This window comes from Haemaphysalis longicornis, unplaced genomic scaffold (genome assembly GCF_048455015.1).
Source record: "Haemaphysalis longicornis isolate Haplotype H1 unplaced genomic scaffold, Haemaphysalis longicornis Haplotype H1 scaffold_14, whole genome shotgun sequence".
NCBI lineage: Eukaryota > Metazoa > Arthropoda > Arachnida > Ixodida > Ixodidae > Haemaphysalis > Haemaphysalis longicornis.
In genome coordinates this window covers 58,327,057-58,399,145 of record NW_027526245.1, presented here as the reverse complement: position 1 = coordinate 58,399,145, position 72,089 = coordinate 58,327,057, and the positions used below count along the sequence as shown (strand labels likewise).

General features: G+C 45.0%; 1 long non-coding RNA gene across 1 annotated transcript; it reads left to right on the top strand.

Annotated features, from left to right (window-relative positions):
- Positions 1-51,371: 51,371 nt before the first annotated feature.
- On the top strand, positions 51,372-59,778 carry LOC144165121 (uncharacterized). Its single transcript, XR_013321374.1, has 3 exons — positions 51,372-51,509; positions 54,522-54,612; positions 59,636-59,778. It is a non-coding gene; the product is annotated as an uncharacterized LOC144165121 (long non-coding RNA).
- Positions 59,779-72,089: the final 12,311 nt, after the last annotated feature.

Sequence of the window (72,089 nt, the reverse complement as noted above, 5' to 3'; positions counted from 1 at the left end):
CCTGCTTCGCGGGATATGTCGACGACTACACTGTGTAACTACAGTGAGGCAAGAATCTGGAAGCAGAGCGCACCATGGTACTTGAATACTCTCGCACACCGCACAAGGGCTCACAGTTCACGTAAGAGACACCTGATAGCGGAAGACTGTGGCATTTAAACATTAAAATATAGGTTGGAGCATCCCACCCATGCTGATCTTTCCAAAAGAGGAGATGAAACCCTGGCTTCTTTTTGACTCTGCACATCCAAAGCTAGAAAAGAGGGGAATTGCAGCAGGTTGTTTAACCCAAGCCGTAAGAACACCTGTCCCCTCTGCACAGAACACAGCCTCTGAAAACAGTAGGCACACTTAAAGGGACCCTGAAAGGCGTTTTGAGCACACTAAATGAAGTAGCGCGATCGTTAGATTGGGTCGTCAACGTCATCCGTGCCAAGTATTACTCTTTTACGCGCAGCGGAAAGCTCACACTTTTGTTGCAAAGTTTGTCGCTTTTTTCTCACCCTTCCCGTCGTGTTTTTGGATGCCGCCATCTTCACATGTCTACATCATCGATTCCCATATGTTCGTCATGAGCTAGACATCCTGCTATTGGGCGGCTTTTTCACGCACTTCCGGCAAAGAGATGAGTCGTCTGCTCAGCGCCGGCTCGCCGTCTGATCTGCCAGCGGAGTGCCGGAGTGCTTGAACATTTACGACAAACGAAACAAGTGTAAAACAAACGCTTAACCGTTTGTATTGAATGCAACACGGCCCTAACACGACATGGATATTCTGTTACCTGAGTACGTTCCATAAAGAGAACGTTGAAGCCCCGTGGCACTTCTTTTGTGCAATCGCAGAGAACGCCCTGAGCCGAATGCCCGGGTTTGACGGATACATTTTATTCAACTTCAAAACAAACCAGAGACGCGTTTCGAACGAACACAACGTCACAACATGCGTTGCAAGTCTGAACCGCGATTGACAGACGATGGGTTGCCTGCTCCTGCCCGTCGTAAATTCGGCACTCACCTCGCGCGCGGTTTGCGGGGACGAACAGCAAGTCACTTAACTATGGCGCGCAAGCCGAGATGGCTTTTAGCCACGCACACTGCACATACCCCATGCGAGGTTGAGTCGTACGTCGCTCGAGAAAGATAATCCAAAACATGGGAAGCACTATCCACCCGCAGAAGCACAACGTCGCATTTCATCGCGGAACAAAGGCGTCCACAACACACACACCAACGCCTCCTGTAATGCGAAACGCATCTCACACTTCCCAATGTGAGTGAGTGGTACGCCTGCAGGGCCCACATGTCGCGAGATGGGGCCCCGAGCTGAACCGGGATCACGCAACCGTGACTGACTTCTGGGGTGGTTTGTGCCTTGTTACCAAGGCAACCGATGTTTGAGATTGTCAAAGAAATGGCGCTCGCTCTAGCGCTAGAAAGCTCAGAGCTGAGCCGGAGCATGTTCTGCATATGTTTTGCCAACGTTGCCGCTCTCCACCACGCATCGCCCTAAGCTGAACTGGTCACATGATTGAAGCGTTTTGTGCACGGGTTCTGTATCGGTTTAAAATGTATCTTTCACATGCCGCCGGCAGGAATTACCACCACCGCAAAATAAGACAGCAACGTACACCGCGAAAGGGCAAGGACAGGCCGGGCCAGGTTTTTCGTTCGCTTTTCCAGCCTTGAGCGGAGTGCATGATACAAGGTGTCAACAAAGCTTGCCCGTAGAAGACGGCAGTGTGAGCAGCGCAATAGCGGAAGTACGTCACCGCCGCGGAGCGCAGCATCACGGGAGGGAAGGCTTTCGCGCCGTCAACAGCGGAGAGTAAGTTGAAAGGAGGAGGAAACGCGGTGCGACGATAATGCGCGGTTTTTGATTTACGATTTCTCAGCTAACACTCATCGCTTTAACAAAATTCTTGTGGGAGGAGATAGCTAATACATTGCTTTATTTGGTTGCATGTACATCCATACATCGGCGGAAGGTATTTCAGGACCCCTTTAAGATTTAACTAGTTTCCCACGCAAGTTCTTGTGTCCACTGCCCAGAAGTGCCTAAGGTGGTAAAGCCAAGCAAGGGCCCAGAGAACAGCAGGGAAAGAAAGAAAAAAACGGCCGGCAGTAATCCTGTACATACACAATATAATGAAGGTAGGAGCGAATTGAGAATTTGGAGTCGTTTTCTCAGCATCTTCAAAACAAAGGGCTTTGTAATATGGGTAATAAGGATGGAAACACGGCGCAAAATTATCAGTTTGACACAAAGCACAAAACAAAATGTGTTATATGCTCTGTCGTGTTGTTTACCGCGTCCCCTTGAATTGCAAGAGAGGCTTTATCGGACAGCCAGGCGGGTGCTTCAACACCAGGCTCAGGGAGCATCACTACGCAGGCGAACAGACCAGTGGACCTAGAAACTTGGCCGAACACTGGAAAGTGTGTGGACAGAAGGCTGTATTCGTGCAGACCGAGGTTATGTTCTGATCACCCAAGCAACAGAAGAGGAAAATTGTGGAGTTCTATTGCATGGGATGAATCGCATTCGGAGAATTCAAGAGCACGCTGTCATTGTCTTTAGGGTGTTGTAAAATTGCATTTTTAAACGATGCACCTAGGCCCCTGTAAATGCGCCTGTACAGGCGATTATGATGATTCGGCCACTTGAATAGTTCAGAGTAAAAATTTGTTTATTTCGTCGTTTTCTTTTTTTGTCTTCACTGTCCCCCCCCCCTTCCCAGATTTTTGTTCGAGTGTTTCTTTTTTCTCTTTTCTGCAAAGGCATAGGAGGCGTTCTAAAAAATAAACAGTTGCTAGTTTGCGCTTTCCCGTTTGTGTTGTGTGTTTCTTCGTCCCCATTCCTGAGCAGCATCGAAGCAGTGTATTAATCTAACCGAAGTTTCAATCTAATCTTAACGCTATTACCTCATAGCGCTGAAAATGGCTGGCATTTAACACCTCTAAAACGTGCATAAGAGCTGAAGGTCTCGAATTGTAAATTCTCGCTTCATGACAATTATTACCTCTCGAGACACAGGTGTTTAGGTGGATTGTAGAGAAGGGGCGATTCCATTTTATTTTTCTAAAGTTAGATAGGCTGTGTAGAGAACACGTGTGCCTTATGTTTTCATTGATTGGTACTCAAAAACTCGCTTTGTGTCATATGTTTACCCCGGTGCGGTGGCTCAGTGGCTATGGTGTCGGGGTGTCGAGGCCAACGTTGTGGGTTTATACCAGCTGGTGTGGCCACTTTCGATGGGGAGGCAACAGATGAACACGCCCATGTGTCAAGATTTTGGTGCAACGAAAAGACACCTAGGTGGTCAAAATTAATTTGCACAGCGCTCCCCATTGCCTAGGTGTAGCTTTGTCATGTTAAACCAGTTCCAGGTGACTTTTTGCTAGTTCAACATTGATTTACTTGCTCCAAGTCACAGCCGTGGGGGGAAGCAAAACACTCATCCTGCACTCACTGTTTTTTTCCTCTTTGCCGCCTCCCGGCGCGACTTGACGCGCGCATGCGCTACAACGGGATAACGGTCGCCGCAGCTGCCGGAGCAACAGCGGCGGTGGCAGTGCGCTAGAGAAGCCGCAGTGCTCGCGTGCGTGTCGTAGCATAGTAGAAATATTGTGTCGGCGTGCTGAAGACCACAGAAGAGCGGTTATATGCCCTATGCACCGGGGCGAAGTGCAGCAAGAATTGATCTTGCTTCGTGTTAGCAAAAGGTGGGATACTCGCTCGTAAAGCGTGAAGTTAATCTGAACGATAGCGCTGTCGTCGTGCAAAAAGCTCTGCAACTACGTGTACCGTGGTCGATGTCAACTTAAGCTATGCCGTGTCGTACATCAGTGCTTATCACGGCACGTCGCGTTTGTGCTCGGTCGCATTTTTGTAACATGAATAAAGTGTTGAAGTGCGATTTCGGCTGCCGTCATACTGTCTGAGCAACGTACGTACGTCTGCATGGCTGGGCGCCTGTCTCGGCGAGGCCTAGCGGGCGGCACAAAGGGTTCGGGGTCTGCACCAGAGCGGTGGGAAGAAGCGAGGGAAGGACAGCATCAACCCCTCCCGATTGTCGCCTCTTCGTGGCGTTGCCATGACAATTAACACACCTCCAAGCTCAAGATGGCGGCGACGTTGCTATGGCAAATACAACTAACTTTTGCCGAGCCAGGCTCGCCAGGGGAAGATTTGGCTCTACGACCAAAATTAGCCTGGACGCTCGGTTGAAGGCAAAGATGCTGCTGACTGGTTAAACAAATCATTTTTTTTCATGTATTTAGAATGTTACCTGCGCTGCAGCAGGTGTTTTTTTTACTAAATATCAAGGTGAAGATATACTAACGGCCATACAATTTATTTTTAAGGGCTAAATACAAAGGCCTAACTCAAGCGCGATTATGCGTCTATCTCATAGCAGTAGTGAAAGGCTCTATCCTCGGGTACAAGTTAAGAATGGCAATAGCTCATGTAGTGTATCTCCCTACTGAAACGACGGACCCGGATGTCAACGTGCGCGCTTTTTTCAAAGGACATGGTGCTTATGCGTGACATGGTCTCCTTTTCGTCATGTAGGGCTCAGGTGGGCAGGTGTTTATAAATCCCATTTCATAGAAACGAGCTCATCCTACCACAGTTTAGAGCCTGGGCGAGGGCATGCTCATTCAGTATGTTTGCCAATTAGTTTTGAAGGTTTTGGTCATGTCATTTGTTGGGGATTCAGCTTGACAAGCACCTTTGCAACGTTGCATAATAACAGTAGACTAGGGTGCGCGGGTTCCCATGATTGTCTACATTGCATACCAGCCCCATAGACTGTGCCGTTTTTCTGAAATTTCTTTTGTGGAACTCAACAGCGGCATAAATATCAACTTGCCATTTCAATTTCTTGCTCCAGTATTTGTGGAACGCTACATCTAATTGTTGCCTTGTTTCTTTTTTTTTCTTTTAAGGTGCCACTTGGAACTTTGGGACCAAGATGGACAAGGGACGTGCCTGGAGGAGAGCTGCTTATGCACAATGGGTTCATGAGCCGTCAGCAACCTAGTGTGCTACTTCAAACTATAAATTGAAAGTGTGTACAAAGAGGTGTGCTATATACAGGTTTTTACGGATGCAGGTACCTCACCCGTGAGGACAGCACCTTTACACTTGACATTTTAATAGGAATATGTGTTTGGCTAGCAAAATAATTTGTGCCATAGCTTCTTACATAGTGTGATATCAAGATTGCTGGTATAGGGTCGCTGGGAGATAAGAACTGCAGTGGTATCACAGACATTATGACATCCTACAAGTCAATGATATCACAGAATTTCTACGATGTGTCGTCGGCTGTATGAGTATCGTTAAAGCCTATGCTATCATTGGATTTTGACGATACATCGTTGGCTCCTGATTATCGTACAACGTTACGTCGTTGCCTGCATGATACCGTTGGCTGTACGATCCCATAACCTCGTACTCACACAGCTTTGAGGTTATCGTATATTTTTTTCAGTCGGGAAGGTTCAAATCAGGAAATGTTATTTTATAATTAGGGCATATAATTAAGGGCTGTGGAGTTTATATTGCGTGAATGTTTTCAGCGACCTCGACCTTTCACAAAGTTTGGAGATCTCAGGCTGTGTCATGGAGCACAAAGCCTAGAAATCGCAGAAAAAAATGTGTACCAAATATTTAGTAACTTGACAAGAGTTGCCATGAAGTAAACCTTCAGGACACAGTTACTTGGTTCCCATCCAGGGCCCGTAAATTGCTGTGATCAAAACGTGATCACACAAAAAGGCTGTACACGTTATTTCTAAATTTTATATTGCTTTTTCTAAACTACTGTCAATTCCTTGCGCCGGCCTTCAGTGTCTAGCATGCGCAATCATGCCAACGGCAATTAAACTTCGCAGTCCCGCATCTCGAAATATGGATGCGCTAGAAGAATTCTGTCAAATGAAACCGCGTCGAAACACGATTGCGCTCAACTGTTTAATAGAAACCTGCCTGCTACTGCAGCCATTAAAAAGCTAATTATTCAATTTTAGTTAGGCCACCTACATCAATAATTACCTCCTCATTCTGTGTGGCTTTCGGTGCGAAACCTCAGTGTGGAGGTGGTGTTCACGTAAAGATAAGCACCTAATTTAAAAGAACTGTCTACTTAATTTTTTTCACCCTCTGTAAGGACTGGCCATATGAATAATGAAGGGTGGTGGGCTTTAACTTCAACAAGCTATTTGATGTTTAGGGTACGCCTTATTATATCGACCACAATATTATAGTATAGGCCTTAATTCCGAGGCCGCTAAAACACTATTCCAATGGCCCACCAGCAGATAAATAATCGCGTTTTATTGCCCTTTATTCTCAGTTTGCTTCCTGAAACCAGGTTTTATCCCGCCATTACCATTGTGCAACCGACACTTGTTCTAGGTATTCTTGTTTTTTTTAATATAAGAAGGCTGTTATCGATGGCTTATATGTTTTTGTGGTTAAGTACAAACTTTTGTTACGAGGTTCGAGGTGTTGCCTCGGAAGAACTTCGTTACACAAAAAACATCCAGTTCAAGTGGTTTAGGTACACAGACTGGAATAAACTCAGTTTGAAGTCTTCTAAATGGGAAAATATTTGAAACGGGTAAAACCTCGCAAACCTTTTCAATATCAAGAAAGTTCTTATTGCTCTCAACGTCAAGAAAACTTGACACTTTTGTCAATATGCGTCAGTTCTTTATGCGTGGAGTACAACTTAGAATACCACAGGTTGAATCCTGTATTATTGCAAGCGTTACACAGCTACACCTTGATGTAACGGACCTCTATGTAAAGAATTCCGAATTTAACGAAGTTTTCAAATTTCCCATGGCCATCGCCATAAAAGCCCATATTAAGGCGACCCCTTTGCAAAGAAGGCGTTGCTGCGGTTAAAGTTGATGTAGGAGAGTAGCTGAGGTTTTCAGTCATTGTTTCTTGCTCTTTTAATTCAAAACGGTGTGGAGAAATGCACTAATTTACCGAATACAAGGAAGCAGCATCTATGAAAACGTCCACAATCGCCAAAAACAAAGTTCCTTATGATGACGATAGAAAAAAGAGCGGCTAACGTAGCACCAACTTTAGGTTTTGCCAGTTAAGAGCGACACCAGGTGGCAACTACACTTCAACAATTTTTTTTCGCTCGTACCGCAAACTAATCTGAGTTTTCATGTCTGAGTATGGTGTCGGTTCGAGAACCGCGTTTTGAAGTTTTGGGCCTGCTTGTCGGCGTCGCGACTTCACTGCTATATGTGGTGTCCGTTCGCCGGCAATGAGTTCCGCTGCCAGAGAACGAAAAGTGTGTTTTCTTTTCAAGACAATCTTGCATTTTTAAATGCCGTCGCCGCCCGGTACAGTATGTCAGCTAGCAGCTCCTCAACACTTCTGAGCTCAAAAAGAGCACCAAGCTTGTGAAAAGGCAACCTTTCAGCATAAGTTTAAATCCTGAGACGCGTTCGGAACCAACACGTTTTGAAAGGCAAACTTGATACTTCAGTTATGTTTGGGAATACGGGGGTACGACGTTACCTCGCTTCTGTCACAGGCGATATAGTGCCTAAGCTCGTGCGAAGGCAGCTGGCACAATCAAGCACTTGTTGACTGTGAAAGAAATTCTTAAAGGGTAAGTTCTTCTTCACTAATGTGTACCAATCTGCTTTCATTCCTGCTTTATTCACCCTAGCCTTAACTCTAAACCGGCATGTAACGAAAACATGGATGACACGAAGAATTGCAAACTTTTGTCAACTTCGTTATATCCAGGTTTCACTCTATTTTCATTTTGGATGTAAGATAGAATTTATCCACGCCAACATTAATTATGACAATTTAAATTTCTCCGCACTTATAATAATTGCCTAAGAAACACTTCTTAGATTTACACCAACCAAGACACGATAAAAAAGGCAGCATTTTTTCAGCAGTGTTTCTATCATCATAAAAAAATGCCAACATAATACAACTGCAAGTTTTATGGGTCCTCAGTAAAAAAATTGAATTGTTTGACGTGGAAGGTTTGAAAGCCAATTACTTCTAGTTGAACGTCACATCTTCAGATCAAGTTCCAAAAACAGCGTAGGCGTGGTGCTAAACATATTTTAGCGGAAAGTATTCAACCTAGCGTTGCGATTGGAAAGGATCCGAAATACGCTACATGTGAACTTTAAAGGTCAACGATGTTTTTACTTTTCTCGCTTTAACTCATCAGCGGAGCCGCCTAAGGTACGGCTAGCTTTGTTATTTTGGGTCACCGCTTTTTGCGCTTATTTCTGGGAAGTATTTTCTTTGTCGTTTTTTTTAAGCATTTCGAAGAACTATTTATGGCATCTCCACGTGCGGCCGTACCTTCTGTACACACGCATTTGCGGCCTTCAAAACATTTTTTTCCAAAGGCTTAGGAGCTTTTTCCAAAATGTTTCATAAGTAGAACCCTTTCCAGTTTTTTCTGGAATAAAGATTTTTTGATTGATTGATTGGTTGATTGATTGATTGATTGATTGATTGATTGATTGATTGATTGATTGATTGATTGATTGATTGATTGATTGATTGATTGATTGATTGATTGATTGATTGATTGATTGATTGATTGATTGATTGATTGATTGATTGATTGATTGATTGATTATCGTTCTTCTGGCGAACACAATTCCAGAAAGTATTTTGTGTTTTCTCGTGTTCCTTGATTCTGGATTTTAAGTGTCGCCAAGTGTGTTATGTTGGTACGATTGATTGATTTTTCTATAAGAAGGCTTATAACACAAGGGGCATAAATCCTATCACACAAAAATAGTTCAATGGCACAATCGCGTTCCTTCCGCCATGGATCCCGTGTGGTTTGAGTTCTCGGTAGCGCCTGAGTAACCTTTTTCACGTACCGCTTATAAAATATTGCGGTACATTTTTTCAAGAAAGGTCATAGGTCACACAGTATCAACACGGCCATTGAGCGGGCTCCGCTAGAGCTTACATATGACAAAAAATTTCACCTTACCCGTGTTGAAGTATATACTGGACAAAAGAAATGTACAAAAGCAGCACCATTTGTGCCATGCAAAATGTGTACTGGCCCCTTGGTAATATGATAAACTGGCGATTACTCTATTTGTTGGAGTTTCATGGTGTACTGGATAATCACCAATCAAGTTTTTGAGTACATCCTTCAACAAACGACAATCTTGTGCCCTTTGAATCTTTCGTACGTGATGCTTTTGTTCACAAACAATCTTGCATATCAGTATTTTTTGACTTAGACAAAGGGTACGATACCACGTCGCGCGACGGACTTTTACTGGACTTAGACTCACTTGGAATCTGCGGAAACATGTTAAATTTTATTACAAGCTACTTGACCACCATATTTTCAGAGTTCGTGTAGGTTCCTCGCTGTCGCAATTTTTTACTCAAGGAGGTGGCGTTCCCAAGGAGTGTGTCTTTAGTTGCATCCTTCTTATTGTCAAAATTACTTCCGCGAAAAATGTCTTGCCAGGCTGTTCATTCTATTCCATTAATGTGGATGCCATGCAGGTAAGTTCCAAATCGTAACGTAGCAGTTTGTGAAAGATAGGTACACATAGGAGAGAACAGGCTGTCGAAATGGGCGACTGAAAGTGGTTTTCGGTTCGACGCAGAAAAAAACTCCTGTGTTTTGTTTTCTAGTGAGCCAGGCATAATAGTGGGTCCGTGCATTACGCTCAATGGAAACCATATCCCAGTGAAGGATAGGCGGAAGTTTTGGGGGTATTTTGCTCGACAAAAAGCTCGCTTCATTCCACATATTCAGGAACCTAAAATGAAGTGCATGCAGTCCTTAAACAAACTTAAAGATTAATACACCAGTCCTACGGCACCGACACTACATGCTTACTGAAAATATTCCAAAACTAATTATCTCCAAAATTGATTATCAGAGCAATGTGTATCAGTCGGCTTCTAAAATAGCCCTCAAGATGATCAGTTCTGTTTATCCGCGTGCAATCCGGCTAGCTACAGGTGCTTACCCCATGAGTCCCGTTTTAAATCTTTATGTGGAGTGAGACATAGTTTCCCTAGAACACCAGCTTGAATTCAGTGCGCTCTTGTATTCCGTTAAAGTTGCCTAGCTACCTGAGCATCCCTGTAGCACACTAATACGCGATCACACTACCGCAAACTTATTTTTAAAACGCTCCTTGCTTCCCCAACCTTTTTTCTTACAGCCAGATATCAGGCCCCTGATACGGGAATATTTTTTAGGAAATTTTTTTTTCGGGCACACAGAAAACTGTTTTTACGGATTTATTTGCACCTTGGAAACTCCTACTCGTGTTGTGCGACTTGCAAATTTGTTACAATTAAGGAGAACCGAGCCCCTTAGACCCTTACACAGCAACACTTCCTAAGTTTACAACACAAATACCAATGCACGAAATTCGACACTGGAACGCTCTGCAGTTGCATGCGCGGCACTTAGACAAAACTTCTCCTGCTCAAAACAAAATGAACTACAACGCAAGCACATTCACAGCTGAAGCATACAGTATTACTACGGCTGCTGAAAACATAATACAAAGCATAATACCTATGCCAGTCATATACAGAGACTCACTTGGCGTTGTGGCGGCGTTATCGCAAGGTAAAAGCCACAAAAATACGTACTTCAATGAGCTTTTAAAGTCTATTATGTGTGCGGAATATTTCGCAATGCGTCTGCTACAGAGAAGCATCTGCCGCCGCTCTGCGTGAAGAGATTGACGTTACATTTATACCGTACAGTGATCTAAGGGCTCTATCAGACACAAACTTCGAAAGCAATGGCAAGCAGAATGGCACACACAGACAGAGAACAGACTTCCATGTAAATAATTCGAAAACAGGCAGATACATAACAGACAAACGGAACAGAATTATTGAAGTTACACCTTGCAGGTTACTTATAGGACACATACACGGCGCACATTCTTACGTTTTAAATGGCGCACAAAGGCCCCAGTGTTTGAGATGTGGACAAACACTTACCGTCGTTCACATCCTTGTTGAATGCGAAGAACACGACGCTGACAGACGCACACATTTTTGCGAACTCTGCACGCACCACATTCCAATTCACCCAGCACATTTCATTGTAGACAATCCAATGTTTGCATGCAGCCGTGTTTTAGAGTAGTTATTTAGCGTCGGGTTTTACAATGTCATATCAACCATATTTGTTTCACCGGTCTCCCTCTGATGAGGGCTCACTCCGTAATTACTGAAAGCTGCACTGCATTTTCATTTACCACTTTTAGTTCTGAGCAGTGTTACCCTCTACACCAATAGGCTGCTTTTAATGAAATGGCCCCTTACACCATTTTATAACCAGCTTACCTAAAGAAGTATACGTTCAAACAAATATACAAAACCCTGGTACCTCGCGCTCCTTGGTGAAGCTGCCCTTGCATCATAACCAACAGGTACAACAACACTTCCTGCTAAGTGGGAGATGGGAATACCTGTGTATTTGTAATAAATATATCCTACATTGTGTCAGCCATAAGTCTTCAGCATTCATATTTGGGGAAAAGTTGTTCTTGACAATGGGAAACTAGTTGTCTTCTGTATAAGCTGTCATACGGTTAGGGAACAATTTGTTCGAGATGCTTACACACGCACGGCTTGAGATAGGACAAGGGGACGTTATTGAGTGTGAGGGGTTTGACTGGATTTAAGACAATTGCAGTGTTACAATGTTTTCAGTTGTGGTAGGTTCAAATCAGCTAATGTTCTTTTTTAATTAGGAAATAATAATAAGGGCTGTGGAGTTTCTATTGCGTGAATGTTTTCAGCGACCTGTATGTTTCCCAACGCTTGGGGATATCGGGGTGTGTCGTGGAGCACAAAGGATAGAAATAGTAGGGAAACAACGTGTTGCAAGCCTATAGTAACTTGACAAGAGTTGCCCTGAAGTATACCTTCAGGACACAGTTATTTTTCTCCCATCCAGGGCCCGTTTTTGCTTTGATCAAAATGTATTTCACCACACAAAAAGGCTGTACACGTTATTTCTAAATTTTACATTGCTTTTTGTAAACAATTGTCAATTACTTGCGCCGGCCTTCATTGTCTAGCATGCATAATCCTAGCATGCATAATCATGCGAAGGGCAGTTAACCTTCGCAGTTCGGCATCGCGAAATATGAATGCGCTAGAAGAATTCTTTCAAATGAAATTGCGTGAAAACACGATTGCGTCCAACTTTTTAATAGAAACATGCCCACTGCAGCCACTAAAAAGCTAATTATTCAATTTTTAGTTAAGCCACCTACATCATTTATTACCTCCTCATTCTGTGTGCCTCTGGGCGCGAAACCGCCCTGTAGGGGTGGTCTCCACGTAAATCTAAGCACCTAATTTAAAAAAAACTGTCTACTTAATTTTCTTCACTCTGTATAAGGACTGCCCATATGACTAACGAAGGGGGGGTGGGCTTTAACTCCAACAGTCCAATTGATGTTTGCGGTACGTCTGATTATATCGACCTCTATATTAAAGTATTGGCCTGAATTGAGAGGCCGCTAAAACACTATTCCACTGACCCACCAGAAAATAAATAATCGTGCATTATTCTCTTTATTTCTCAATTTGCTTCCTGAAAGCAGGCTTTATCCCGCCATTACCATTGTGCAACCGACACTCGTTCTAGGTATCTTTCTTTTTTTACGATAACAAGGCTGTTATCGATGACTGATATATTTTTCTGGTTAGGTACAAACTTTTGTTGCGATGTACGAGGTGTTGCCTCGGAAGAATTTCGTTACACAACAAATACACCCAGTTCAAGTGATTTAGGTACACAGACATAAAAAAACTCAGTTTGAAGTCTTCTATATGGAAAAATATTTGAAACAGGGTGAAAACTCGCAAACCTTTTTAATCTCCAGAAAGTTCTTATTGCTCTCAACGTCAAGAAAACTTGACACTTTTGTCAATATGCGTCAGTTCTTTATGCATGTTGTAAATCTTCTTAGAATACCATAGGTTAAAACCTATATTATTGCAAGCGTCACACACCTACACCTGGATGTAACGAACATCTATGGAATAAATTTCCGGACTTAGCGAAGTTTCTCAATTTCTTAAGGCCCCCGCCATAAAAGCCCATGTTACCGCGACCTCTATGTAGCGAAGGTGTTGCGGCGGTTAACCTTGATGTAAGAAAGTCGCTGAGGTTATCAGTCCTTGTTTCTTGCTTTTTTACTGAAAACTCGGGCGGGGAAATGCACTAATTTACCGAATACATGGAGCCAGCATCTATGAAAACGTCAAGAATATCCAAAAACAAAATTCCTGATGATGAAGATAAATAAAATAGCGGCTACCGTAGCACCAACTTTATGTTTTTCCGGTTTAGAGCGACACCAGGAGTCGACTGCATTTCAACTTTTTTTTTTTCGCTGGTACTGGAAACTACTGTGTGCTTCCGTTTCCATGTTTGACTGCGGTTTCGGTTCGAGAATCGCGTTTTGACGTGTTGGGCCTGCTTGTCAGCGGCGCGTCTTCACTGCTATATGTGGTGTCCATTCGCCGGTGATGATTTCTGCTGCCAGAGAACAAAAAGTTTGTTTTCTTTTGAAGACAATCCTGACTTTTAAATGCCGTCGCCGCCCGGGACAGTATGTCAGCTAGCAGCACTTCAACACTTCTGAGCGCAAAAAGAGCACCAAGTTTGTGAAAAGGCAACCTTTCAGCATAAGTTTAAATCTTGAGGCGCGTTCGGAACCAACACGCTTTGAAAGGTAGACGTGATACTTTAGTTACGTTTGGGAATACGGGGATACGTTGCGTCGCTTCTCTCAATGACATTGTAGTGCCTAAACTCGTGCGAAGGCAGCTGACGCAAATCATAAAATTTTTGACTGGGAAAGAAATTCTTAAAGGGTAAGTTCGACTTCACTCCTCTGTACCATCTTGCTTTCATACTTCCTTCATTCACTCAAGCCTTAACTATAAACCAAAACGTACCAAAAGCCTGGTTGTAACGAAAAATTACCAACTTTTCTCACCTTCGTTATATCCAAGTTTCACTATATTGTTCTTTTGGATGTAAGATAGAATTTGTACGCGCTAACAATATTTATGACAACTAAAATTCCTCCCCACTTATAATAATTGCCTATGAAAAACTTCTCAGATTTAGCCCAACAAGGAAAGTGTAAGAAAGGCAGCATTTTTTCAGAAGTGTTTGGCTCGTTATAACAAAAACATGCCTACTAGTTACAACTGTAATTTTTCTGGGTCTACAGTAAACAAAATTTAATTGTTTGGCTTCGAAGGTTGGGATGGCCAATGACTCCGAGTTTAGCGTCACATCCTCAGAGTGACTTCTAAAAACAGCGTAGGCGCGGTACAAAAACCGGTTTTACCGGAAAGTTGCAATTATAAAGATCCAAAAGGTTCGCATCCTTTGAAAGTATTCGACCTAGCGTTGTGATTATACAGGATGCGAAATACGCTACACGTGAACTTTTAAGGTCAACGATGTGTTCACTTTTCTAGCTTGAACTCATCAGCGGAGCTGCCCCAGGTACGACTATCTTGGTTATTTTGCGTCATTGCTTTTTGAAATAATTTCTGGCAAGTATTTTGTGCGTCACTGTTTATAAGCATTTCGAAGATGTATTTATGACATGTCAACGTTCGGCTCTACCATCTGTACACACGCGTTTGGAGCGTTCCAAACATTGTTTTTCCATAGGCTTAGAAACCATTTTAAAACTACTGGAACCCTTTCCAGTTTGTTTCTGGAATAAAGATTTAATAATTGATTGATTGATTGATTGATTGATTGATTGATTGAATGATTGATTGATTGATTGATTGATTGATTGATTGATTGATTGATTGATTGATTGATTGATTGATTGATTGATTGATTGATTGATTGATTGATTGATTGATTGATTGATTGATTGATTGATCGATCGATTGACTGATTGTCGTTCCTCCAGCGAACATAATTCCAGCAAGTATTTTGTGTTCTCCCGTATTTGTTTCTTCGGGTTATTAAAGGTGCCATGAAGACAAAATACAACTTCCTTTAATTTGAAAGAACTACGATTCAGTATCTCACTCAGCTCCATTGCAGCCACGAAAGATATTTTTTAGCGAAAATAAAAAGCAAGAAATATTTAAAAACTTTCAAATTTTGCGCCACAGTGACGTGTTATGAGCAAGAATGACGTCATAGGGGCCAACAGTAAAATATAATTTTCAGTGCGTTAACTGCACGTTAGCATTCAATTGATGCGGTCAAATGGAACTAGAGGTCCCATTACAGACGTCCAGTCATGTGTCGTCGTGATAGGTCAGTTAGGCGTCGGCCAATCGCACAAACAAGGTTCCGTGACGTCATAGAAAAGTTGCGGGAAATTGGCTAGGGGGTCGCGACTCCTTCGCACGTTTTCTTTCATATCTCCGTTATTTTTTCGAAGATTGCGGTGATATTGGTATCATTGTTATCGGCACTAAGCAGTCTTTCTAATAAACCCAACTTGTATTTTGTCTTCATGGCTCCTTTAAGTGTCGCCAGGTGTGTTATATTGGTACGATTGATTGATTTATTCCATCAGAAGGCTCATAACACAAGGGGCAGACATCAAATAACACGAATAGTTCAATGGCACATCTTCGTGCCTTCCGCCATGGATCCCGTATTGGTTGAGTTCTCTGTACCACCTCAGTCACCTTTTCAGGTACCGCTTATAGAAGATTGCGGCAAATTTTTCCAGGGAAGATCATAGGGCACACAGTATCGACAAGGCCATTGAGCTCCGTAGGGGCGAACATATGACAAAAAATACCCCCTTACCCATGTTGAAGTATCTACTGGACGAGAGCAATGTACAAAACCAGCACCATTTGCGCTCTGCAAAAACTGTACTTGCGCATTGGTATAAAGGAGGTGGCTCCTTAGTATTACACTTGTAGGACATCTGTTTTTTATGCTAAAGTTGCACTTATCCTAATAATAAAAGCGTCCTTGCCTCTAGAAGGAGCTTTTTTTCGGCAGGCACCTGAGAGTGTGATATATTCAAATAGTTTCGTGCTTTCGTGCCCTGATTTCGCCCAATGCAGCTTTGCTAAGGAAAACGAGACTATGGAAGGTATGATAAACACTCTCTAGCAGCATAACTATCTTGCTGGGTCTCGTCTGTACCTGTGGTACCGTATGGTGTGCGTGAAAGTCTGCGTGTCAGGCCTTGTTCTTTCAGAATCTAGTGAAGACATATTACGTTGCACTCTTACTAGAAGTTGATGCTTTGCTTCGTTGCAATGCTGCTCTATACGGTACGGTGAATACCTAAAACTGTGTATCCTCATCGATCTCAAATTATAGCAATTGATGCAATTTTGTACACTATATCTAATGCATACCAACATCTATTAGGAATAATTAGTTGGGAAGTTTGTTCATGGTCTGTGTTTCCTTCACTTGCTTTTTAACTGCCCCCCCTCTTGTTTATTCGCCGCGGTCAAGTTATATTTAGTCGCCAGCGTTCGGATCCTCTTCTGCTATTGGGTGTCCACCCTTTTAAGGAACGGGTACCTGTGCATTCTGGCTGCCCTGTTCTTCTCATCTAAATGTGTAACCCGCTCCTAAAAACGTATTTTACTTTGTGCTTCCCTCGCCTCAAATGAGGCCCAACCCATATCGCCTTCTACCGCCTTATTTGCAGTCTCACTGTGAGCTACCAGTGCTAATCTGCCGACTGCCTTTTGGTTTGGTTAACCTCCAGTCCTGACAGAATATCTGACTTTAAGCATAATACGGCATTACAGAACGTGAGCGCCGGCAGCATTACCACTTTCTTGATGCCTCGCACTACCTCGTACTTATTGTATCAGCAAAGTGCTCTATGTTTCATTACTGCTGCGTTTCGTCTCCCTTTCAGTTTGAGGTGTTCTTCATGGGCATTCAGGTAGCCTTTTCCTTCATTTAGCCAGATCCCGAAGTATTTGTACTGATTTACTAGTGGTATGGCTTCCCGTTGAATCCTTCGTGGTGCTGTACGAGCTTCCTCGTTAAACACCATGACTCCAGATTTCTGTGGGTTAAAATGTAGGCCTAGGTACGTTGCCTCATCACCACAACTGTCGGCCAGTTTTTGATGGTCTTCCGCATTATCTGCCAGCAACATTATATCGTCCGCGTACATCAGTTTCGGAATCCGTTGCTCCACCAACTCTCCATTGCTTCGGTACGACAAGTGAAATCCTAACCCACTCTCCTCCAATCTTCTTTCGATTCCTCTAATGCAAAGTGTGAACAGCAACGGCGAAAGTTGGCACCCGTGTTTTAAACCTCTTCGAATGTACACGGGCTCTGTGCCTATATGCCCTTCCCATGTAATATGCGCCTTGTTATCCTCATATATTGCCCTTCGCAGCACTACAAATACTGACCCAATCCCCCTTCTTCCAGTATATGCCACAACAATCCCCTATCTACGTTTTCATAGGCTCCCCTTATGTCTAGAAACAGTGGCCATGTTGGTCTGCCCTGTGCTGCCTATATTTCGATGGTCTGGGTTAATAAAAAAATATTGTCTACTAACAGCCGACCCGGCGGAAATCAATTTTACAGTTCCCCTAAGATACCGTTACCTTCCACCCACTTCAACAACTCGGATTTTATGGCTTGTATAGCTAATCCCTAGAGCAGTGACATGACTGTAATCGGCCTGTATGAGCTCGCCTTGTCCTTTTCTTCCTTGTCTTTACAGATCAAAATCCTTCTACTTTCGCGCCATTGGGTGGGAATCCTCTTAGATTTAATAGCGCGGTCGTTGGCGGTATACAAGTGCGCCTCCGCCCCTGGTCCCAAATGGTTGATAATCTATATTGCGATTACATCCGGTCCTGTTTCCGTATTTTCGGGAACATTGTGTTCTGGCTTTTCCTAGACGAAAAATTCGATATTAAATTTGTCGCGCTTCTATTGGCCACCTGTGTCCGGTTAGCCGATATCTCGCGTGTTTGGCCAAACGTATTAGCAATGACTCCATCTAGGTATTTTTGCGCCGTCCCCCGGGAGAACGTTACCGTCACCGTCCTGTATCTGAATCTGCACTTTTTTATTCGTCGTTCCCAATGCGTGTCAATCATTCCAGAATTTTTTGGGGGTGCTTTTACCCTTCTAACGCGTACCTGATACCCATTTCTTACTCGCACTTTTTTCGTTGCTTGTACTAGGTTTTGCACCTCAAACTTCGTTTCTCGGTACCGGCTCCACCTTAACTGCACCTCTTCATCCTGATATCCCATTTGCTTTGCCTTTCTCTGCAATCTGGACGCACGTTGTCGCGCTTCAAGAGCCAGTTTATGGTTTAATTTGCTTATCCCACCAGATTCGCGGTTTCCTTTTACCCCCCCCCCCCCAGCGGTTTTTTTTCTTACTTTGTTTATTTACTTTTCAATACAAGGAAATATCACGTTGAGCCCTGCACTTTTTCCCACTCTCCTCTGCGGTTTCCGGTTTGATTTGACCGACATGGCGGCGCCCTGCCCTCGCGCTTCGCAGCGAAAACAGCTTCGTCGCTAAATAATCGGTGCAATGTCATGTTCTAAGCTATTGATTTCACCTTCAATTTTCCCATTCTAACCCTGAGCAAAAGTTTCACTTCAAAAACGGCTTTCGTTTTTTATATAGAAGGGTGATTTTCCAGCTCTTAAGCCTGGCAAAGTAGCGTTTGTCGTCATTATAGCAACAAGCTCGCGGGATCGCGTGTGGCTACTGCTGTGTGTGTTCGTAGATGGCGCTAGGCATCCAGGCACCCTACGCCCTGCGTGCGTCACGTACGAGTTCGAAACTACATGCGCGTGGACTACGTACGCTTTTCACATTTGCGTCCGTGAAATCTGCACATTCGTGAAACTAAAGAGGCCTAATCTCACTTCACGTGATTAAGTGGCTGCAGTGGTTTGGAAGATGCCTCACTGTTGCGTGCCGTGTTGTTGGTGGCACTCGCGGTTCACTGGTAAGTATATTCCCCCATGCGCTATTTGTCAAGCAAAACGGAAGCACTACGTGTCTGCTTCACATTGCCATGTGTTCGCTGAGAATAGATTCCCAACTGAAGCAAATCCCCGCAGAAAGCGTGTCGACGCTGCCGAAGCTGCCAACGCGCACCTTTTCAACGGCAGACCAATAAGGATGGAAAACCACTTTGCGAATCGACGAGATATCACCACAAGATAACGGCAACTATGCTCACCGACCACACCAATTATTAACCATCGGATGTTGCCTTCGAAGGAACATTCGACCACCAAGGAAATGGCAGTAAAAGAAACGCTGCGAAATCTGCTTAGTGCACAGATTGCAGACGACGACGACGCCCCAGCGGCTGCCGCGCTGTGTTGCCAACGTCGCCAGGAAGCCACAATCAAAGCCCCGTAAAAAAGTGTCCATGGCATTTTCCCAGGTTTAGCCGCCGCAGCCGTAAAAATCTAGGCAACACTATCTGTGGGCTCAACAGAAATGACGTCACTTCCTTTACACTTTTCGCAATGCATTGGGATGCTAGAGGCGTCTCGGGAGTATTCTTTCCTCCATGGCCGGGTCAAATGAGCCGTCTCTCTGCGCCATCTGTTATTGGCGCGAGAAAGCAACTGCACTGCCGGGCCAGCTGGGGCTAATTTTCCCAATTCATCCAGAGCCCCCTGTCGTGGCAGCAGACGATTCGAGTCAGGAGAACCGGGTGTACTTTTGAGCCACTCTTCAGCTCTTCCGGCTATTCCGCTGTGTTACTGAGCCGAAGAGACGGGTCAAATGAGCCGTCTCTCTGCGCGATTTATTATCGGTTAAAAAGCGACTGCCCAGCTGGGCCAGCTGAGGCTATTTTCCAAATTCCTCCAGCGCCTCCTGTCGTGTGAGCAGACAGTCCGGGTCAAGAGAGCCGGTTCTTGTGAGCCGTTCTTCAGCTCTTCTGACCCACTCTTTTGGAGAGCCGCTATTCGCGAAGCGGAACAGCGGTTGATAGACCGCGGCGGTGGCGGCGGCGGTGAATGACAGATCGGGAGGCCGCTATGGCAGCAGTGAACGAACTGCGTCTGTGTTTTCAAAGTTATAAGAAAATAAATTACTGTGACCATACGATTCACCACAGTTATATTTGTGCTTTCAGCTCTTGTCCGAGTCAGGAACGAGCCGGATGATCTGAGCCCCTCAGTTCAGCGGCGATTGTTGGCTCCCAACGCTTCTTTGGCGGAGCGGCTCTCCTAAGAACCGCCGCTCAGCGGCTGCTCGCTCGATCAGAGAATTGTGCTGAGCATGGCTCTGGATGATTCGTGTCGGCACGTTCCGGTAGAGTTATTAGAGACGTAACAGCCGACCCAGCTGGCTCTTGTATGCAACTTTCTCGTCATATATTATCGCTGCCAAAACACGGACCACTCTCCCCTCGAATAAACTGCACAAAGTGTTGTTCACAAACCACAATATTCAAATTAGTTTCTTGTATAGTGTTTTCCAGAATCATTTGTTCTGGCGACACAGCTCACTAGTAAGATCATATTTGTGAGGTAATAAAGTTTATTTGACAGAACATTGCATTTTTTTTTCTTTATATATCGACCGAGAGTGATCCTGAAATACCACTGAGACAGAAAAAGAAACATCCCCCTCGCGAGGGGCACGATCAAATGCAGAGCATTTCTGCAGGGGGCGCGCCTGCAAGTCGTATGGATTACGTATTGGTTGTTGTTGTAATTGTTGTCTTCCAGCGTAGACATAGTCGATGAAGTCGATGGTGGAACGTGCCGTGAACCCCCTGCCGCGGCTATGACGCAACGTGGAGCGGCTATGACGCAACGTGGCGCGGCTATGACGCAATACAATCCAACACAATCCACTTTAATCCAATCCAATCCAAATCCAAGCCAATCCAAGCCAATCCAATCGAATCCAATCCAATGCCCCTCGCGAGAGAGTGTTATAGCGCCGAAATCGCCACCACGCGAACGCGTGATGCTGACGTCACGATCACGCCACAGATGTTAGCGACCGCAGCGCGCGCGAACGACATTTGTGGTTTAAGCGCGAACCGACCGCGGCGAGAGAGCGCGATGCGAGCGCCCCACCTGTTCTTGCGCGCGATCCTAACGCGGCGAGAGAGGGTGTTGCGCACGTCCCCATCTGTTGTACGCCCGAACCGAACGCGGCGAGAGAGGGCGTTGCGAGCGGAGAGAAGGCGAGGAGGACGCGGGGGAGAGGGCGCACCTCTGGCCGACGGTTGAATGAGTCAAGGATATAAGGCACGTTCGTAACCATCCGTTCTGTGTCGGCTTTGTGGCTCAGTTGGTAGAATACCGTGCACCTTGCGTTCCGCCCGCAGAGTCGTAGGATCGAAACCTGGCGCCGGCAAGTATTTATATAGTGTAGGGGAGCGATGCGGACGCGGACTACGGACGCCAACGCGGGTGACATCGTGAGTTACTGAAATGCTCTGCTTTTAAAACTTTTGTAATCATGGTGAGGCCCATTCTTTTCAGTACAAATACAGCGGATGCTGTGACAACAGAATGCTTTGCATAATAAGGAAAAGTTCCCGCACCTACATTAAGCTATAATTTAGATTACGCTTAATAGAGGCTAATGAACCGCTGAGCTGTTCCAATGAAGCGGTTCACTTCGGTGAACGGACCTGTTCTGCGCCTCGCAATTAAGTGAGCCGCTTTACTCATCTCTATGGCTCTAGTACATCAGGCGCATAACGCGATCAATCGCGAAACCCGCTGCAGAACGTCACTAGGGGCGCTGTATGCGGAAGTACTACAACTAGCGGCGTAAATGCTGAGACATAGGGATGCTGCTGTCGTTTGAAGAGTTCCCACATTTCCGTTTTTCACTCATCGCTGTCCTACCTATTGCAGTCCCACTATACCATGCATGAGCGCAAACGGCGCTGCCTTGCGGCTGCTATTGTCCCTAGAAAGATTTGCTAGTCTGCCATCCGCAGGTTTCTCTATGGGCAGGCGTCTCCGCACCGCTGATGGAGGCATAGCGCTGCAAAGAGGGCGCTGAGAGCAATCGGAGCGCCCGAGCAGTCGGAGCGAGAGCGGCCGCCGGCTGTCCCTACCGCGCGCTACTGCCGCGGAGAGCGGTCGCACATCGGGGTTTGAAGGCCACTTAAGGCACGTTCCCACTGGCGATTCGCCTTCTCACGCGACGTTGCGCGACGTCGCAAAGTGATGAGCCCGCCGGCGCTTTTCATCGGTTTGCGACGGCGGAGAAGATCGCTCTCAGACCGAATTGCCTCGTCGCGTGACGGCCCTGCAAAACCGGATAGCCAATCGTGGCCGCGCAGTGGGCTGACGTAGCCGGAAACGAAACATTTGTTTACATCCGGCAATGCAAACGGCGGCGGGCGAGCTGCCGCCGCCTGGCTCGCTCAGCCCGCTTGGCCGGCTATCGCTGGACCCGTCGGGTCGGGCAAGCAAGCAACTTTCCGTGCGCTTCGGTTCTTTGGTCAGTGGCTTCAGCGTACGCGTGTACTAATCAACAAACAGCGTGGAACTCATAAGTGTGCAGAAACGTATATGCATTGTAAAACCAAGTAATCATTGTATATAGCTAGGTGGATAGCACGACGGTAGGCTCACTTGCAGCCTCTTTGTACTTCTACCGACGAGTGGTAAGCACGCGTAGTTTGGCGGCGTCAGAACTTTGCGCCAGTTAAAAGAAGCGAAATTTGTTTAGAAGAACTTGCTGTTGGGCGCGTTGGTGCATCTTCAACGTAAAGTAAAAAACTGCGTGATTTTGGACGGCCACAAAAAGGGAGGGAACACAGGACTGCGCCTGTCTTGTGTTCCCTCCCTTTTTGTGGTCGTCCAAAATCACGCAGTTTTTTACTTTACGTTGAAGCGAAATTTGTATTCCGTGATGCGAGTGTTGGGGCGTGAAAGCAAGTGTGTGCATTTTTTTTGTGCAATAATATCTTGAAAAGAGCCTTCTCGAGTTTGTTATTTTCTGCTCCTTCTGCAAACCGCAATGCTTTCGTCATTGTTCCTGGTTAGTAGCGTATGTTTTAGTTTGATTTTTACCTGGTTTTGTCGCGCTCTTGAAACATAATTTTCTTTGACTGTGAATGGTTGACGCACCAAGGAAGCCGTACAAGTCTGGTAACGGCTTCGCTGAACGCAGTCGCATCATCGCTCATCGCAAGTGCGAACACCACCTCATCGCACGACGAGGCAAATCGCAAGTAGGAATGAGCCTTTAGAGCGGTGAAATCCAACAGCTCGAGGTACATCAGCTCACAATTGGAGCTACGATAGAACTACTATGAGACCTTTTAACTTCGCGGCCCCAAATGTTTTGCGAACCGTGCTATGGAGCCTACACTCTAAGAAAAAAGGGTAGAAAAAGAGAGGAAATCTAGGGTTTTCTCCCCCTTACCAGCGAGATTCTCCCTTTAGCTCGTTACACGTAGCGCCCTCTGTACGGCCTCTACGAAACACCGAAACAGGGGAGGAAATATTCTCCCCTGTCGTCGGAAATCTGCTGTAGGCGCCGACGCCAAAAACGAAACCGTTCATGGTTACACTGTGGCTTTCGCCGATCGGGCGTATACGACGACTACGAGCAACACCGCCCCTGCGGTGTGCTGCTTGCTTGTTTTCTCGCCGTCTTTTTTTATTATTACCATCTGCTCGCCACGCTAATGCACGGCTCGCCAGTCGTGTGTTTGAAGCACACTCTGTGGGCACCGCTGCATGCTTGCTGTGTGCGACTCACCTGCGCCCTGTTCAACGTTACCACTGTATTTGTGGACGTTTTAAGTGCGAATGCACTTTATAAGCGACCCTGAATTCCGGTGACCGCCGTCCGTCCACATAGCAACAGCTGCGGGTGCGCGCGCTCCTCGTCTTCCTTGGCAACGGGGGGAGATGGGCGCGCGCTGCCTGGCCGCTGACATGGCACATACCCACATGGGGGATTGGCCAGGAATCGGGCGTGAGAAGGGCTAATGCACCCGCTTAAAGGAGTACTGACACGAAATTTCAAAGCTGAGATCCGCTCTAGCAATCAAGTACAACGACAACACAAATAGGTGTCTGTGCATGGCACATACCCACGTGGGGGATTGGCCAGGAATCGGGCGTGATAAGGGCTAATGCACCCGCTTAAAGGAGTACTGACACGAAATTTCAAAGCTGAGCTCCGCTCTAGCAATCAAGTACAACGACAACACAAATAGGTGTCTGTGAATAAATGCATCTTTCTTTCTTTGTAGTTGTGTGTGTGGTGTGTGTGTGACCTCTCTTTCGCGAACATTACCGAACCGCGCGAATTCAACTCCTGCATTCGCACTTTCACATTCTTCCCCTCGGGGAAATGCGGGGAATTTTATACTGACGCCCAGGTTAACAGAGGTCAGCGATGATAGTACACGGCCCCTTTTTTCGTCAACGAGCACAGGCCGCAGCAACGAGCACAGGCTGCAGCATATTGACGCATCAGTTACCAACAACAAAAGGCCACCATTCGGTAACATCTTGGCTGAATGATTGCCAGACCAGCGGTGTGCTCTACGCTAAAAGAGCGAAGGCGAGGCAATGAGTGTCATTACCCAAACATACCTGCCCTAATCTTTCGTCAAGCGTTTTTTCTTCTTTGAGCTATTTTATTGCTTCATAGAAAACCTCAAATTATTAAAAGTTTGCGATTGCACGAGTTTCATTTCATGAAATAACAAAACCCACCTAAGTCTTACGCACTGCCTTAGGTTATCGAAACAAGCAACAACCTTATTTTTTCTACTTGCAGTCTCGGCGATCAGGGTTATAAATACTTTGTCGCCGTTCCAATGTTTAGTTGTGGGTTGTGATCATGCGGACATGTCAAAAGTGTACTATATGTGGTGGTGTATACGTGTATTATGCTTGCGATGTTGTGTTTTGCGTGTATTGTGCGTTGGCAGTGCCTTTAATGAAGTGTATGTCGCTGTCTTGTGCTACGCTTCTTCCCGATATGGGCCCGCCCACATGCGGCCTCCGTGATGTTGGCTATAATAATATGCGTATCCATAAAGGAAACGAAGGAAGCGCCTTGATGTAAGTGCCTTGATGTAAACGCACTGATGGTGATGCTTAGTAGCTGCCCCTCCCCACACCTACTTTTTTTCAGTCATCTATCGGTCATTTTAAAACGTTGACGATTGCTTTACTTCGAGCACGCTAGAGGGCGAGCAGTGTCATCTCCTCGCTCGGATGGATGCGACAGCGACGGATACGTTTCTCGTGTCGCCTGCAATGCCTTTGCGCTGAGATTTACGATTGCAGACGATCCGTGTTTTGATGCATTGGTTGTAGCAAGGTAAGGCGACTAACAACAACTGGTTGTTCTCAAGCGGCCGCATTGGATGCTTGGGATCTCGTGTGCGCTGAACGGCGGAGTTACGAGCCTTTCGGAAAATGAAGGCGGCATTTTGAAAGCAATCGGTATGACTTCTGTGTTTACAGCGGCGCATAAGCCCTGAACGCGCAGGTAGAGCGCGCAGCGAGACGAATACAGGAAGTCGCGCGTATACGATTGGCGGCGTGGCTTGCTAACGCAGTTCTGGTGCTTGGTAGGTGATTACTTGGTTATTTTAGCGCAGGTTAAGTGCAGTCAACCACAGTAACCTACGTATTTGTACTTCCTCGATCCTCAAACCGATCAGCTCGCTAGGCCTTTCTCGCATAACAAGCTTTGCTTGGGTGACGCTGCCAGGGGAGGAACGCTCCTCTATTAGCTCACGAAAGGGAGAAATCTTCCTCCACTCTTAGGGGGAGAAACCTTGTCCTCCCGCTTAAAGGGAGAATCTTTATACCTCTTAGGGTGCAATATATGATGCATTCCTGTTTCACCGTCAAGGGGGAAACTACCACACCCTTTTTTCTTAGAGTGTATTTGCGGCCGCTTACCTTCGCGAGTGAGACCCGAGGATGAAACCACAGCAACGAGAGTAGCCGTTTAGTTATCCCCGCTGGATTCATTATTTCGCACCATGATGACACAGTGAGATCACGTTCAAAGACAGCCGGCGCCGTCAGACGCAGTGTTTGTTCGAATTGTGAAAAATACTGAGTACTGGGAGTAGTAGAACGTCATACATTGAAGGTGGTCGGCATGTACCCGGCCAGGCTGGCTCCAGAAAAAAGAAAAAGAAGCTGTACTGAAATGCTTTGACAAAAAAAAAACCGTTAATAAATACTTCGGGCCGAGCCCTCCCACTTCCCTTTGGGAGGGGGGTGGGGTAAAGCAAGGCGTATGATCATTAGAGTAAATAAGCCCTAAGGCACGTTCCCACTGGCGATTCGCCTCGTCGCGCGGCGTCGCAAAGCGATGAGCCGGTCGCTTCTGAGAAGAGAAATTTGTGGGCCATGATGCGACTGTTGTGGCGCGAAAGCAAGCGCGTGCAATAATATGTTGGAAAGAGCCTTCATGGGTTTGTTATTTTCTGCTCCTCCTGTAACCCGCAATGCTTTCGGCATTGTTCCACGTTACTAGCATGCGCTTCAGTTTGATTTCTACCTGCTTTTGTCGCGCTCCTATTACATAATCTTCTTTGACTGTGAATGGATGACGCACCAAGAAAGTGGTTCAAGTCGGGTAACAGCTGCGCTGAGCGCAGTCGCATCATCGCAAGTGCGAACACCGCCTCATCGCGCGATGCGCGTCGAGCGACGTCGCGCGACGAGGCAAATCGCCAGTGGAAATGAGCATTAAAAGAAGTTATCTTATTAATTTCAAACTCCGCAAATAAAATGATTGGTCATAGCAAAAATATTATCCCGTTTTGCTTTGCCCGTGTGCGTCCCGCGAATCCCTCCGAGTATACAGGCGATAAAAAAAAGCCCTGCAATGGAGAATGCAAACGCAGCTACTGTTTGGCAGCCTGATTCTAGAAATAATAATTTCGCGCGCCCCTTAATTGAGCGTATTTTTCTAATCGTGGAATTCAGAAAAATTACAGGCGGAGCAAAATGGAATCTAGTAACACAGTTTCTCCCCGTTGACTGAAAGTGCCAAAAAACATCGTATGCGTGCGTACACTCGTAATATTTTTATTCGGAATTTATATTCAACAGATATTCCCAACTGAGGAGGCAGCGTTGGACCTGCGATGGGGACCTAGTTAATGGACGATGTCAATAGGTCACATCCCGCTCAAGCTTCGAAGCATATACTTGATTTGCAAGCAAAGAGAAGTCAGGATGGTTACAATGGGCCGCAAAAAATGTATGAAACGCCCACACAGCACACAAAGATTTTCACGCGCCTTTATATCCACAAGGTAGCGGGTTCGATTCCCGACTGCGGTGGCCGCTTTTCTGATGGAGGCGGAAAGCAAAAACGCCAGTGTGTACGAGATTTCGGCGCACGTTAAAGATTCCCGGTGGTAGAAATTAATCCGGAGCCCTCCACTACAGCGTGTCTGATCGCGTGCGTTGCGTCGGTGCGTTAAACCCTATAATCAATCAATTATATATCCATGGCGGTGTACGGAGGGGGTATACACAAAAACGCTTCTTTGTTAGGTAACGTAATCGAGATACCGCGTGATGTGCCACAGCTAGCAAAAGATGCCTGCCAACAGTGCGTCCGATGCCCCCGAGTATGGGTGGAAGCCTTTTGCCCGGAAGAGGATATAGCGGAAAGAGCGCAGCGATACTATTCTATGGTTTGGCTCGATCGTTCATAATACGTGAAAACGTACTGCCATCAATTCATGCTTCGGTAAAAAAAAATCTCTTGGTATTTGTGGGAAAAAATTTAAGTGGCTAATCTGTTTTGTAGACAGAGACAAAGAGGGGACGAAAGCGCCATTAAAATCGGCTGAAAGCGCCCACACCTACGAATGCAACACGACAAAGCGCCGTCGCCGCACTGCTTCCCGCGCCGACACTGGCCGGCCGCGCACCGATTGTCTGCAGCATCGCCGCTGCATGCACCGCAGAGGAGCCCCCTTCGCGGCCGGCGGACGGCAGACTAAATCTTTCTAGGGACCATACAGCTGCCGACACAGGAGTATGGCATGCCACAATGAAGTGGCAGACTTTTGGCGGACCTTTTCTTCCTCCGTGGCCACTGACCAGTATGCGGAAGAGATCACAAACTCGGCACCCTTGATCGCTTTTCTTTGCTTCGGAAAATAGAAATATGCCTCTAAGCGGACGTCAACGTAGCTCTGAGGCTGGAACAAAGAGCCCAGATAAAAGCATAAAAGGCTTCTGCGCTGGAGTTTGGCGACATGCAGCGCCCCCTCGTGTCCGACGCCTCTGGAAAGTACAAAAACAGACGACCCTCGCCGCCCTCCATGTGTTTTCAATTGCAAGCAAGAGCGAAAGTTGGTTGTAATTATTTTATCCACCTTGCGCCGTGTTTAAATGACTTCATGCTGAAAGGAACAGCCCTTAAAGTAGATAAATAAAATAATATCCCCTACAACGGGCCGATTATCGGCGTTTTTGTGGGTGGGCTATCGTGATCGTCGCGGCATGGGGCAGTATCGCTAGGTCGGGTGGTCTAACGTCCTGACGATAATTACCGTTCATTCTTCTTTCGCGCGGACGACAAAGGAAAGTTGACAAGTAGCATAAACAGTACGTTGCTGAGCCTGAGGCAACTGTAAATGGTTGCTTCAGCGGAAGCATGCCAGCGGACGCGAGGAGCGAGCCGATTCAGCGAACGCTGCTGGCCTGGCGACGCCTTGCAAATGATCGTGGAAAATTCGTTTTGTATTTTCACAAAATAAATCATTCTTGCTTAACATTTTACGCCAAACGGATCACGAACGTCAGGGTACACGTATACTAGCGAGTAGGGGAGGCAATACCATCAAATTAACAAATTGAGCGCAATAAAGTACGCGAATCCAGCACCAAATTTCAAGTCGGTTACTTGCTTACATGTTTAACAAAACGCAGCCGCATACACGGTGCACGGCCCAAATATTTACATAAGGTCGTCACGGACTGTGATGGTTGTCTTCTAGTGCATGGGTCGTTGCTAACAATACGTACGCCGACAAGCCAGTTTTGTCCTCAAATGGGGTTACACGGCGAGACGACGAGAACAGATAAGAATTCATCGCTTCCAGTTGCATTGTCCCCCATCTTCACACTTCGCCAGATAGTTGTTACATCTTATTGGCAATTCGTTGAATTTTTTCTCTTTGCCTTCAAAGCCACACCCCACCCGATTTGCCGTCCTGCTCTCCGCCGTGTCGGCTTCACGCAACTCGGCACTGCACCTGAAAACGTAGCTCACCCTTATTCTAGTCTATTAAGTGCGAACTGGGAATATATGATGCAAGAGCGTAATTAAATAAAGTGAGAGCATCAAGAAAACACCACGGCCACTCAGTTCCCTGGAGCAATTTATTTTACGGCCGCTACTTTCGGAATCACAAGCATATTTCGCGCTTCTGACGCTCGCTGCCTTTTGTGACTGACGCACGGAAAAAACGGCAAGCTAGCGCTGCATTATGTATTCGTAACGGTAACGCAAATCATCAGTGTTTATTGAAAATGCGCGCGTAAGTACGCAGGTGCGCAAAAGGACGGCTCACCAGAGCGGCCGAGACTCGCTGGCTTTTACGCGCGATCATCGCCGATTGCAAGATCGGCTGTTGTTGAAAAGTCCTTGTCACTAAGCGTATTAGTATAAACAAGAAGCTTTCACTTCAAATTTCACTTCATGCGACCATGGATCGGTGAATCTGCGAGTGGCAGAGCGCCGTCACCGTCCCAGCACTTTCGTCGACGCTGTAAACATATTTAGAGCTGCAAAGCTTTTTTCCTATAATGCCAAGTTGATCGCCTGACGAGATCGGACGCCTCGGGGATGGGCTGGAGACCGTGTAGCAAAAGAATCAGCAGTATCGAGCTCATTTGGCTTCTATCAACACGGGATCCTATGGGACCGCCGCAGCCCTGTACTACCCCGAAGTACTGCCCGGAAGCCTGTTTTGCAGCGCCCCCTGGGCAGCGCAGGAGCCCTATAGCGTTAGTAGGGCTAAAGTTTTTTCTCGCGGCGGGCCTTGAGCGCGTGCGATATGTGTGCATAAACTTTTATGACAGCTTTTCTGCATTGTTGTTTTCAATTAACACAAAACGACGCTGCATTATTGACTGCGTTCTCTTGACAACAAGCTTTTTCAAAACCAATAAAATATTCTTCGACGCTCTTATTATAAAAAAAAACTGATTATAGTTATACAAAACTACTTCCGTATAGTGAAGCCAGTGTGACATATCTAATTAGCGAGTAATAATATAACTGCTCGTTTTGCAGCAGTTTCTCCTCCTGAACACCAATACTGCAGGAAAAGAGCAACTGGGAGACTAGCAGGAGAAAGCAGATCATTCGGTGAACTTTAATTACAATGACGACGAACAACATAAAGAAGGGTAACAGTGCGCATTTTTACGATACTGCAATGAATAACTTCAAATAAAAATGCCATTTCAGTATAATACATAGCATGTAAGGCAGATGCCGCATGGTAGATTTAGTTCTCCAACTTTTGTGCTGGTCTCCTTTCGGATTGGAGCCACTCAACCGTTTTCTGCAAAGGGGCTATTGTTTTTTATTGTGGAAATTAATAGTCGTCACGAGACAAAAAACACAAACGAACTTTGAAGCATATAACTGCACGCGTAGCATGATGTGTGCGGTGTAAAACGGGACGCAGTCGGTAAACATTATGTATGTACCCCCTCACAGCATAAGTAATGTTTTCTAAGTACCTATTCCACCGCAGACTGTAGCCATTTATACATTCCGATGAAGCACTTTAGATTGTGCGCCTACTACACCGCAGCGAGATGATGGCTGAGCGTTGAACAAAAACTGCCGTTTCAGCAAATGCAAAAGATGTAATAGCTTCAACAATTATTTCGTTATGAAGGTGCTCCAACAGCACCACGAATTCTTCAGCACTATAGCAGTTACGGCTTAGCCCAAACGGGAGAGGGGGAAACGAAAGTCCATCTCAAATTCAAGCCACTGGTCATTTGTACTGCACTCCTGAAATTAGCAAAATACGATGTTTTCGAAAGCGGTTTGGGCACCGCAAAATTCCTGGAAATGGGTTCCTGCAATTTCTTTGTTTTCCTAAGATATAATTCTCTCGACATTTTTACTGCTTTTTATGGAGTTGTCAAAGAAGTGGGATTTAGTTTTCTGTCAAAGGACATCACTAATAATCCGTCTTAGCTGCCTTAGAAAAGTGCATTGCTGCAAGGCAGTTTCGTAGAGGTCGGCGAAGTTTATTAAGTTTTATATGCCGTTAGCGCGTGTATTTTAAACACGCAAGTGCATCGTCGGCCAAGAAGCACCAAATGTATATGCGCTTCATCGTTCCAGTTGATGCACGAAACAGTGTATACTTCACTGCCGTACACGACTTATGTGAGAGAAGACACGAGCAAACGATATACAAACGCACTCTCCAGAATAGTTTACTGGAGCATAAGTGGAACAGCACCTGGAACCGCCGACAGCGAATTACCGAATTTATTTGGTTCCAGGTAAAAACCACAAACATAAAGAAAACAAGTTGACGCTGTCTCTTTCCAGTTATTTTTTGTTCGGATCCGCAAAAAGTATGTGGATCACCCGTTTTAACTGGGACTTACATAGAACCACATTAATAGTGTATCAATGCCTATTTTCAAAATCAGAGCCTGTGGGAACACTTTTAAGTCTGAAGTTTCGTTTTAGAGTGCAGTTTGTTAGTGTTATTCAAGTTAATGGGCAGCATTTACTCTTCGAAGCTCTATGGAGTTCAACATAGTCCTCTATCTTAAAAACGCCCGGAGAACAACCACTAGCAGCAATGGAATGGGACGCTCCTTCTCAGCCACAAGAGACACAATATTTAATCCAAAAATTTCGAGAGGATCGTGGTTCGCTATTGATTCCACAATTTTTAGTGATTCTTAGACTACGGTCGGCCTCCTCTCCAAACATATTTATTTAAACTCAGCAGTCGCGTTATCATTTCTAGAAGCATGCTCAAATTCAGGTCTGTTTCCAACGCAGTGATTGAGCATTCAAAACGCCCTTATTAGAAGATTGTGTCTATACTGATTTAGCTTTCAAAACGCCTTTATTAGAAGATTGTTAGAAGATGAGCCAAAGGTGAAACCTACTGCGAAGCTGCTTTTCATTATGCTTTAAAATTCACACTTCCGAAGGAATACAAAACGCTTTTTTATCAAAAATCTGTTCGGCTGCTAAACACCTTTTAAGAACATTCCCTTTAAAGTAGTGGAAATGTATTTGGCATTGTTGGGACGTCTTTTCTGAACAATGCGCATATAATTGTATATGAGAAAATTGCAAGAATTGAGCCGAACAGTCCACCTGGGTGCCTGTTAAGTTCTTGATAAGTCGTCATGTCTGTAGAGTTTATTATCAGTGTATGTTTTGTTCTGTCCTAATTAAATTGCGGCAGTACAAAACATTTTCATTGTTGCAATCTCTATTGTCAGCTGTCAAGCATTATTTTTCATTCCTGTTTCACAAAATGCGGTGCTCCAACAAGCGACAGTGACCATTGAACATAAATGTGACCACCGCACGTATTGAAATTAGCCATTGGATTGCCATAGGCCAAGTATTTTATGCGACAATTGAAGGGCTCTGTTCCAGCGTTCGCGCATTTGTAGCATTATAAACAATACCATTTTTGGCTTTTCGGTCGCAGATACAGGACGTGCACGCCTTCGTATTACCTTTTTAAAATTTATGCTGAATTTGTTTACAACGTTCAACGCCTAAAAAGTTTTCTCTGCCTATTTTTGGGGCTGAAATCGCTCTTTCTTAAGGGTAAAAATACGGCCTCTAGAAATAACATGCAGTTTTGGATTGGCATAAAAAAACGCGCTACTTAAACCGAAAAGCGGCCAGGAGACATTTTAGAAAACATCGCGTCGTTTGTCAGGCAACGCCTTCAAAACTTATATGGCAATGTTTTATGACGCGTGTGTGCTTTTAGAGAAGCTATGCCGTTATAAAGTCCCCTTTCACACATTCCAAAAGAGACATTCAGATAACAAGTGCTCTCATTCTTTTGTAAACAAACTTACTAAAAATATTGCGAGTTCCTCGCTTGGGAGAGCATCTGCTGGAGAACAATAAATCAACAAATTTTGTGTATTTGACGCAAACTCATTTCCACAGCGCAGACCAACTCTATACAGTTAGCAGCAAACTGCAGACTTAAACTAATAAAAGAACCATAGAACCCATGCGCGTTTTAAGTGGGATATTGCTGAAGCGATGACCATAGACAGGAAATAACCGAGGCTGTTTTTCTGGGACATAAGAGTGGTGACACTATTTGGCCTGTTTGAGTTTAATATAATGCCGGAATGAATAGATATCACTTGCGGCAGGATCATTTGATTAATAATAAGAAAATTCCAAAAGCAAGAACTTTTCAATCGCCACCCAGAACAGTTGCCCCGAATAAAACTATTACATCTCAATGTGTTAATGGTTGAACAGCTTTTTTAAGCTTCTTTCAGGCTTTCGCAAGCAAACATTAAAGTTTCTACATCAAATGCAACCTAAATATATCCAGCAGGTCTTCCTGAGCACAAGAAACGTTTAAATATTACGAGGTTTTTTTTTACTACATCAGACTCCAATATTTTGAAATTACGGTTAGCTGCTTTCATTAAATATAAGTTCACTAAGAAGGCTAAAAACTATGAACGCGAGAGCTGCCCAACAATAAACGGTCCATGTTTTTATATACGATGACCAGACCCACCACGGTGGCTCAGTGGCTGAGACGTTGTGCTGCTGATCCCAGGTACGCGGGTCAGATTCCCGACCGCGGTGGCCGCTTTTCTGGTGGAGGCAAAAAGCAAGAACGCCCGTGTGTACGAGATTTCGGGGCACGTTAAACATCCCCAGGAGGTCAAAATTAATCCGGAGCCCTCCACTACGGCGTGCCTCATCGCCTGCGTTGCGTTGGTGCGTTAAACCCTACAATCAATCAATCAATCAATCAATCAATCAATCAATCAATCATCAAATCAATCAATCAATCAATATTCACATGACCGGCGTCCAAAACAATGCTATAGGCCAAGTCTATAAGCAGTGCGTGTAGTCCACATCCGCTGTAATCGGAAGTCGCGCTATTAGTTTCTGGTGTTTCCCCCTGGCACCGGTAGCTCTCTCAACGAACTTGCCTGTTTTCCTCCTGATTTTGTGAAGTAAATATCCTAACAGTCGAGCTGTTTAAGATTCAGCTTGGCTTTGTGGCGTTCGCCAAAAAGTCCACAAAGAAAACATTTTTAGTGCACATGAGCTGGTGCCTCGTGTGGAGCGCCCGACGTCGGCCAGGCTTGCGAGTGGGCTTTCGCCGCGTTACAATTTCGAAAAGACATAAAAAAACGCCCAGCGCACGTGAGCGTTCCCCTCGTTATGAGCGCCCGGCGTAGTCCAGTTAGATCTTAGAGAGCACTGCGCCCAGAGTTTCTTGCGTGATCCCTCTCGTGCTGCTCTCCTCACCAGTTTACGTGCGTTCGCGCCTGGAATGGGGTGCACACAAGAACTCAAGCTACGCCAAGTTGGCGAAGCGGGTGGGCGCAGGTTCTAGCCCCTGCTAATGCGGTCCACTTTGGGAGCTGTGTGAAAGCCTGCAGACAAAACTATCCGGGCCTGCCAGTCACTGAGAACTCTCAGCTGCAAGTTCTGAAAACCGCGTACGGTGTGACAGCCAGGTCTCCAATGAAGAGAGAGGGGCCATCAACTCTGCTTTTTCGGCAGCGTTTCACCACTAGTGCAAGCTGCGCCAGTATATCTGTGAAGAAAACAATTTCAAAAAAATTAGTGCCTTTCCACTCTGCGATGAAGGATTACCTGCAAAGCTGGGCGCAGTCGACGGAGTGCACCAAACAAAACACGTTTGTTGTAATTTGTGATGGAGCATACTTCCTTTTCAATTAGCCAAATGAATATCTGTACGATCCAAGGTTTGTTCTTGCACACAAGCATGGAGCCGCCTGTGTCCCTCCCGCGTCGTAAGCATCTTACTGTTTGTGAAACACACAAACCCAATCGGCTCTCCCGTAAAGTCTACGGAAAATTCCCAATGTGTCGTTTAACGTTCGCGGTTAAGCCTCGAACCAGCACGACGGACATTCCATCCATCAGTACGGGCATGAAATCTATAGCTGCGCATGTACGCCCTCATCCTTCTTCCCACTATTCTCCACTACAAACCTGCGCACGCATAAACCGTCCACCGGTCATGTGCGTGTGGTTGGAAATGACAGACGGGGTCGAAAATATCTCCTGAAAGCCCTTTAAAGAGTGATACTGGCTCACGGCGGCATTCCAAGAGGGCAAGTGCCTGTTCATTCGGGAGGGATTCACCGCTGCTCGACGAGCTGAATTTGAGGCGGCAACGGCGGCACCAGCAGCTTTCCGTTGTTTTTGCGCCCGTTCGCGACTGCGTTCGGGCGAACGCTTCAATTCTTGCTCTTCTTCCTCCAAACTGCATCCGTGCCATAACAATTGAAAACCTGGAAGCCCTTCAGGTCTATTCTCCAGTACAAAATTGTGGCTGTCCGTTTCGCTTCATCTTCATAGGCATCTTATGGTCTGTGTAAGATGTCTGTATAACACATCAACCCACACACGAACCACTAGATTAAGGAGGACAGCCGAATAAAATCGCCCACCATCACAACCAGCATTTCATTGGTAGCGGCATGAAGCCTAGTTGTGCGTGCACTCACTCCTTTTTCTGTCAGCAAGCCGTGCACACATAAACCGGCAACCTGTGATGGCGCATACTTAGGCGTGAGAGACACCGGAGAAAAAGACCTTCCAAGCTGAAAAAGAAATATGGGCTAAAGCAGCCCTTCCACCGAGGAAGTTTCTCTTTTACCCGGGAGGGATTGGCAGCTACTTCTCAAAGTAGAATTTGAGTGCAAACGACGACGTCGGGTCTCGGTCGCCTTATAGGGTCGCCGTTTGGCAGCCGTTAGCTGGGCTTCCCGGGAGCGGCATCTATTTGTGTCCGCGTAACCGAGTGAGCAAAACGCAGCAGCCACGAAAAAAAAGGAGAGGAGAGTCTAGCGACGGGTGAGCTGGAGTACGACATGTGCAGCTAAGGCGTCATCTGTCTGACTGCCTTCCCCTCGCACATGTCTCATGCGTTGCCACAAAGGAGCTCCCTCCCCTGACAGTTTCTCTGGACGCCATTTCATTCTGCGCTAATTCAAACCACATGAAATTTGCGGGGGAGGTTCAAACACGATTTGCAACATGCTTGCCGGTGGCGGTGGCGCGCTGCAGGGTAGCAGCAGAGTAGCGCATGCCGCCTTGATGTCGCTCATCACGCGACCACCTCTTGAGACGCAGCAGAAATGCCCCGTGACCAAGAAGACTGCAGCTCACGCTACGCACAAATTTTATTTTAGGGAGTATACTAATCGCCAGTGCAGTTTTTGCGCCCATCCATGCATCTGTTTATTTTTAGCAATCATTTGATAACCGCACTATCGCTGTTACTTGCCCACTGCGCAACTTGATAAAGGGGCATCGGCGGAGGTGGCGGGAAAATAGTTGTGAAAGAGGTGTCAGCGGTGGTGAGGAGGAGCCTCGGAGTGGCGTCGAGTACATCAGTGACCCCAGAATCAAAACTGGGCGGGCAACATATATAGCTTTGCAGTAAAAGGTGCGAAATAAAGTCTGCCACCTTCGCTATTGAGATGCGAAGACTTCGGAAACAGTGGAGTTGGTTGTCTTTGAAATAGAAGTTTCTAATTCACCCTTATAAAGTCTAATATCCAAACTGCGGAAACCAAAGTTTAAAGCTAACTCCCGCGCTACGAAATCAAGAAAAATGTACATGCCCCGAATACCATGATAGCGCAATAGTATAGACGCCGCTTTCGCAGCGCCAGGGACTCAGGTTCGAGAACGACCGCGGAAAGCGAGTTTTCTTTTTGAGCAGCGCATTCCGAGCACCTGCTCGAGCGCTCCCTGCCTCTTCGGCAGTTGCCGTCAAACTTCTTGTACTAGCATGTTTCGCCTTTGCACTTCGCTGCGCCGCGTTCTGAGCGACGGCACGCACGAATGGAACTGAAGCTGAAAGGGGCCATGAAGACAAAATGCAAGGTTGGTTCATTCAAAACGATCATGCTGACACCCCTTTTCACGTAAACTTCGCTCACATAAGCTATATAATTAGGGAAAAAAACAATTGTCATGTGACCCACTAGCTCATTTTCTGCACCAGAACCTATGAAATCGTACGAGCCAGCACTGCGGTTGGCGGAGGGCGGCAAAAGCAAACGCAAGTTAGGCAGAGCTTATTAGCTTGCTGAACGAGCTATTTGCACTTAAAGTTAGGGCACATTCTTTTTGTATCAGTAAGAATGGTGAACCAAACAGAGGGAGTTATGAAACCACACGTAAAGATAGAAGTACCGACGCGTACTTCCTTGGGTACGGCACGCACAATGCTTGGTTTAGATGCACAGCACTGCGGGGCTTTGGGGTTGCCTCAGATGACACTGACCGATTGACGCAAGCGACGGTGTCTTACGTGACCATATTTGTCGAGTGTGCACTATGTTTTACGAAACGATTATTTGCTGCATCAACCAAAACAGGCCAGATTTAATTACGGTCACCAACAACCCAAAGGCAGACACTGGCTTGCCATGGTGTGGTGGCGCCATCTAAGTTGAATACAGTAAACAAGTCTCCGCTCCACACCAAGTTTAACAGAAAGACCTGTTCTTATGATGTCATTGCAAACATCGTTCATACACAGGTTTTGGCGCGAGAATCAAAGTTTTAAGCTTAAATTGATTAATTTCGCAGTGAATAAAGCATCGTTTGCTTACAAACAAGCGCTCGGGACACTATAAAACACGAAATCTTTCGAATCAAACACACTTGTATTTTGTCTTCATGACCCCTTTCAGCTGCTCTGCTAGTAAAACAGCATACGGCCGGATTCAGACTGTTGCCTCAACTGTCGTTATAACTTTAAAGATTGACGTCATTTCACATCTCAGCCAACCGAACTGCGTGACACGGCGTTTTTTATGTCCATAGATCAGGATATGGCTTTTGCGTTGGTAGTCTTAACATAGCATAAGTCATTACTAAGTGAACCAGGCATTGGTTATCGTTGATCAAAAGGCGAAAGAGCCTTGAATGCAGCGCTGATAGGATAAAATAAAAGGTGATTCAACACTCTCTGTTGGTTAACGTTTCGTTCGGGATAAACTAATGTTATTGCGCGACGAATATTTTTGTTACAATAATTTTCGCATTCCGCACAACCTGGTAAACAGATTTTTGCGCCGTACCACAAAACACTCCGCCTTTTCATCCCACTTGCACTACCTCCTCGCCCGAATCTGGCGGCTGCTAGGCAGCCTGATTGCAGCCGTACTCCCCGGCAATCACAGGTGCTCCGTTTCTTCGGAGAGAAGAATGGGAGGTCATCGCTCCCGTAAGTGCGCGCCCAATTCTGCTATACTACCACCTTATCGCAGGAACTCCTTCCTTCTTCCAGAAAGGTTAGGTTATCTTTCTCCGCACGCGTTTTCGGCAGCCAGTTCAATGCCAGCTATGCAATGGGTAGACCGTGATGGGTCCGCTCCACCGAGGTCACCACGAACATCGACGTCAATGTCGGGTTGGCTAACGGTGCCGTTGGCTTAGAGCTCTTGCAAATAAACAAAACTCCTCCCTCAAACGACCGCGTCGCTTCATTGTGTCGGAAACCTACTAGCTTGGGAGCACCCCTGTTTTAGGTAGGGGAGGTGTTGGTGAGTTTTCATTTGTTTCCGTCACTTGATGTACGTTCCCCAGGAAAGGACGACAAAATTGAAGGGAGAAATGGCTACAGTCGTGCAGGTGAAACGGAATGTTAGCGTATAATAAATAAAACTCTACATACGCTCCCTTTCCTGAGCCTGGAACAACGTCAGGGTACTTACTACCTACTGCTGCCACGGTAGCGTTATGTATTAAACCCGAACTTCAGGAAGATACCTGAAACCATCTTTGCTGTGAAATATCAAGCCTCAAAATTCTTACTAGGCATTCTTGGTAAACAGCTGTATAATGCGGCATTACCAGCCCTTTTAACATCAAATTATGTCTTCTTACACTGATACTGAAACAAAAGTTGGCGGTCGTTAGATTTTTTGCGATTGGTACTCATGACGCTGGTGACTTGGTCACTACGTTCGAATCAAAATAATCGCTATTATTGGTTCAATTCTGCCACAAATTGCTAGAAGTATACATACCGCCCAACTTTTTTTCTCCCACGCTACTACCAGTCTACCCTATAATGACAACTTTATAACGGTATTTATGTCTGACTTGAAGGTATGCGTGTTGTTGAAGTCAAACAACTTGAACCACGAGTGAATGTCGACAGAAATGCTCGATGTAATCAAAACACAATTTTCGTTGTCGCTGTAGTTAGACGAAACAAAAACAATATTGGTTTGCCGTTTTTTTCAACGAACTTTAAAGTAGTTCGATGTCAATATCTGTCCGCAAAACCCTTCATCCTAGGGACAAATACCGCACTTGATTTCTGACATAAATAAGTGGCTCTATTAATTTCCAAATGTTGTAACAGTAACCGAGGTAACCTGGATGATGACTTATCATGTCACTTTCGTCTAACTAAGCAAACCACAGCCAATTCCACCAAAATATTTTCTAGAATGTTTGTTTTCATTTACCACAATTTTAGATATTGCTGCATATCATGCGGTGTGATGTGTTTGCTTGTGTTTTGTTACCCTCGCTAGGCTAACTTAGCTCGTGTTTCAAGCAATGCCTGCACTTCATTCTTCCTTATGCCGCACCGACAATTTGTTTGTTTGACCCGCCTCGGTGGCTTAGTGGCTAAGGCGTTGCGATGCTCAGCACGAGGTCGCGGGTTCGATTCCCGGCCGCGAAAAGCGAAAACGCCCGTGTGTACGAGATTTCGGCGCACGGTAAAGATCCCCAGGTGGTAAAATTAATCCGGAGCCCTCCACTACCGCGCGCCTCATCTCCTGCATTGCGTCGGCGCGTTAAACCCTACAATCAATCAATCAATTTGTTTTTTGATAGGAAATGTGCAGACTTGTGGTCACTATCCCAAAGTATTCTATTTTGATTAAAAATGCTCTAGATAAAAATTGATGTTTCTATAAACAAATGCACACGATATGATTGCCTGGGTAGCAAACGAAGGTAATCAATTTGTCGACGCAGCGCTGGGCATGCCACTTTGTTCAATACGTTCTCAGCACTTGAGTTTTATTGTTTATTTCTTATCACAAGTTCGCTCTACAAAAACGTTATTTCAGCAAGATCGATGAACTGTTCTTCACTGCATGACATCTGGTTGAGGTGCAAGATGGATGCTTTTTAAACCCCCCCATGTCTTTACGCAAGCCCAACTCGGGCGGTCTGCCTAAACGGTCTCCAGCAGCTGGTTAAACTACGGCTGAAAAAAGTCGCAACGTGGGCGTCGTGACCAACATTATGAGCGACGCAGTCACTATGACCTGATGGGCAACCTTTCGGACTTCCCGCGTTTTGTTACCATGCCCGAAAGCCACCCTTCGTTTTATGGATCGCCATAAACGATCCTGAAAAATGTCTGGAGCGACCTAAGTGGATCCGGACGTGTACACAAAAGCAACACTATGAAACTAAGCAACACCATGAAATGTCTTTGTACTTAAACAAGTTTGCTAGCGTTTGGTTCAAAAACCACGAGAGCCCCCCTCCCCCCAACCCTCCCACCTGACAGCCTGCGTTCTTTTTGGGCTAGGTTCCTAAAATCCTTAAATATGGTTCTGATGAAGGATCTAGCCAAATACCTTCTGCAGACCTGCCACCAACATCATAACAAAGAGGCAGGCGTCATTTCACACAAAGCTAAGATGCTATTTCGGTTTGCGGACCGCAGCATGGCCTAAGGATGCAACTACCGTTTCTGATCCGGTACTGTGATGTAGACGCACTAATAGACACAGAAGCCGACTATTCAGTTATAAACGGACCATTCCCGCCGAAGCTGGAAAAAGTTCCGGCGAGTTTGGACGGTTCGCACATATGTCCAGTGGAATGGGAACCTTGGCCATGACCGTAAATCGAACGACGTACCATGCTGTGTTCCCGATACTTCTCAGCTCCTCCCGTTACCTATTCTAAGGATTGAATAAACAGCGGAGCATGAATTACCCTGCAGTCACATGCCACACATTTTTATCGCCAGCACGCGACGGTGCAGAAACAAAACCCCGAACAATGCACTGCTCTGTGGAACGCCGATGATCACGTCACTCTGCCCACACGTGCAACGCGTGCAGTGTTGTCACCTGTCAATATGGGGCTTCTATTGTGAATAGCAACCAGAGTGTTCTTCCATACCCTGGTGCCTCCGGTAGAAGACGTCTTGTGCGCTTCAAGCCAAGCCAAATTTTGGTCACACAATTCCACATTAAAAAAAGGGCGTATGATTGCCTTTCTCGAAAGGTTTTAAGAAGCAGCGCACCTGATCGCTTTCACCGGCTTTGAACGTGTATGGTGCTGCGCCTGCAACACCGCTCAATTTTTTTACGAGAACCCGGGACTATCGCAAAAAACAACAGAAAAAATAACGGCACGGACGCGCCCTTAAAACGATTGCTTTTTCTTCGGATTTCCGCTGCGGCAGGCTACCATTCCAAGCGTTGAATTACGGCCGAAGATTGATCCCGACCTACATGACTGTCACCTCACCGAGTGTTTTTATACGACGGTTAAACCATCGGGATAGAAGTTAAGAGATTCTCGGGGTCATCATACATCCCTGGAAGTGGCCCTGTTTGACCTCAATTGCTTGCCAACTTAAAGACGCCACACGGGCTTTGTGATGAAGAATAAAGACTAAAGAATATCACAAAAAAGGACGTGACCCGCAACCAGAAATTGATGAAGGCCTCGACGATCTCTGCACTCCCAACACTTCTTTTCAGTGGATCTGAGAACAACTACTGACCAATTGAATTGCACTAGACAGTTTGAAAATTCCCTGAGTTTATACCCCGCACGAACTATACGAGTTAATTTTTATGGCATTTGTTCTGCGCATGGCCCCACAAGCGATTCAAATACTCCTAGGCATTGTGTTATCCGGCTTGACAGACAGGCAGAAAAACTTTTCTTCGTTTAATGCCATTCAGGTCGCTCATGTAGCCGGTGGCATCCACTGACCAGCAACCTCCTCAGCCCTGTCCCTTAGCCGGACATAAAGTTCCCGATCAGAGCTGCGGAGCGCGGCCTCTCAGTGCTCCTCAATGGTGATTAGTGGGAACGGATCCCGGGGGCATGCCCATAATGTGTGAGATACGGTGGCGTGTTCACCGCACAGGTGGCAGGCTGCGGTTGCCCCGGCGGGTGTACGTGGGTAAGGCGGGCTGGGTTTTGGAAATTGTTCGTTTGTAGTAAACGCCAAATCTGAGCTTTGCTGTTGTTTAATTGCTGGTCCGCGGGTGGGTAGATCCGGCGGGAGAGGCAGTAGTGTGTGGTGATATCATTAAATGTGACCAGGCGATCCCTCGCAGATCGCACCCCGTGGTAGGGATAGAGATTAGGCCTTATCCGGATCGTCAGCTGTCGGGCGTGTTCGTGGGCCATGTCGTTACCCTCGAGGCCGGAGTGTGCGGGTGCCCAGGTCAAGTGAATTGTCTGCCCTGGACATTTTTTTCAGAATTTTGATTGCCACTCATGATAATCGACCAGTGGGAAAATTTAGAATTGTAGTCTTTGAAACAAAAATGATTGTCCGGTTGGTGGGATTTCGTATTATGGCTAAGGCTATGGCCGCCTCTTCCGCTGTTTCTGGGTGGGTGGCTCGTATAGTTGCCGAGTTTAGAAGCCTTTTAAAGAGGTCTACTATAGCGACTGCGTATGCATCGTGGTACCTGTATTCTGCTGCGTCCGCATAGATGGTATTTGGGTTATTGCTGTGTATTTCGTGGAGCGCTTCAGTCCCTTTTTTTTTCTCATGGCTATGGGATGTTCGGGGTGCATGTTGCGAGGCAGTGGTTTGATTATTAGCCTTGCGTGGATGTCTGGTGATATAGGATAGAGGTGTGTATAGTTTATGTGGTGTCCAATAGAGAGCTCGTGGAGTATGTGTCTCCATGCGGCTGATGGTGATAGTCTTTCTTACTGGCTCGTTAGGTGGGCCTCGATAAGTTCTCCGCTGTAAATGGCGCACTTTCCTAGACGAAGTGTGGGTATTTGCTCCGGCCGTCAAAACACCATGGTGACATTTGTCCGAACACCACAACGTGCACAAAATACAGTCAAGCCCGCTTATAACGACTTCAAAAGTTCCGCGAAAAGTTGTCGTTATATTAGTAGTTCGTTGTATATGGACTTGCCCTTTAAAACGCACTCAAATTGCGAACATGTCGAACAACCCTTTCGGTGACAATTTAAGCCTTTTAGCTTCATGAAGAGATGCCCGCTGCTTGCTTTTGAACGAACTCAACTGTGTTTGCGTCCAACCAGCCGCTATTCGCACAATGTTTGCGAAAAAACTTTTGGACGTGTTCAAGATCTCCACTCGCTGTAATGGCATTGATAGTTATCAGTAGCACCATACAGGGTGAGCGTACCGTAAGCTGCGTTGGTACGGCCCTAAAAGAGCGAAGTTCGAAAGTTTGAAAGTCATCACGATTCGTCGTCAGCAACATTGCAAATGAAGTGTTGGAAAACCACGATCTCTAGACGGCAGCTAAGTAACCACCGTCGCATTTTGCAGCGCGCGTTCATTCGCGTCTACTCGGGCGGCGTCATGCTCCCAATAGGCTTCATGCTCCCTCCGTATTTTTTAAGTGTGAATATAAGCGACCCCAAACCATCCACCGCCGGCGTCGGCGGCGTTGGCGTCCGCAGTGCTCCTCTATATTTGAAAAAGAAACAGCATCCGGCGCCAGGTTTCGATCCGAGGACTTTGCGGCCGCAGCGCGACGCTCTACCGACCAAGCCACGGACGCGACGGTGATATCAGTGTTAGACGCGCCTTATATCTTTAACGCATTCAAACTACGTCGTCAGCGGCGTACGTTGGCGACTCAGCGGCGTTATAGCGGCTTGATAACTGCGTGGTGTACACGTGATACTACAAACCCGATGGAAGAGATGGAAGAGAAGGCGGCGAGGCGGTGGGCTGCGGGGGCCGAGCGCAAGCGCCGCAAGCGGGCCGACAACCGTGCATTCGCACTTTCACATTCTCCCCCTCGGGGAAATGCGGGGGAATTTTTTTTCTTCCTCACTGCCATTCTGCCCATGCAAAAAATGTTTGCAAAGTGCGTGAACTCGGTCACGGCGTCGCAAGCCTGCAGGCGGTGCTCGTCGATCTGGGATAACTTCGTCGCGATTAAACTGAAGCGGTGTACGCATCATTGCGCCAGCTCTTACATGCTTTTACGACTATTCTGACTTTTTAACAGCTAATCGTAATTTATCGTGTCGGCAGTTAAAAATAGCAAGAAATTGCAGAGCGTGCGCACGTAAGCGCGGGCCTCTCGGCGACCGCCCGGTAAATAACAAATCCACGAAAATGCCTGGCGCTCCTATGTGCGTGCCTGACCACCACCCAGCCTCCCGTGTGCACGTTTGTCAAGCCATGCATACCCACTTAGAGAGATTGCTGATCACGAGGTCGCGGGTTCTATTCCCGGCTGCGGCGGCCGCTTTTCTGATAGAGGCGAAAAGCAAAAACGCCCGTGTGTACGAGCTTTCGGCGCACGTTAAAGAGCCCAAGTTGGTCAAATATAATCCGGAGCCCTCCACTACGGCGCGCCTCATCGCCTGCGTTGCGTCGGCGCGTTAAACGCTACAATCAATCAATCATTTAGGGAGATTGGCCAACACTGCGGTGACCACCCGTCTGTTAAAACAAAACAAGCGCGTGCCTCGCGGCGACCACCCAGCGTTCCCGGCGCACGTGTTTGATTCCAAGCATACGCGGTTAGTTATATTGGCTCAGATCGGCAAACAAAACTCTAGCGTTCGCCGTAACTGTGAAAACATTTGGTGGGAACGAGAAAGACCCGACATAGCGTATACGCCCTTCCAAGGGATGTTCAATAATTATAATTTCCAGAAAAACGAAAGCTCACACTTATAGCAACAATGATGGAGTAAATGTCGTTGTGGCAGCTGAGAATCAGCAAATAAGCTGCAATCGTCTACTTAAACCTTCGTGATGGGCGTGGAAGTTGCGTACAACTTCGCCACCTTCAAGTCTTATGCATTAGTGTGAGCTTTCAAGCGCCATAATTTTGCCGTGACCGTGTCGGAAGTGCTCGTTCCAAAAGTAGGGCGCTTTGAAAAACGTTCCGTATATCTGGACGCAGTTTCAATGGGTAGCATAGGAAAGTCTTTACTACAGCGAATTATGGTCGTCACAACCGACTGATCGTTGTATCTGAGATTGTTATAAGTGGTTTCGACTGTATCTTCTCGTCATCCCCGTGGACATGCGTGAAAGTATGACTGTCCCCGTGTAATACCTCACGTCACCCATTACGTCATCAGCTTCTACATCTGCAGCGACATAAAATGCTCCGATGAGAACCTACAGACTTTTGCAGCCCAAAGCTGTACCATCACGTCTTTTACGTCAGACGGGAATGGCCATTCCAGCCCCGCCCTTTACGTCACGTGCCAATACAATACAATGTCGCAGCTACAGATTACATAACGCGCTACGCTGCGGCAACCACCCTCCTCAAGGGAACTGCACAAAAAGTCGTGGAATTCTTCATGAACGAAGTTGTGCTGCGATATCGAGCTCGTCAAGCCGTAATCAAATACAGCAGAACTGCATATACTCTAAAGCTCATGGAAAGATTATTACGCTACCAAAACACAGGTCACCGACGAGACGCGGCGTACGTAGAACCTCGAAACGAACAGACTAACCGAGAACCTCAACAATACCAACGCAGAAAACCTGTCTGTGTACTTTGTCATTCAGCATAAATTCTAGGACAAAATTCTTTCCCATGCTACATTTGCGTACAATACACGTATTCAGGTAACTACGCAGAACATCGTTCGAGCTTGTTTAGGGAAGACAGATGACTACTACCGCTACCGCTCGTAGAAGACGATGACCTCAGCCCACACCTCCAAGGATACCTACATTGTGCGGATGAAGTTCGCCAGCTTGCTCGAGTGCAAAGAACGGACCTGGAACTCAGAAATGCAATACGTTTTCCCTTCCGTCACCGAGACGCCAAGTAATGTTTACGTGACCTTGCATGGATTTGGATCACAGTCCCACTACGCGGCCTCAGTGAGAAGCTCCTGCGACGGTATTTTGTGCGATACAAAATTCAAAAGCGTGTGGGAAAGCTTTACTAAGAGAGGGTCCACCAAGTGGACTACAGAATACAATGACGAACGCGCCCGACGTCATCCATGCTCGGGTCAACCGATCTCCCGTTTGATATAGACTCCATATTGTTTGCGAAATGTTTCGTTTTCGCATCCGATTAGTGCACTCTTATGTGGAGGTAATACAAGAAACTAAGCTTTGTGAGTAGTAATGCTCACCACGCCAGTAACCACACCCATTTATCTTAGATTTACTTTTCAGAGGGATGCCCGTGTGCTTCGTCCGCGCCTGGAAATCTTTTTTAAATAAGGGAAAGGTAGCAAATTGTTTCCTCTAAGCTGGAGTGTTCTAGCGTGATCAGGAATGTTCTCAAAACTATGCGCCGGTTGTGGAAGAGCGTTGTCAAATATATATATATGAAGAATTAACATCACAACCTCTGTTCCACCGACCCTTGACCACGCTTGCCACATCATTAACTGATTCGGCGGCATTTGTATATTCGTCTAAATGATTCGTGGGCACAAGGTCACCCTAATAAGAGCTATAAATAATTCAATAACCTTTATTCTTCGTTCACTTGACGAAGATATTATAAGGAGCGCTGAGGTGTCCTTATTCTGTCAAGGTGCGCGGTAAAACAAAAAAGGTCGCAGGTTTTCTGTGAGGCTTGAAGGTAGGCTGGTTTTCTCTGGCGTGTGCAGCTTACCGGAATGTATAAAGACTTGCTCTTCAAATTTCAGTTGATTCTTACCCGTCTATCTCGCGGACAGCCGGATGCAATTTTGGGTCCTATCGACTTAATGGTTATTCTCAGGCGGAAAGTTTGCAACTTGCTTTTGGTGCCATTTATTTTCAGCAGATTGTGTTTTCTAATTTATCTTGTTAGGACAGGTTTTGTACACCAATTATCCTCGTTTCTGTCAATGCTTAAACACGGTCGTGCTTACTTTTAATCTATAACGACCCAGTTGCAACATTTGCTTTCGTTTGGAACAAACAAACGATGAACACTACTCTGCGGAAGTTGTCAAAATAGTTTCATCACTCTTATCTCGCATTCATAAAGTTTCGGTGCTCCAATGCCACTGGGCTGAAATAAAATGTCGTTTAATGTTTCTCTTTGTAAACACATATACTGGAATTCCGCCCAGATGTGTTAAGCTTGCGAACTGTCTCATTCTAACCACCCCCTTCATGATCTTTGAATCTTTGAGTGACTGTTTGTAGGCTTCCCTTATACCTCCAGGAATATTTTCAAACCTACTACAAGGAAGTTCAACAAAGCGCATCAAGCATGACTCAGAACATGATAGCAGCTGACGAAGAGAAGATAATAACCCGGAACACCTATAGCAGACGGTGATTATAGGCATACCATACTGAATATGGCGAAACACGATTTTTACGCCGGAAAATAACTGTGGAGCTGTTACGGGCCATGCTAATGCAACTTTTCAAGAATAGAATAACTACTTTGTGAGCTTTTTCTGAGATCTGACTGAGCTGAAGCAGCGTCTGCGACAGAAAAAAAAACATTATTTAGGAAGTAAAAACTTGTTCGTGCATTCAATGCAGTGTTGTATAGAACGGCGTTACAAGGAACGGCGTTCCTGGAACTCGTTCCTTTTTGGAGGAACGGAGGAACGCCACCGTTACATTAAGGGTCGGTGGAACTGTAACGGTAACTCGTTAGGTTTTTGCAGGAACGGCAGCAACGGCGTTCCTTCTGCAACCGTTACATCGGTAGGATTTGGATGTTTTTGATGCAAAATCTCGAGTACAAAAATCCGCAAGTCGCTAATGCGTTTCTCTTCCTATGAGCAGCCCAATTTGCCCACCTTTCACCGGTACATGCTTCCTCGAAGGTCAAAGGCAGAAGAATAACCTCGCAGCAGGCCGCAGCTTGTGCTTGCTTCCATGCTGGTTGAGATTACGCGGAGTTCGACGGGTGAATAGCGCAGCCGCGAGAATGCTTTCCACTTTTCATCGTTTGTCTGGGGAGGCCACGATGCGCGTCTGGCCGATAGAATTGTTCCCTGGATTGGAAAGGTTGTCTAAGACGGGATCCGGACATTTCGGTGTAGGACATTTCGGTGCAGGACATCTTGGGTCAAAAATATTTAGGCACGGGATGTCCCAGGCATTGTTAATACAGTTTAGATTTAATACTGTAATTTCGTCACTTGATATGATTTTACGTTTGAACCCTGCATTTGCGCCGCCATGCTAGAAAATGAACTGTAAACCGGGGTGGAGCATTACCACGTAAAACCCAATTTCGGTAGTACATGTTAACAATTGACGTAGTTAATTTGCATCCGTTCAACCTTTTTGGTTAACATTCATATGAACAACCCTAATACTTTAAGTGTTACCTAAGCGCTTTGCCTTCACTTCACCCAACGGTGCAAGACGCGGCTGCTTTTAGTCCATTCCTATCTCTTTTACCTACCCCCCTCCACGCCAAACTACCGCGAAAAAAACACGAGGTAGATTAAGACCGTGTGGTATCCCGTTTATTTATTTTCTCAATCAATCTCGTCCTCGTTTCATTTGGTGTCGACAATTCTTAAAACTAAACAACGATCGCACTTACGGTGACGTTACTTTAGGGAGGGGAAGACCGGGCCCCGCCGGCTCCAGCCCCCTTGGTAGAGAGAGAGAGGGTTGTCACTTGTGCTTCACCATTGTGTATATTCGACTTCGAAAACTTGAAGACGACTGTTGCCGCTCTCTTCACACCAGCCTATTCATTTTTTTATCCTTATAGTGGAAGACAGCTATGCATGCCTGGGGTGTTCATGATATGCGCGACTTGAAGAGGTAATTTCAAATGGGGCGACTGAAGGCGAAGAAAGAGCGATTCCTTGAGAGGGGGCGCCGTAGGTATGACCGCTACGCGCGGGAAAGCGTAGCCAGCAAGCTTGTTCCTCGAGGGGGGAGACCGGGCCCAACGATAGTGGTCATTGTGTCTTCAGTGGTTTTTTGGGTGGCGTTTTGTTGCACATTATAGAGGCTTTATGAGATCATTGTGAATGTAAATCTTCTTTCTATATCCCTGCGGTGATGCTACGCAGACCGTGTTCTCGGACAGGACTGTGAGATTTTCATTGGAAACCGAAAATTATATGACTAAAAAAACCAGGTCGAAATTCAAGCGTAAAGGTGGCTGTGGGGGGCTGCTACGACAAATAATTAAAATTAGGTCAATGTAAGCATGTAAACATAAAGCGAAGGTTGGTTTTCCCGAACAGAATGGGTGGTAGTTGTATGCACAACCCGTATGCGAAATTCAGCATTTAGGAGGTAAAGAAGAAGCGGCTGTTTTCAAAAAGGCCCGTTCTTCCTCCACTACAATGTCCTGGACCGGTGCTCGAAAATTCAATTTAGCAAGGCCGCCCAGCCTATGTAATATACTTCATAGGGTTTTCTGCGTTCTGGGTGGCTGCCTAATGATTGTTACGTTTGTATATTGAGAGCGTGCTCGTAATGTATGTAATCTTAGTGTATGTAATTTAAAAAATACAAAAAGAAGGCGTTAGACCATTGTAAACAGCGGTTAATTTTCTTAGCTGATTTGCATGTGGCAGAAAAGGGCGAGTATAAATTAACAACCTGTCATAAATAAAAAAAAACATAGCTAAAGAGTTCAATCGGCGGCATAACAGGTGTCCCCAGGACGAGGTGTTAAACAAAAATATGTAAATGTATAATTTCTAGAAATACCGGGTAAAGATCAAGCATGTTATCAATAAAAAATTACCTTCACTGCTCCAGATTGTTGACCATAACTCACGCTAAGGGGAAATAAAAAAATAACGGCTGTCGTAAACATGCAGGCACCGGATACTTTTGTCCCCGAAAAGTTTGCGCACGAAATGTCCCTTCACCAAAATGCCCGTGCACCGATATGTGCGCACACCGAAATGTCCGTACACCAAAATTTCTTCACCAAAATATCCTGCACCGAAATGTCGTAGACCCGTCTGGAGTTCTTCCGGTGCTCCCTGAAAAAAAATTCGCCTAGGAGCGTTTCTTTGGAATATTTTTATCTCCGGATAATCTTCCGCCGGCGTTGTTAATATTGGGGTAATATGCGTAGTTGGATGTGAGTTTTACATTTTTCACTTAATTTCGCACCAGAAGTATCCGACGCTATATTATAATTTAAAAACCTAATTGTAACGTTAATCTAACGACACGTTCCGGTGTTCGAAGTGGAACTCGAACGTGTTCTTTTCGCAATAAAGGAACTTTTAACGGGAACTCGTTTCAAAATTGGGAAGGAACGAGAAACGAGCTTTCGTTTCTGTTTTAGAGAAACGTGTACAGCACTGATTCGAGGTCATAAAACAGCTGGCGTCTGTGGGTGATTGTTTAGTCTAACAAATACAGTATTCATTTCTTCGAAATTGTTCTATAAATCATTTCAGTTGTTTGTGCTTAAGATGCGAATGTAGGCTTCTCCAGAAGTGGCCCGCTACTATATAGCACGTTCAAATTGGGAATCGATTATGCAGCCCTGTGCGCTGAAGTCTTATCAATGCCCTGTTCACGCCGCTGTTAAAAGATATATACACAAGAATATTTGTTTTTCGGCTTGCTAACAAGCCATAAATTTTCTAGCTCTGGAAGGGAAACGAGTAAAACAGAATACATTAAACCTTTATTTTTGAGGTGGAAAAGACCGGTGGTTTATTAAAAACTTCAGGAATGCATGTTAGAAATAAAGAGTACAAAAGCCATTGGCTCAATAAACGACGTCACAAATTTCTAAAAAAACGCTTTCTCTGTCAAACTTTGGATCAAAACCTAAAAACGGCAATAAATTGCTGACCCCGCGATTCAAAAGTCAATGCTTTATGAATCTCACATAAAGGTCAAAGCGCTTTTCTAAAAAACAAACACGATTCGAACACTAGCAAGGCCGACTATATAAGTGCTAGAAGTCGCAGCTTGTGAAGTTAGAAACTGATTCTAGCAGATACCAGTATTTGCTGCAGCAATGAGCTTTTCAAGAGCGTTGCGCCTAATGTTTGTTGCAATGGCTGCAGTATACGTTGTGTAAGTACCGTTGTTATACTTTAAGCTGAGCTGGAAAATTCGCAGTCCGGAAATGGTAAAGAGCTTAAGTTTAATATGTCTTTCGATGATTTTTGCGCTCTAGCTCGGGTTCCCCGCTATGTACTAGTTTGAGACTTTTCGGCATGAGCAAGAAGCAAGTCAAGCACGAGCCACTAAGCCCTAGAAAAGTCATAAGTGTAGCTGCAAACATAACGAGATTGTCTGAAGCCTGAATGAGAGAGTTTTTGGTGCGAGAGGCTAGATTTATGCCTGTTTTGGGCGTTACTTCTGGCTGTAAAGGAAATATAGTTCCCTTTATTTCTTTTGATTCATCATATCACTTTTCGTATTTCTTTTTGAAGTCGTTTGAGTCATCAACTCGAAAATACACGTGCATGCTCTCCCATTTACGTTGACCCTGTGGTGCTATCGCACGTTTTAAGAATGCATTTTTTTGGAACTTGACCGGCGATATATCCTTGAGTACTGCGTGTTTTTTAATTATTCTAGAGTTTTTCGGAGTACACACGTTGCCACTTCTATGTGTGCAGAAAGTCCCGCGTGTGCATGAAGTATTCTAGTGGTAGCATTTTCTGAACAGTTACATTATTCCATTAAAAATAACAATACCGTACTAAGAGCAAGGAAACAGCCACCCACTGAAGCTAAAAGCCCTACTGCGGGTAACCACCACAACCGTTTAAACAAAGATTATGTTCAAGAGATATATCTTTCTTGTGATGAAGACGTTTCCACAACAGAAAAGGACATTCACAAAACACCACCCCCAAACATTTGGGATCGCAGAGCTGGAAATACCGTGTACAACCCTTGATACACCACACTTAAGAAGTCATAATTTATTCTGAATGCTTGTTGTTCTGTTTGAATTTTTATCTACTTAGGGATCTTGGCACTATCCAAGAAACGGCAATATTTTTGTATTAACGTTTATTTTCTTCTTCCACCATGTCAGCCGAAATGTTAGCTGTTAAAGTCAGGGTCATTTGCTACTTCTCTAGCTAGCTCGCTCAAATTACGCGGGTACGCCTCATTGCCTGTGCCTAACATACTTATTAGAACACGGAGCATCGCAGGTACACCTTTTGTTTTCTACAGCCAAGAATCACCGATTGGGTACGGAGAGTGGGTTCGAGTCGCAGCATTTAAAAAGCAGGCTCCACTCATTGACCAACTTACTTATGGTTTATTTGTTTGTCTTTCCTTTTTGCGCTCTCTGTCATTTTTCATAGCATGCTTATGCCCAGCCGATAGCATGCCACATGTTTGCCATTCGGGGAATTCATTGCTTTCTAACTAGATCCGTTTCTTGTCTGGTTCGTCCTCTGTTTACCTCCTTCCTCATAAGCGAGCTACGTTGAAGAACAAATTCTATCAGTAAAGAAATAGATAAGTAGGTCTCCAAATAGATGAATACAAACTGGTACTGCTAATGGGCATTTTTGTGTGGTACCTGGTCTTTTACAGCGGCTGTATACTGCTAGGGGTCCTGGAATTTTAAATGCAGAGCATTTCTTTAACTCACGATTTCACCCGTTCTTGGCGTCTGTAGTTGTCCGCATCGCTCGCCTCGACATGCCCGGGTCAGACGTTTCGCTGTCGGCGCGATCAACATTCGATAGCGCGCCCAGGCACGTTTCAAGGACACTCTCTCTCCTTTCTCGGACTCAACGTGCGCCGAGGCTGCCAATTTTACTGCTGACGAGCGCTCTCTCGTCAGCAGTTGCCACAAGTGCAACAACATTAGCGCAACGCAAACTACTTAACGTCATGCGCCCCCGGAAATGCTCTGCATTTGATCGTGCCCCTCGCGAGGGGGATGTTCCACTGCGTCGCCATGCGAACAGTTTGCCACGCTTTAGTTTCAGTTCCGTATCTCCCCGCCGCGGCCGTGGAGAGAAGGCGGCCGGCCGCGACTCTCGCCACGTCGTCTGCGAGCGTCGTCTGCTAGCGGGGAGCGGAACGCGTTCCGCTCGGCATATCCGGTCTTTCCTCCCCCGTGTCACGTAGTCTCTCCTCAAATTTTTTTTGTTCGGCGTGGCCAAAAACTAAGATCTCAATGTTTATGCAAAATCGTTTAATTTGGTTAAGTATCCCATGCATCTCATGCCTTCAACATTCTTTTTTTTATTTCTGATAAGTAGCCACAATTCTTTTTAGTACACCCGACCCCAGGTAAAAAATACAGGTTTCTTGGAGGTAGCCCATTGGGCTTACCACATCGGTTCCTCCGGTGTTCGCACTATCCTCTATTTGAGGCTTGGTGCCGAGTTTTGTGCGGCTCATCGGGCCAACGATCACATCGTCAAAATATATTGCCACTCCATATTTTAAAGAGAACGCCTTTTTTGTCGTTGTAATAAAAAAACCACATGAAGTCAAAGTTAAAGCTTCGATGGTCATCTACATTCGCAAAGCGGAATGGGTCATAAAAGTTTTAGTTTAACAATAAACCACATTTTTGAGTTCACTGCTACTTTTTATCAAAGTTCCTAGCTCGTTTACGCTGTCAATATTGACTAATCAAACAAATTCACAGTTTTAAAATGGCTATACTTGGGCAGGATATATTATTGCGAACACTTTTTCGGAAAATGTTTCTCTTTTCTGCACAGTTTTTTTACTTAAGAATGCTCTGACTGGCAATTTTGCAACATTTTTGGGAATTATAAAAACCTGCTGTACATAATGTGCGTAAACAAAACATCGCACACACTAATCGCGTGTTCAAAAAGCACAGTTCATTAAAAAAACCTACGAGCGCTTTCATTTTTCAGTAACGGAGCGGACATGTTACAAACAGAGGCAGGAATTCGTCGAACACTAAAAAGTGAGGTTACTGCGCTCGTACCATCAACGTGTCTTGCATCTATCTTTTCTGTACTACTACAAGTCATCCCTGCGCTTAATTAATGTCACACGCTGCAAAAATGTGTAATCACAAAACTTTTTAAATTGAAGTGTTTTTTACAAGTTTTACGTTTTTTCTAGTGTTGACCACGCTGCTTATGCTGGAGAAATCTTTACGGAAAAATTTACGCCAAACTTTACGCTGGTTCGAGAGTTTATGTGTAACAAAACGGTGAGTAATTAAACGCTGGCTTGCGAAATGAAAACCTTTCACAAGCACGGGGTGATCATAGTCAGGGTGCTAGCGTGGTCACAATCAAGTGCGTTTACAGTTTAAGGATAATGTAACCAATGAAACTGCTGAATGTTTTAATGCTTCTCTGTGCATCTTGTAACCTACCTAAAAACGACGCGGGTTTTTTCAAGGAATAGAAGTTTCTAGGGGCGAACTTGTGCTCCGCTAGAACTCAAAGGATACACAGGCGATGGAGAATCACTCCCCAGATGACGTGCATAGACGAGAGTCGGCAAATCGAATTCCGCGACATTTGCCCTCTGAGAATTATCTCTGTTTTCGTTTTTTACTTTCTGGCACCTTCGAAATAAATTCAGACCAAATAAGAGCATTCTGGACAGGGTGTAACACACCTACTATTAGATAAAATAGCTTGTCTGTCATACGCAAGAAAGAGAGTGAAATAGAGGAACTGATTACCATTTGTGGAAGGGAAGGTGCGGCGCAGGCTACTTGAGGAGGTTCAGTCTTTAGCAGTATGTAATCTTTCTCTACGTGACCAGCCCGTCTCTGCATCCCGTGAACGACGGCCTGATGTATTCGTTGAGGTAAACCTGTTTGCCAAAATCTTGGGCTGCCTTGTGAGCCAGATCATTTCCTGTCCATACGAGTGTCCTGATGCCCTTACAAGGCGAACATACTTGCAACTGTCACAAGTGAACTTCGAAGATTTTGGGTGATGGCAGGGGTATTCGTACTGCTAAAGCGTTTCTGATAGCCGCCTTTAATTAAGACATAATATATTTGGTTTCCGTGTTAGCTACTGGCAGCGCATTAGCCGCTTTCTCCACCATAGATTCAGCGACGCAGACATATATCCAAATCAATCAGCACACGTCGTCTCTGTTGTTAACGTGGATGGTCAGGCAATGAGAGCTTTGATTGTACGCACCACCGCAACAGAAGCTGCAGAGGAAGTTGCGATTGCCCTGGCGGCCGCGGCCAGCAAGGACTTAATCACTATACTAACTTACTCGCAAGCACATGCCGAAGTTATCAAAGGGGGGGTGGGGGTGGCGCATCTCTACCCCAGCACTGACAATTCTGAAAACCATTGCAGAGCTACCTGACATGGAAATCGTCTGCGTTCCTGGGAATGAATCCATCAACGGTAATGAGGCGGCTCACACCGCTGCCCGCGCGTACATACACCGGGTCATTACCCGAGACGGAATGTCCTCCACTGACACCAAAACAGACCCACTTCTGTGGTATTCAGACGTCCTGGGACATTAAAGGCTTGGTAGAAGGAAATTCTCACCACCTTATCCTCGGCTAACCAAAGAAGAAGCCCCCACTCTTCCGTGATTGCAGACAAATTCTGATCCCCACAGCACCCTCCTCCATTTCAAATCTACCCAACTCAGTATCCCTCCCTTTGCAATTTCTGTACAACCCCCGGCACCCTGTACCACCAGGTATGGAAGTGGCAACAAACTTCAAACCTATCCCCAATACCCTTCCCAATTTTCGAGCAGTGGATGGCTCACCTGGTCAATCTGGACCTTGGACACCAGCTAGAACTAGTAAAAAGGGTCTGGACGGCACGTCACACCCTGGGTATCCCGGAATAAGGACGCCCTCTACTGGCCGAGTGCCCTGCCATCAGCACTTATGGTCAATAAGTGTTTATTGTCCTTCCCGTCCTCCTCCTCCGCCATAGGGGTGCGTCGTTAGAACTGTGCCTGAGGTCACCGCGTTTTCTTGCTGGTCTACGACGGCAACGGCTACCGCCAGACGGTCCCCATAGACCGCTTCTAATACATATCAGTTCCCACCAAACAGCTGGTGAAGCGCAGAAGCCCTTGCGGTACTTCTTTCTTGGTTATATTCCGGGTTTAACAATGAATGTGTGAACAACGGAGAAAAGTAGAACAATGGACGGGTAAACCAGCGCTGTCATCCAGGGAGCCTTGCTGCCATGTTGATAAGGTGAAGGGGGTATGCAGGCGCCTTCGGATGGTGCGGCCAGCCTCGTTTCACGAGAACCTGTGCAGCGGCGCTGTCATTTGCGGTTCAACACTATCTTCAAGGGCATAATGCACCCCCATCGCTCTGAAGGGCTCCGTTGAAGCGGTGATGAGTATTCCTACAGCTTGCTTGTAAGCCTTCCGGATGATGCACTGAATTTTGTTCTATTTCTACCTTCGCGAATTTCAGAAAAACTTAACTAAATGAAGTGGCCAGCAATAAAAGCAAAAACCAAGCACCATACATTTGCCTCCTTGAGGCAATCTATAGGGAAATTTCCAGTGATTCTGACGCTATAGCCCTTCAATCCGATATTGACCGTATTTTGCAGTGGTGTGAGGTCTGGCAAATGAAACTCAATATTAATAAGTGTAAAAGCATGCGCGTTTCTCGAAGTAAGACCCAAGCATTCTCTTACTCTATTAACAATATTCCTCTTGAAATGTCCTGTCCTATAAATACCTAGGCGTGCACATATCATCTACCCTGTCCTGGAAAACTCACATCAATTATGTTGTTAACAACGCCAGTCGTAGCTTATGATATCTCCGGAGAAACTTTATACAGGCTACTTCTTCATTGAAATTGCTTCTCTATAAAACATTAGTTCGTCCAAAACTGGAGTATGCGGCCACTGTGTGGGATCCGAACAAGGCGTCCCTCTGTTCTGAGTTAGAAAGCGTTCAAAATCGAGCTTCGCGTTTCATACATTCAAATTATCACCGCACATCCAGTGTTACATCTATGAAAGCGAGCCTATCTTTGCCTCTTCTTGAAAATCGCAGAAAAGTGTTTCGTTTATGCTTGTTTCATAAGATTTATCATTGTAATCCCATCATCAGAAGCAGGCTATTGTCCAGTCCATCTTACATGTCGTCCCGGATCGACCACCAGCACAAAGTTCACGTTCCATCGGGTCGCACAAACCCGTTTCAGGATTCCTTTGTTCCCAGCACTTGTGCAAGTTGGAATCGCCTTCGTCGGTCCATAGCTGAAATCGGCAATGAGATTGCTTTTCGCTCAGCCATAACCAACTTGTTTTCATAACAAGCTGTTATTTGTAATGTTTATTGTTGTTTTGCTGCTTTTGTCTGTAATATTGTGTATTTCCCCCTCCCCTCTGTAACGCCCTCGGAACCTGAGGGTAACACAAATAAATAAATAAATAAATAGCGTTTGCAATGAGTGCAGTAAGTCAGCTGGTTTGCTCAGCACTAAATCTCAATGACAAAATAGCAGCTGCATTGGCTCCATTTGCCTGAACACGAAGGCCAAGTACGCGAATGCACTCGACGCGTGATATACGTTTGCCCTGCATATAGACTCAAAATTATCGGGGAGTGTTTTTTATATCCGGTGCGGCCGTTGCTAGAAAAAGATCTTGAAATTTTGAGGAGGCCGCCGAAGCCTTTAGGGGTGATGTAGTCATTGACTGCATTGGCAGCCTGTAAGAGGGTGGCTTGTAGTTCCCGTTCAGAATAAAAGACACCAAAGTTATGATGATGTTACCTATAGATCTCGGGGTATGTGCACTATCTTGGGAAAGTATGTCAACAAGGTCCAGATAAATGCCTGGTCAGCCAACATCGAGAAGGGATTTCGTGTTCCTAAACGACTGCTTCGTAGTTGCTTCCTGCCACCGGAAAGAGGTAAAACAAAAACACCTAAGACGAAATTTGCGCGAGCTTGTTAAAGCTACCGTCAGTTTGTATCGTTTGGATTGGTTTGACGCTCTTTAACAATAGGGGTCGTTAATTTTCTCCTATAAATAAAAGTGGAGCTCTGAAGTAAGGCATGGAAAATTGTTTTCCTTGGCTGTCCTTGCTTGTGAGTCCTACACTAGCACGGCAAGCATGGTGGCGTTTGCGGTGAGGAGGCGTGAACCGCTTTTATTGCGCAGCACTTTGGAGGCCGCTACTGGGGTTCGGCGGGCGGTCGTCGTAACGGAGTGTGCGAAGAAGTAAGAAAACGGCGTACGACAGTGTTGCGAAACTCTATATGGGTGGACAGTAGTCTGAGTCCGCACGAGACGCTTGTCAGCGTAACGTTTGGCAAGAGTGTGAGGGAGAGGCAGGGAGACATGTTCATTCTTGCGTGGCTCATCCTGACTATGGGACATTTGCGCGGAAGGTGGAAACACGATTTACAACAACACGCTTGCTGGCGGCGACGCGCTGCGAGGTAATGGCACAGTAGCGTGCGCCGGCGTGCGTTCGCTGATCACATTATCGGTTCCTGTGACGCAGCTGCTATCCTCCATGAGTGAGGAAATTGCAGTTCGAGCTCACACAAATTTAGCATTAGGGTGTATAGTCATCGACAGCCTTCTTTTACCAGTCTTTGTTAACAAATATAACAAGAGCGCGTTGCGCGACACGTTGCCTTTCCTTGCACTCACTCTACAGACGAGGCTTTTTGGAGCACTCCATAAGAAGCCTTTTTTTGTGGAGGTAATTTTTGATGCTGAGATTGAATATAGAGTTCTGGACGCCGAATTCAATTGGATGTGGTCTAATTGCAATACTTGGGCAAAATGCGTAGAAGTGTTTTATCTGTAATGGTATTTGATGCTTCATTGTAGATAACATTGGTGATGAATTTGTTACTTCAACATAAGCCTGAACCTAAGCGCACTTTTTACTGTGTATTCACTTTTAGAAATCATTACGGATGCAGGTCTTTTTCCTAAATGACAAGCAGAAAGCGGGCAAGAAAATTACGTAATAGTAAATGCGCCTCTATCGCAAATAGTTGTTAGGTTTCATTATACAGAATTTAAAACAAGCCTAGACATGTTTATTGTTTATTGTTTAATACTCCTTGTTACCAAATTTCAGCTTTAAAATTTCAAATCTATTGGTGGAATCGTTTTGGAGTTATATCAGTCGGCAACTGCGGCTAAAAATATTGCACAACTGTATATCTAGCTATTCATTATTGAATTATAAAATTTATTCCATATTGAATTAAAATGTCTTCTTTTTTTCAGTGCTATCAAGAAAGTGATTGTTCAGATAACTGCACCTGCCTTATTAATCCCGGCGAAGGCCCATGGCAATGCTTTACAAAAGACTATTTATATTGGGGTTCTTCCGAAGAAAAATAAGATTCTCGTCAGTAGAAAAGGCTAATAAAAAGGCTTGTCTGATTTTGCGCGCTGTCTATGTCTATGGCTGTCTCTATCGGCGGGAGAGATTTTGTTAAGGAAGCAACAAATACTATTGGGTGTTATCAACGCGATCAAGACAATCTGAAAGAATATTATTTTAAAACTTTTTGAATATTTTCGCAGGACATATTTTTGCAAAACGTCTCAAAATTTTTTTGAACATTCGCGTGTGAACTGTATTGCCTGAAAAAACGTATACCCATTAAAAATTGAAGAACATTTATGGACTAAAAAATTACACCAACTTCCCACGTGGGAACCCTGAGGGAATGCAAAGCCGTGGACTAGTAGCTTGTTAATTGGTTGTTAGAGTAAGGACACGTGTAGCAGCGTAATAAATGTCTTCTTTATTTATCGAGTAGTGGGGAAAGATTTTGCGGCTTCTCGTTCTCGAAGCGAGGAATCCGCTTTTCGACGCTGGCGTTTTAAAGCATTGCCACGTTTCCGAACGCCATCTGTATCAGCTACTCGCCCCTGGCGTTTCAAAGCGGCTTCTCGTTCTCGAAGCGAGGAATCCGCTGTTCGACGCTGCCGTTTTCGTTCGGCGTCGCGAGCTCTCCTCTGTGCAGCCTTGTCTTCGGAGGCACGAGACGAGCCCAGTGGCGAGGAGGAGCGGCGAGGAGGAGAGCGGCGTTATCACAGCTGGTTAGGGCTCCTTGAGCGACAGTGTTGCCGGTGTCTTCTGGAGCCGGCACGAGATGAGCCGAGCGGCGAGGAGAGCGGCGTTATCACAGCTGGCGTGAAGGGGGGGACGACAAAGAGAGGTGCGGACGCCGGACGAAAAAGGGTCGACTAAGAATGCTTCGCATCTAAAAATCTGCATAAACCCAGAGAATTGTCTACCAGTAACTAGCTTTCATGTGCCGCTCATTCTGAGTGTGAGTTCAGTACTGCCAATTATGCCTATGAGTAGAAAAAGACGTTAGGTTATTTTATTCCTTTTATGTTTCTTTTCTTTCCTTTTGCCAATGGTTTAAATATATACTATTGTAGCGTTGAAGTGCCTTTACATGTCAAATGACGTTTTTGTGAAGACGCAATGCGCACTGCAAAGGTGGTCCGTTTACGCTATTTGTATACGTATATCAAACTTTCTTTGCAGACTTTTTTCTTTTAGCCTTCGGTTTTTGAGGAGATTTATAAGGATACAGATTTTTGACTTTGTCAGTTCATGTTTTTGGGATATTCATGTTCTCTGTTTTTCTGATTTTTTATTCTACAAAATCATCCCCGCCATTTATCTCCTTTTACGCTATTTATTTATTTATTCATAATACCCCTAAAGGCCCTCGTGACGGGGTATTACATAGGCGGGGTTACATGAGCAAAAGTAGAAACAATGAACTACGGAACAAAAAACAACGGGATAATATTTCAAATCAAATACAGACTAAGGTTGATGTATATATTATAACAAGTAATTGGTAATGACAGCAAAATACAGCAAGGAATCGGCAACAAATAATTCAAATACAGACATGTACACCGTGAACAACCTATGAAAATGCAAAGAAAAATAACCTTTACACTTAAACCTACAAAGAAAACAAATGAAGCATGCACTCAAACACAAATTAGAAATATACACTCACTCATCAAATGCAGAATCAAGGTAAAACATGGTACATAATGGCGTTGCACGCGCCGAAAAAGTGGGAAAAACAATTAAAAGAAACCAAGGTTAAATGTTCTCAGTAATTTCAATTAGTTGTTGAAATTTCGTGGCGTCTTCTTCTGAGTCAATGTGCGATGGTAGATTATTCAAATCGATTGTGGTAGGTGGAAAGAATGACCGGTCAAAAGCAGTTGACTTACATTTTACGCGTTTAACTTTGTAGGGATGATCGCGTGGTGGAAAAATAATGGCAGGTGGCTTGAAGAAATCGCCGTGAAGTAATACGTGGTGATAAAGTTTATGGAAAAGTGATAGTTGTGATAGCTTGCGGCGATGCAATAGTTCGGGTAGTTCTGCTCGGTGTTTTAGTTCTGTGACGCTGGAATGACGTGAATAAAATGAAAATATGAAGCAAGCTGCGCGATTTTGCAGCGATTCAATGTAATTTATGATATAAGCATGTTCGGGATCCCAAATAGCTGATGGATATTCTAATTTCGGGCGCATTAGTGTACTAAAGGCAAGTTTGCGTATGTTAGGAGGAGCCTGTTTAAGGTTGCGCTTGAGAAATCTGACAAAGCGGTTAGCAGCCGCCGGGGTAAGTTTTATGTGATTCTGCAATCATAGATCAGGCTGCAAATGAATTCCAAGATATTGTAAGCGCAAGTGCCTGCCGAGCTTCCTTCATCGTTTTCCCTCCATTTATTTGCTATCAATGCATCGTCTCCGTCTTCTTACCTCGCCCGTTCATCATCAGCACCTCATCGCCTGGGCGCGGAACGCTCGATCATCATCATCGTGTTTTGAAGTCCCTTCTCGGGTTCGGGCTGCTGCTGGCCGAATAAAGGCCCTTCTCGCCTTCAACAAAGCCTTCTCGCCGGAGCCTCTCAATATTTATAGATGGAGACAAGGTCAACAGCAGTATTATGTAACTCATAGGAGGTAGGAATCCGGGGTACCTACTTAGTAAAACACGTAGACTTTGTTTTCGAGTAGTTTATGCTCATTAGTCAGGATGAGCACTATGCAATAATAGCGTTTAGATCAGTTTACAAAGCTTTCCGCTCATTTTCAGAGGAAATTATTCAGTAAATCACACAGCTAATTCTAATTCGGGGTGAGGTACAGACTGGCGAGTCATTAATGTAGACTAGAAACAGTAGTGGACCTAGTACACTACCCAGTGGCACTCCGGAAGTTACTGGTTCGAAGGAAGAGTTACAATTGTTAGCGGATACGAACTGTGTTCTAGTAGAAAAAAAATCTTTTACCCATGCCAAAATGTTACGGTGAATGTTACCCTTTACAGTTTGGTTAGAAGCCGGTGATCAGAGACACGGTCAAAAGCTTTTATAAAGTCGAGGAAAATAGCATTAACCTGGGATCCACGGTCAAGAGCTGAATGTATGTCAGGAATGAAGCCGGTGAGCTCCGTGTGACATATGTATCCTCGGCGAAAACCATGCTGATATTTATGTGTAATGTTATGATCTTCGAGGTAGTTAATAACTTTGGTGTGTATTATACGCTCAAGAAGTTTACAAGTAGTACGTTAATTAGATGGAACGATAGTTTAATGGCGATGAGCGTTCACCAGACTTGAAGATGGGTATTCCTTTTGAGATGCACCGGTCATGTGCGATGCAACCCAACGATAACGATTGTGAAAAAGGGTGGACAGTATGAGGCAAATGTTAGCGGATATATTCGTTTGTATTATACACATTCGCATACACATTCCGAAAAAGAGGTAACAAGAACCGGTACTGCAAGCACATCATTTTTTATCTACAGAAGTACGCCCCCTCCCTTCCTATATTTGCTGTGACAACAAAAAAATTTGTAACCTGCCCAACTGAGAAAAATAATGCTGTCAGGAATGTCATCGTTTAGCCACTTTTCAGTTAATGCGACAATTGTTGGTGTGCAAGAATCAACGAGGGACACTTTAAAGATCCTCAGGTGGTTAAAAGTAAGCCGACGCCCTCCACTACGGCGCGCCTCATCGCCTACGTTGCGTCGGCGCGTTAAACCGTACAATCAATCCACAATCACGAGGGAAGACAACGGAATGCTTTTGTACTGAACGCTTCTAATGTTCGTGTCCAAAAAAACGAACACCACCAGGACTGTTTTGTTGCGATGATAAGGAATGGTCATTTGTTGAACGGGGCGTAGGGTCGGGCGCAGTCATGCAGTAGCGGAGGAGGATATGAATAAAAATGTATAATTAAAGATACGAATAAAGATACAAATAATTACAACGAATAAAGGTGTCACTTCCACGGAATGCTCATTTTTATGAAAATACAGAGTTTTGCACAATTCAAAATTCTTGCAATTTTTATTCGTATTTTAAAGATTTATTTGTGCATTTTTCGTTTATTCTTCGGTGATCAGAAGACATGTATAAAATTAATATTTCTTATTTTGTCAGATTCTCTTCGTGAAAATATCATTTGTACTATTCTTCTAAATTCTTGATTTTTCAAATTTCTGTCCGACGAATTATTTTCAGTTTCCCTTACCTAACGAGTAAAGGTTCTAGTTCTACAAAATGTGCATTGTGGTAGAAACTCAGGGTCTGCAAGTTTCGCTATTATTTATTCCCACTGCAAACTTTCTTTTTCGCACATATTTCACTTCTTCGGTTTTGGGGGAGTTGTATGACGTGTATATTATTTGAATTTGTCATGGTTTTTTGTGAAAATGTCCTCTTTTTTCTTGTGTTTTGGTTTTTAAAAACTATGCCCTACTGGTTATCTCTATATCCGCGATTACAACTATTCAGTGTGGTACTTCTGCCAAATCAGTATTTATTTTAAAATGCAAAGCGGTACACTGTTTTTGTTACGCGGGTACTCGGCAAGAAATTCTACGCAATAATAAAGCCATACAAAAAGTGCACAGTACACAGAAATGAATAAAAACTGCCTAGTTACCGGAATATGAATGAAACAACCCCCCACTTCAGGTGAATATGTCTACTTTAAATAGTTACATACTGATTGATTGATTGATTGATTGATTGATTGATTGATTGATTGATTGATTGATTGATTGATTGATTGATTGATTGATTGATTGATTGATTGATTGATTGATTGATTGATTGATTGATTGATTGTGTGGTGTACCGCCCCGACGCAACGCAGGCGATGAGGCACTCTGCAGTGGAGGGCTCCGGATTAATTTTGACCACCAGTGGATCTTTTACGTGCGCCGAAATCTCGTACACACGGGAGGTTTACTTTAACCCTCCATCAGAAAATCGGCCACCGCGGTCGGGAATCGAACCCATGACCTCGTGCTCAGCAGTGCAACGCCTTAGCCACTGAGCCACCGCGGCGGGTAAATGGTCACAAAAGCTACCTGCAACACTTATGGGGCTGTGTACTTCATAAGATAGTGTTTTAGTAGTATTTGGAGCCCATTATTGCAGAATACTTCACGTATATGCACCGGGGTGTGCGAACCCATCAAATAAAGCATTACAGTTCTAATTTGAAATGCAACTGATTGCTCAATAGCAATTCAACATATTTCGAATGAGGAACTGTATTTGGTCAAATTTACCCATTCCTATATGTAGCTTGCTACAAGCATGCAATTAATAAGTCTGGCGGACGCACGTGTGCATAGAGTAGGGTCCTTCATAGCTTTGATGCAACGCTAATAAGCAAACCATTTATCATCGTACTCTATGCAACAGATGCTGAAAGCTCAAGGGTACTTGTTAGGCACACACGCATAATACCTATAAAATAAGAGAAAATATTGCTAAAATGATAATCATTGCATTTATCGGTACGCAGCCCAAACAGATAGTCATAAGACTACGTAGTAGTAGAAATAACGACACAAGTACGGGAAACAAAACTATTTTCTGTTTTTGTTATGCACGGCATCGAAAACAGCCTGTTTATTTTTAAATCGCCCAGGTACATTTTCTAGCTTCGTTATAACTTTTCCTCCTGCGCATGAATTGCACAAATCGATAGCAATTCAGAGGCGCACATTCCTTGCTGTTTTGTAGGCGAACAAACCCCAAAATCTGTCTAGCGGTGTTGGAACTACACCGATTGAGCTCTACCTTGTGCAAGACACAGAGGCAAATTTTCTTCCTGCGTTCTGAGTTTTTCAGTAGTACTAAACAAAACTGCTGATTTTTATTTATCAAAGCGGACACGTAAAGTGGCAAACTAACCAGAAAATTAGACCAATCGGACGCGGAAATAAAGTGCAGGATATTTTGTCATTACTAATAGTGAAGCATTGTGCTCGAAGTCTGCATAAGTGAGCAGAAAAATTCATCGTTTAAGGAAAAAATTGAATACGCGGTCAAAGACTAATTAAGGGACAAAACACTTAAAAAGATACCTGCGCAGTGCAGAGAACCAAAGGCACAAATTACTGTTTTGAATTTTTTTCTCAAGTGTAAGTAGCAAAGTTCTTATAAATATAAGAACAATAGGTTGCGGAAAAAAAGGAAAGCGAAGAATTCTACAACGGTGTGTTCCAGCAAAGCAAACAGATATTTTTTGTCTTGCTACGGGTCCAAAGCAAATGCATGCTTTGTATAATTGCATGCGGTCGTTATAACGCCGCAATATTCAAGTGTTATCGTTTTTCAATCTAACTGGTTCTCTGTAATGAACTAGAAGAAACGCACAAAATGATGCAGTCGTGGGGTGCATAACGCAGCGCTAGCGAATCCAATAGTGTGGGGTTGGATGGGCATGTATTTATTAGGTGCAGTATTACACAAACGTTCCATGGCATCAAAGATAACGGTAGTCAACCTGGAGCAGTACAGGTGAGGACGTACTGGGTACATGAGGGATATCAATCAACACTGCACAGTGTACAACGATAAAGTTCAAGAGTACGGATTCTTGGGAAAGTTGGTGTAGCAAGTTTCACGAATTCATAGCGCAAAGAACGTGGACAAGAAAGAAGACACACAACACAGCGCTAACTTCCGACCTGTGTTGTGTGTCCTCTTCCTTGTCCTCGTTCTTTGCGCTGTGAATTCGTCAAAGTACAAGGATAGGAATAACGAGGCGCTACTTTTGAATTACAGAATAGGCCAGTCATATGCTGCCGTCTCTGGGTCACTACTAAACACCTACAAGCGAATCCGAAGACACTCTCATTTCCAATATAAAACTACGTTTTTTTTTGTATTCAGAAAAAAAGCCGATGTTTGCCTACACTCTCCTCCTGTACTACTATTACAACCGAAGTCTTAGGAATTTCGTACAAAAGCTCTGCTACTACGGAAGATTTACCTTTTGATTTTTTTACATCGTGATAAAATACGCTTGAATCTCGGCAAAAATTGTGAGTAAAAAATCCTACTAGTTTTCGTGAAACTGTTAATTTTTCTCTGATCAAAGCCATTTCGGTTTAGGAACTCGGTTTACCTAGCTTACTCCGTATGAAAAACTGATTAAAAACTTGATACAGTGCGCTCTTAAACGCACCTCGTGAAATCAGTTACACGCAAGCGAAATTACTCTGAAACCAGCCTGCTGCGAATAATATATTCACAATATTGAAAAGGCACGGAGGTGGTAGCAATATAAAAAAGTTTTATTTACAGCATACATAGTAAGCGTGCTCGACAGCTCAAGTAGTATTGGTGTCAAGATATTTGTGTTTAGAAACACCTTCAAAATATTGTTTATTTTGTAACCGGAAGAAAGTGGGTTGCTTAGTGAAAGTTAAAAATGCGAAAAACAGCGCGAATTAACGCGACGCAGAGTACAAGACACACACACGGCGCTGACTAACAAACGAACTGTTATTGCTTGCAGGCGGTTTAAGTACACATCTACAAAGGAGTGGAACGAAAGAAAAAAAACAGAAAAAACACTAAATGAACAAGAGTTCTTGGTAAATACAGCCGTCACATTCTTCGATAAGTAAAGCCCAGTTATTTATTCGACAAAATCGTGACTTCATTTTCATAGACTAATAGAGACGTGGTGTTTACACAATTGTCGCCCCTCTGACTGATGCAAAAAACTACATAGACTTCACGTGTGCGTTTGTCGGCATATCTTCGAAGGCTTCGACAGTAGTCAAATTTTCGTTTGAACTTACACTGGCGATAGTGCGCAGCTAAGTGTCCGCCGACATTTGCTTTGAGTGAATTTGCATGCACCCGGAGCCTTACATTTATACATCTTCACGTTTGACCTACATAGCTTTGTTTGCATGTCAGAGGGATTCCGTGAATGACACCCTGACAGCAACCAACAATATTCGTTTTGTTTCCTTTTACATGTGGTGCGCCTTCTACTTTCATTTAGTACCATGGCCCAGAGCTTGCTCAGTTTATTTGGCGCTGACATGAGTACTTTTGCGCCCCCTCTTTCGGCAATTTTCTTGAATTTTTGCTCCACTTAATGAACATTCGGAATGACGGTTGGGCCGCATTTTACGCTCTCTCTTTCTCCAATACGTATCGGTTTGTTCCGCTTTTGTTTCCGGAGATTCCGGGAAAGTTCAGCAACGCTTAATAAAAACACAGCGGCTTCTAGTCTGCCACTTTGGGCGTCAAACCTGCGTTGACCTTAGTGCTCGCACGGCCTACTTGATGCCGACTTCAAACATAATACCGCCACCCCTCTTTTCACTATCTGTGAATAGGCCGAAGTAAAAGGCAAGAGGGCGTTTTGCGAGCGGGGTGAAAAACACCAGCACACATTCTCAGGACTGAATTTGATTACGAGGTCCAAAAAATGTAAAACCCTGTGATCAGGTAGTTCCTATTTCAAGCTCAAACCTTCTCGTTCGTTTTGCAAAACATTGAAGATTAGCTCAACGGAATATTTTCGTTGGTGTTCGTCCGTCACTTCGTACAGAACTGGAAAATCGCCTACCTACCGGTAAACTTTGGTAATGTTTGTCTTTTTTAGAGCCGCCATCAGGCTTCTGTCAAAGCGGGCTAAAAGCCGATCACTCAAAATCTTTGCGAGACATGGGCGTCTGCGGGTACCCTTCCTTTGAATGAATATGTTCTCTTTCTGCCTGATGAGGGTAGAGTTTAGATAAAACGTTGCAGGCATCTACGTTTGCATCCTAAGATGTAAGGCGTCATAGCGATACTTCGACTCCCACGAAGCCTTTTCGTGCGCACTGGCTGTATTAGCGGCCTCTGCTTCACGATGGGAGAGAGAAAGTCTAGTAATAATGTTTTTTAAACTCCCTTGACCCAGGAAAGACAAAGGCTCTCTGCGCTTCTGTGGCTTAAAATATGAGCGGGAAAGGTTGCGGAGGCAGTTTGAGCGTTTAGTCAGTTTGAGCGGGGAGGCATCAGCGTCAGTGTTTTAAAATGTTAATTCGGAAATGTCTAGGCCATACTGAACAATTGTGCTTTTTGAAGAGAGAGAGAGAGAGATACAGGCAGACAGACAGACAGACAGACAGACAGAAAGACAGACAGACAGACAGACAGACAGACAGACAGACTGAACAAATATATTGAGGAAGAAATAGTTTGGGTTTAGCAAGACGTGGTAAAGAGATGGGTTGTAACCCTACGGTGGAACCTGAAGTGTAACGCACCTGACGCAGCAGCATCTCTTTATGTCTTACAATCATCTCGCGCTGACCTTGAGGTAACGAGCTGGTCAAAGCTGCCTTTCATGTTTCGAAGAAGTGGAATATGTAATGTTCAAGTTATTCTCCCCTGACCACACCCTAAGACTTGGCTATGTCGTGTGCAAGAGGGTGGAGGTTTCCTCGCTTTTAGCAGAGTGTTAAGTTAATCTATGATGTTTAAACCCAACACGTCAACGCACATAGGTTCGCAGATATTTGTGCTGGTTTGTCGTCCACATAGTTTGTGATTCTTCGGCGTTGAGACCTGACTGTGGAGAGGAGAAAGATAGCGTTCCCAGACATAGGATCAAGGTTCGTTGGTAACGTTTTCTCGAAGATCGCAGTGTGGTTGTCATGGTCGCAATGAGCCCGGTATGCGGGTTCATGCACCTCTTGGTGAATGCATCGTTCCCTTCCAGAACCACATATCTGGGTGTCCGGGTGACGTGTTTATCTTTTTTCATTGTGGATGGGAATATCTTATCGAAGCGCTTAGGTATTCTGCCTGAAGAAAACACTATGATTGTTTTTCAGGGTATTTAATGATGTTTACGGTTCTTCTCGATACTTCCACTATCGATTTGCCAAGAGTTGGTCTCCAACTTCTTATTCTTTGTTTCTGTATGTAGGAAGGACACGCCGTGAAAGAGATTTCAAGAGTAATCTACTACGATAGTTTGAGGCCTCGTGATTTTGTACATCCCGGAGTCAGCGTATATCTCATGATTCTGGAACTTTCCCCGAATGAATTTGATACTACCATATCGCATCTTGTTGTGTAAGAGTGGGTGTATATTTTGGTATATCAGAGCTTTTATGCGGCGTTTGTGGGTCGATGCCATGTCTATCACGGCGTGGAGTAGATTCTTTTCAAAGCGAAGCGGCACCGGAGGCTGTCTTCGTTACGATGGCCTCTCCCGATTTTGTTTTTCCAGATGGTCTCTTGGTGCGAGGAGAGGGGTTTCTCCGATTTCTTGAAATACGGTAGGAAGGATTTCTTAAAATACGTTAGGTCACTGAGCTGCTGAAATGGTGCGCCTGGACGACGCATGCATGGACCATGGATAATCCTGCCTTTGGTAGGTTTGTCAGCTAAGGAAATTACATATCTTGCATCTCATTAATTCCCAACCGGACGCCACCTCCTTTACTTGTTTTGTGGTGGGGGAAATTAGTCATTTAAACTGTTTTTTTCCTGTTTTTTCTTTGGTTCTTGTTTTGTTTTGTTCCTTAAATTTTCAGAACCATGCGATACACAGTTATCGGGTGGTGCCTTTTCTTCTCAGTACGTATGAAGCAGTGATCACACGGAGATATTTATATGTGCATTATATATTATAATTTTTGCTGATGTGCGCACGCCTTGTTTATTTAATGAGCGTTTTCATAAATAATTGTTAGTTGGAAGCGCCGCTTGTCTCTTTGTCCTTTTTTCGTCCTTTGTGTACTTTTGCGCTTCACTCGTCACCTATGGAATACCAACTTGCCCAGATGTTCGCATTAATCAGGAAGACACAAGTTGTAGATGTATTCGTCGTCATTACCACAAATCCTACTCAGTACAACTGCAGGGGGAAGGCCTCTCCCACAGGGCTTCACCCGCTCCCGTCTCGCGCTTCCACAGTCCACTCTTTGCTCCGAATATGGTTATAATTCCCTCCATCAAGTTAATGGCCTACCCCTTCTTCTGTACCAGTGTATTCATGTGCATTCTTTTACTGTGATGGTCCACCTATTGCTAGTTCTCACCACGCTCAAAATTGCAAGGTTGAGGACTGCGTTTGTAATCGGTCCTAATGGTTTTTGTTTCAGTTGCTTCTGTTCGGGTAAATTTATGGCACTGTGCTATGCAATATTCGGCTCATGATCAGTGGCTGCATAAGTCGTGTCGTTTCTTCTCTTTTTCTTGCTCTTCTCTTGGTTGGAGGTTTTATATTGTGGGCAATTGGTTAAAGAGGCTCTTTTTTGGCGAGTGTGAGTTTAGCACTAGGGCATGTTTCTAGAGACATGCCAACAATCTTACGTGGCTGTTCACTGGACGAACATCCTTGCGCATTTTTAGAGTGATTTTTTACTTGGCTTCGTGGCGCCACCTGTCGTTCGCCAAACCGAGCTTGCAGCACAGACATACCCGGGGGAATAGTGAAAATTATTATAAAAACCTATTCATTACTCGCTATATAGTGGACTTTATTTGAGCTCTTCTCTGCCTATATACCGTTCCTTCATCTGTTTCTAAAATACTGGCGTTAATCATTTGCCCCCCTCCGCGTTTTAGTTAGGCAACCCAGTGTTTTTGCCGGTATAAGGCCGTGGTGACTCGTAAGTAAGGTGTTCTGTGGCTATGGCCGAGAATGCGGGTTTGATTCCCGGCCGCAGTAGCGTTTTTCCTAATGGCAGCAGGAAACGAGAATGCCTGTGCCATGATCTCAGCGCATGTTAGAGATCCTAAGACAATCTGAATTATTCCGTAGACTCCCACTTCGGCGCCACTCGTAGTCCGCTTTTAGCTTCGGTTCATGAATTACCGAAATTTGTACTTTTTGATAATTTTTGGCACGGTGGGCCTTGCGCAAGCATGGCTCTGACCAAGCCATTATTCTGTTTCGTGAAAAGCTTCTTTCTCTGTGTTCTTCAAACCGAAGCCAACAACGGCAAGCCTTGCAGCGCCATCCCACCACCCTTGCACCAACTTCAGCTGCAGCAGGAACCTCCCCCTGCCTTCTTTCTTCTGGAATCACCTATCTCATCTGGCCTTCTGACGTCAGCGAAAAGGTTTCCTATAAAGCAGCGGCCTCAGCACTACTTCATCTTCAGTGGGCACTGTGGGCCAAGCGCCAGCATGGCTCCGACCAAGCCATTCTTATGTTTCGTGCAGGTTGGTTCAATTCTGTTATAAGCTCTGTTAGAAGTGACTCCCGTTGCCTTGTAATCCTGCCGTGCCTACTGAAGCGCTGGTTTATTGCGTGGGAATGTTTTCTTGTGGTCCGGTTATTGCTCTGCGGTAATGTTGAGCGGAATCTCGGTCCTACCAACCAGGAGCTGTTG